The sequence below is a fragment of the Haematobia irritans genome, chromosome 2 (assembly GCF_050003625.1).
Source record: "Haematobia irritans isolate KBUSLIRL chromosome 2, ASM5000362v1, whole genome shotgun sequence".
Taxonomy (NCBI): Eukaryota; Metazoa; Arthropoda; class Insecta; order Diptera; family Muscidae; genus Haematobia; species Haematobia irritans.
This window is the reverse complement of record NC_134398.1, coordinates 147,259,593-147,320,540: the sequence shown is the minus strand read 5'-3', so window position 1 is coordinate 147,320,540 and position 60,948 is coordinate 147,259,593. Positions and strand designations below refer to the sequence as shown.

At 33.1% G+C, this 60,948-nt stretch overlaps 4 protein-coding genes across 4 annotated transcripts; all 4 read left to right on the top strand.

Annotated features, from left to right (window-relative positions):
- Nucleotides 1–10,555: 10,555 nt before the first annotated feature.
- On the top strand, nt 10,556–11,940 carry LOC142224192 (juvenile hormone acid O-methyltransferase-like). Its single transcript, XM_075293977.1, has 3 exons — nt 10,556–10,914; nt 10,977–11,260; nt 11,575–11,940. Exons 1-3 carry the CDS (start codon nt 10,658–10,660, stop codon nt 11,757–11,759), a joined length of 726 nt encoding a protein of 241 aa, XP_075150092.1. The 5' UTR covers nt 10,556–10,657; the 3' UTR covers nt 11,760–11,940.
- Nucleotides 11,941–25,338: 13,398 nt separating this feature from the next.
- LOC142225104 (juvenile hormone acid O-methyltransferase-like) lies at nt 25,339–31,365 on the top strand. Its single transcript, XM_075294877.1, has 3 exons — nt 25,339–25,750; nt 25,812–26,098; nt 31,343–31,365. Exons 1-3 carry the CDS (start codon nt 25,377–25,379, stop codon nt 31,363–31,365), a joined length of 684 nt encoding a protein of 227 aa, XP_075150992.1. The 5' UTR covers nt 25,339–25,376.
- A 1,765-nt stretch (nt 31,366–33,130) lies between these two features.
- Nucleotides 33,131–34,127, top strand: LOC142225103 (juvenile hormone acid O-methyltransferase-like). Its single transcript, XM_075294875.1, has 3 exons — nt 33,131–33,502; nt 33,581–33,859; nt 33,931–34,127. The coding sequence occupies exons 1-3, from the start codon at nt 33,136–33,138 to the stop codon at nt 34,125–34,127; spliced, it is 843 nt and encodes a 280-aa protein (XP_075150990.1). The 5' UTR covers nt 33,131–33,135.
- A 13,969-nt stretch (nt 34,128–48,096) lies between these two features.
- LOC142225102 (juvenile hormone acid O-methyltransferase-like) lies at nt 48,097–53,190 on the top strand. Its single transcript, XM_075294874.1, has 3 exons — nt 48,097–48,470; nt 52,413–52,696; nt 52,771–53,190. The coding sequence occupies exons 1-3, from the start codon at nt 48,097–48,099 to the stop codon at nt 52,974–52,976; spliced, it is 864 nt and encodes a 287-aa protein (XP_075150989.1). The 3' UTR covers nt 52,977–53,190.
- Nucleotides 53,191–60,948: the final 7,758 nt, after the last annotated feature.

Sequence of the window (60,948 nt, the reverse complement as noted above, 5' to 3'; positions counted from 1 at the left end):
AGAATTTGATAGACTTCTACAAAATCTATAGACTCAAAATTTAAGTCGGCTAGTGCACTAGGGTGGAACACAATGTTAGTAAAAAAATCAGTAAGGAAAGTCTAAAGTCGGGCGGGGCCGACTATATTATACCCTGCACCACTTTGTAGATCTAAATTTTCGATACCATATCACATCCGTCAAATGTGTTGGGGCTATATATAAAGGTTTGTCCCAAATACATACATTTAAATATCACTCGATCTGGACAGAATTTGATAGACTTCTACAAAATCTATAGACTCAAAATTTAAGTCGGCTAATGCACTAGGGTGGAACACAATGTTAGTAAAAAAAATATGGGAAACATTAAATCTGGAGCAATTTTAAGAAAACTTCGGAAAAGTTTATTTATGATTTATCGCTCGATATATATGCATTAGAAGTTAAGGAAAAATAGAGTCATTTTTACAACTTTTCGACTAAACAGTGGCGATTTTACATGGAAAATGTTGGTATTTTGACCATTTTTGTCGAAATCAGAAAAACATATATATGGGAGCTATATCTAAATCTGAACCGATATCAACCAAATTTGGCACGCATAGCAACAATGCTAATTCTACTCCCTGTGCAAAATTTCAACTAAATCGGAGTTAAAAATTGGCCTCTATGGTCATATGAGTGTAAACCGGGCGAAAGCTATATATGGGAGCTATATCTAAATCTGAACCGATTTCAACCAAATTTGGCACGCATAGCTACAATGCTAATTCTACTCCCTGTGCAAAATTTCAACTAAATCGGAGCAAAAAATTGGCCTCTGTGGTCATATGAGTGTAAATCGGGCGAAAGCTATATATGGGAGCTATATCTAAATCTGAACCGATTTCAACCAAATTTGGCACGCATAGCTACAATGCTAATTCTACTCCCTGTGCACAATTTCAACTAAATCGGAGCAAAAAATTGGCCTCTGTGGTCATATGAGTGTAAATCGGGCGAAAGCTATATATGGGAGCTATATCTAAATCTGAACCAATTTCAACCAAATTTGGCACGCATAGCTACAATGCTAATTCTACTCCCTGTGCAAAATTTCAACTAAATCGGAGCAAAAAATTGGCCTCTGTGGGCAAATGAGTGTAAATCGGGCGAAAGCTATTTATGGGAGCTATATCTAAATCAGAACCGATTTGGCTGATATTTTGCAAGTTTTTCGAGACTCATAAAATATTCGGATGTACGGAATTTGAGGAAGATCGGTTGATATACACGCCAATTATGACCAGATCGGTGAAAAATATATATGGCAGCTATATCTAAATCTGAACCGATTTTTTCCAAAATCAATAGGGATCGTCTTTGAGCCGAAACTGGACCCTATACCAAATTTTAGGACAATCGGACTAAAAATGCGAGCTGTACTTTGCACACAAAAATACATCAACAGACAGACAGACAGACGGACAGACAGACAGACAGACAGACAGACGGACATCGCTAAATCGACTCAGAATTTAATTCTAAGACGATCGGTATACTAAACGATGGGTCTCAGACTTTTCCTTCTTGGCGTTACATACAAATGCACAAACTTATTATACCCTGTACCACAGTAGTGGTGAAGGGTATAAAAATATATTTGATTTCCAGAAAGCAAAAAAAAAAACGAATACTTTTGTGAGTCACTGTGTGCTAATCTTATAGTTGTTTTGTGGTATAAAATTAAAATTTTGCATATGCGCATTTGAATTTGTTTATGCCAAAATTTAGATTTTGTATGGATAATAATAATGAGGGTCACAACAATAACTAATGACATTTGTTTGGAAAGATAAATAAACAAATACAGCAATCCCTCGATTAACCCTCTAATGCCCAATTTTTTTGCCAGCTGATTAAATATTCAAAGTTTACGATACAAAAGCAAGAAAACTAAACAAGAAAAATTTATATGGTTAAATTCTGCAGAGCCTCTTGAACAGTTAACTAAGTTTTCTTTATATTTTACTCACTTTTGTTGTCTTAAGGTGTGTTTTACTAAAAGCTTCCTGATTTAGTGAAGCCCGCCTAAAGGCGGGATTGGGCATTAGAGGGTTAACGTCGCCTCGGTTTACATTGTTTCGATTTGCGTTGTCAAATTTTTTGTTCCATCCAACTTTGATTTACGTTGCCATTCGATTTACGTCGTTGATTTTTTTGCCAACTTTATCAGAAATGCCTTCCATAAGTGAAATAAGGACCAACGATGATGACATGGAAACATTTATTTCTGAAATTCATACCGAAAATTCGTCAAATTCTGATATTGCATATATAAAGCAATTGTCGACGTGGCGATTTTTTTATATATATACAATGTAACGGTTTTTCATTTATTTATGAACTTAATTTTTAAACCCTGATTTTTTTGAATAATGAGATTTTATTTTGTTTTTGTTTATATATTTGCTTTATGTTTATATATTTATTTTTATGAATAAAAGACTGAATTACCTTTATTTTTGATTATTTTTTATTATGTACATGCCCATACATATATAACTAGATGGACTTAGGAGTAAGTATGAGCAATTTTTAATTCGGTTTACGTCGTTTCGATTAACGTCGTCAAATTCTGGAACCAATCACGACGTAAATCGAGGGATTACTGTATATGTTAAAAGATAGTTTTTTGCCTTATAACAATGAATTTAAAAAATGATATGGTAATTAATTAAAAGAAGAAAGTTTAAAGGCGTGCGGGGCCGACTATATTATACCCTGCACCAATTTGTAGATCTAAATTTTCGATACCATATCACATCCGTCAAATGTGTTGGGGGCTATATATAAAGGTTTGTCCCAAATACATATATTTAAATATCACTCGATCTGGACAGAATTTGATAGACTTCTACAAAATCTATAGACTCAAAATTTAAGTCGGCTAATGCACTAGGGTGGAACACAATGTTAGTAAAAAATATGGGAAACATTTAAATCTGAAGCAATTTTAAGGAAACTTCGCAAAAGTTTATTTATGATTTATCGCTCGATATATATGGATTAGAAGTTTAGGAAAATTAGAGTCATTTTTACAACTTTTCGACTAAGCATTGGCGATTTTACAAGGAAAATGTTGGTATTTTAACCATTTTTGTCGAAATCAGAAAAACATATATATGGGAGCTATATCTAAATCTGAACCGATTTCAACCAAATTTGGCACGCATAGCTACAATGCTAATTGTAATCCCTGTGCAAAATTTCAACTAAATCGGAGTTAAAAATTGGCCTCTGTGGTCATATGAGTGTAAATCGGGCGAAAGCTATATATGGGAGATATATCTAAATCAGAACCGATTTCAACCAAATTTGGCACACTTGTCTACACTACTAATTGTACTCCTAGTGCAAAATTTCAACCAAATTGCTGTAAAACTCTAGCTTATGGGACCGTATTAGTCCATATCGGGCGAAAGATATATATGGGAGCTATATCTAAATCTGAACCGATTTCTTCCAAAATCAATAGGGTTCTATTCTGAGCCAAAACACTTACTTGTGCCAAATTTGATTGTCGATTGGACTAAAACTGCGACCTAGACTTTGATTACAAAAATGTGTTCACGGACATGGCTATATCGACTCAGGAACCCACCCTGAGCATTTTTGCCAAAGACACCATGTGTCTATCTCGTCTCCTTCTGGGTGTTGCAAACATATGCACTAACTTATAATACCCTGTTCCACAGTGTGGCGCACGGTATAATTAGCAAACACATATATTTGTGTGGGACGGGACGAACAAACGTCTGACGTTTTGAAATATGAAAGTTTTTAAAATTACATTTAAATATGGGCGAAAGTTCGACCAGAACGAATCTTAAATACCCAACACCATGAATCAAATATAATAGTTTTCTTGGCAAACAACTCGTCGTAGTGGGTTATTTGAAAATGTATAGAATTTCAGGTGGATTTGATGGGTTCGAATGGTACGGTTTCCAAAATTATTTTTTTCTTTCTATATATGGAGACTACATCAGGTTCTGTATTTAACTATTAGAAACATTTTTATTAGAGTTTTAGACGAATCTTAAACAACGGGTCTAAGTATGAAAGAAAATACGATGAAATAATGTCTTTCATATGATTTACATCTAAATATGGGCTTGTCATAGATCGGAAGTACACCGTTTTTTGATCCTTTTCACTTCTTTAGAAGTTGGCCTCGGAAGTTCATTTCAATGAAGAAATTTAAAAAACAAAAAAAATTTCTCCCATGTCACTTTTTTATGTTTATCAATATTTTGTATTAAACTTTTTTTTTCTAATTTTCTATTTTTTTTTCGAATTGAAAAATTTTTCGCTCCGAGGTGTTGAACCTGGATTTGTTGACATCATAATAGAGCGCTTTAGCATACTCAGTCACAAACGCACTCATTGAACACGAAGCACAAAACGTCAAAACAAATGTTTGTGATGTGATTGTAATATGAGGCTAAGGCATAAGATTCTAACTACTCCTCGAGATGTTCTTTATTAGTATGAATGAAAAAAATATAGGACACAGGTTAAAATCTTACCAACGGCTAATTTTCTGTCGATTATTATTTTTAAAAGATTGGTTTTTTTTCTGTTGTACATTGTTATTATTTTATATAGTTGTAGAAATAATATTTCTTCCAATTAAACTCAATAAAAAATTTAAAATTCTTGTATTTGGCAAAACTTTCTCAAAAGAACTTACGAAGAAGTGAAAAAGTCTACAGGAGTGAAATTTTTAATTTTAATTTCATTATTTTTTTATAATTTTTTGTTGACTAAATTTTGACAAAATTTTCTATAGAAATAAAATTTTGACAAAATTTTCTATAGAAATAAATTTTGACAAAAAATTTTACAGAAATAAATGTTGACAAAAATTTTTATAGAAATAAGATTTTGACAAAATTTTCTATAAAAAAAAATTTGACAACATTTTCTATAGACATACAATTTTGATTTTTTTTTATAAAAATAAAATTTTGACAAAATTTTCTATGGAAATAAAATTTTGACAAAATTTTCTATAGACATAAAATTTTGTCAAAACTTGCTATAGAAATAACATTTCGACAACATTTTCTATAGAAATAAAATTTTGACAAGAAATAAATTTTTGACACAATTTTCTACAGAAGTAAAATTTTGCAAAATAATTTGTTTTTGTTTGGTAGTTCTTTGGTAAGATTTTCTCCATATTTTGGTAGATAATTTTTGGCTCGAGTGGCAAACGTGTTCTTGTTTCGTGCAATTTGGTCAGTGCGTCGTTTATCTCCCAAAAAGGTTAAATTGGAAGATTGGTTTATTTGAAGTTTAAGTCTATTGCCGTTTTGGGGACAAATTTGAAGACAATTAGATAAAAATGCGGTGTCTAACATATATGCTTGATGATTCAAAACAGGAGATCGGTCTATGTGGGACCACCGTGGTGCAATGGTTGGCATGCCCGCCTTGCTTAGATTCCTGCTTCGACCGAACACCAAAAAGTTTTTCAGCGGTAGATTATCCCACCTCAGTAATGCTGGTGGCATTTCTGAGGGTTTCAAAGCTTCTCTTAGTGGTTTCACTGCTATGTGGAACGCCGTTCGGACTCGGCTATCAAAAGAAGGTCCCTTGTCATTGAGCATCACATGGAATCGGGCAGAACTCAGTGATAAGAGAGAAGTTCACCAATGTGGTATCACAATGGCTTGACTAGTCTAAGTGAGCCTGATACACCTAACCTAACTTAACCTATGTGGGCCTTAACCAAAACAGGACCTATATAAACCAAATTCGACTCAGGTCTTTGTGGACCTAATATATCTCTAGATTTTCCATTTTAGGCAAATCGGATAAAAATTGTGATGTTCACAAGTCCAAGAAGTCAAACCGGAAGATCTTTCTGTAAAAGGGCTGTACTAGAACATGGACCAATACACACCATATTCGGCAGATCTATTTGTGCATCTAAAATTCCTACATTTTTTAATGTAGGCAAATCGGAAAAAAATAGCGGCCCTCGAAATCAAATCGGGAGATCAGTGTATATGGGGACTATACGAAAACATGGAACGATATAATCCAAATTTGATACAGATGTTTGTGGACTTCAAATTCTTTTAAATTTCCAATCGGATAAAAATTACGGTTTCTAGTAGCCCAAAAAGTCAATTCGGGAGGTTATTCTATATGGGCGTGCTACCAAAATATGGTCTGATACACACCATATTCGCCACGTCTTTTTGTGGACCCAATATACTTCTATTTTTTTTAATTTCATGCGAATCGGATAGTCATTGTGGTGTCTAGAAGCCCAAGAAATCAAATCGGTAGATCGTCCCGTATAGGAGGCTATGCCACACAGGGCTGCCAATTTTGCCCATTTATCGGCATTTTGACGATTTTTTACTCAAAAAATAGCAAATGCCGATTTTCCGATTTTTGCCCCAAAAATGACGATATTAGCTCAGTTAAAAAATTTGGGCTAGAAGCAGTTCGTTTACACATTTAGAGCCACCAAACGAGAGAATACATTTAACAATAGTCAGCTAGAGAAATTGCAAGTTTTTGCTAGAGATTTCATACATGTAGGAGCTATACCTCACTTTACATCTACAGTATTAGTATCACGGCAGCCACTAGTGCCAAAAATAATCCACCAAAATTTGAAGAAAATGCTATCAAAAATCGACCAAATTACAAAAATATCTTGAAGTTATTGATCAAATTTTTGTGGGTAGTATATATAAAAATTTTGTTTTGCTCGAAAGAAATGTTTTATATGGAATTTATAAAAAAATTTTGTTAAAATTTTATTACTACAGAAAAAGTTGTCAAAATTTTATTTCTATAGAAAATGTTGGCAAAATTTTATTTCTATAGAAAATTTTGTCAAAATTTTAATTTCTATAGAACATTTTTTCAAAATTTTATTTCTATTAAAAATTTTGTTAAAATTTAATTTCTTTAGAAAAAGTTGACAAAATTTTACTTCTATAGAAATTTTTTTCAAAATTTTATTTCTATAGATAATTTTATCAAAATTTTTTTTATAGAAAATTTTGTTAAAATGTTATTTCGATAGAAAAGTTTGTTAACATTTTATTTCTACAGAAAAAGTTGTCAAAATTTTATTTCTATAGAAAATTTCGGCAAAATTTTATTTCTATAGAAAATTTCGGCAAAATTTTATTTTTATAAATAATTTTGTCAAAATTTTATTTCTATAGAAAATTTTATCAAAATTTTTTTTTTTTATAGAAAATTTTGTTAAAATTATATTTCTATAGAAAATTTTGTTAACATTTTATTTCTACAGAAAAAGTTGTCAAAATTTTATTTCTATAGAAAATGTCGGCAAAATTTTATTTCTTTAGAAAATTTCGGCAAAATTTTATTTTTATAGATAATTTTGTCAAAATTTTATTTCTATAGAAAATTTTGTCAAAATTGTATTTTTATAGAAAATTTTATTTCTATAGAAAATTTTGTCAAAATTTTATTTTTATAGAAAATTTTGTCAAAATTTTATTTCTATAAAAAATGTTTGTCAAAATTGTATTTCTATAGAAAACTTTCTCAAGCCTTTATATCTGTAGAAAATTTTTATATAGTAAATTCTTGCAAAAATGTATTTCTATGAACATTTTTGCAAAATTGTATTTCTATGCAAATTTTGCAAATTTTGCAAAATTTAATTTTTAATAAAATTTTTGCAAATTGTCAAATTTTGGAAAATCGGGCAACACATATGTAAATATTAAAAATCTTTATTCTTATTTTTAAATAAAAAAAAACTTACTGAAGTAAAACTATATATTAAAAAAATATTTTTTATATAAGTTTTTGAATTGCATACAATTTTTTTTTAAATTTTATTTTTATACAAGACTGAATTCATTATGATTTTGTTGTTAAAATGCATAGTTGTGTTAATTTTCTGTTCCTTATGTGAAATAAATATTTATGTTTTTTACCAAAAAATTAGTTTGGTTTTAATATTATTAACATTGCAGATTTTTTGACGATTTTTAAAATGGAGGTGACAATTATGACGATTTTTTCGGAAAAAAGTGACGATTATTTTTGAAATTTTATTGGCAGCCCTGATGCCACGACATGGTCCGATATAAATCAAATTCGACACACCTATTTGTGGACCTAAAACACCTTTACATCCATCTCTTTATGGACAAAAATATATTCATAGATTTCTAACTTTAGGACAATCGGACAAAATTTGCTGTGTTACCATTTATTTTTCGTCGACTATGTGAACACGATACTTTAAGTTCATCACGGATAACTTAATGAAATAAATCAAAATGGTTTTGGTAGCTCGTAAGCATAGCGAGAGAAGGAATATGATCACCTCCTGTTCCATTGTTCCCACCATCGCATTCCTTCTTTGCGTACGATACAATAAACTGTCAGGGGAATAAATCTGTCAGCCGCACTCAAAATTTGTTTTTTCTGAATCAATAACGAAATTAATAGATCTAATTAATTTTGTTTTTATTGAAATAACTTCAATCACAAAAATGGTAGTATTAATCGCAGTTTCAATTGGGCATAAAAAACACTTGATTAAAAAACTCAATTGATTTCCTTAGCAAATTTCAATTAATTTTTAATTGATTCAATTAATAATTGAATTGATGTTGATTTGCAAAATTTAATTTATGTTTTAATTAATAACATAAATATTTTCAATTACATTCTTAAATGACTTTTAGTTTGATTAAAAAATTTGATTGTTTAAAATAAATTTTTAATTAAAAATTAACAAAATTTGCATCACGCTTTTTAGCTGACTTCCAATTTGATTAAAAAGTTAATTGTATCAATTAATTATACCCTTCACCACTACTGTGGTACAGGGTATAATAAGTTTGTTCATTTGTATGTAACGCCAAGAAATAGTGGTCATAGACCCATCTTTTAGTATACCGATCGGCTTAGAATTAAATTCTGAGTCGATTTAGCGATGTCCGTCCGTCTGTCTGTCTGTCCGTCCGTCTGTCTGTATATGTAATTTTGTGCACAAAGTACAGCTCGCAATTTAAGTCCGATCGTCCTCAAATTTGGCAGAGGGCCGTTTCTTGGGACAGAGACAATCGCTATTGGTTTTGGAAAAAATCGGTTCAGATTTAGATAGAGCTGCCATATATATTTTTCACCGATCTGGTCATAATTGGCGTGTATATCAACCGATCTTCCTCAAATTCCGTACATCCGAATATTTTATGAGTCTCGAAAAACTTGCAAAATATCAGCAAAATCGGTTCAGATTTAGATATAGCTCCCATATATAGCTTTCGCCCGATTTGCACTCATTTGCCCACAGAGGCCAATTTGTTGCTCCGATTTAGTTGAAAATTTGCACAGGGAGTAGAATTAGCATTGTAGCTATGCGTGTCAAATTTGGTTGAAATCGGTTCAGATTTAGATATAGCTCCCATATATAGCTTTCGCCCGATTTACACTCATATGACCACAGAGGCCAATTTTTTGCTACGATTTAATTGAAATTTTGCACAGGGAGTAGAATTGGCATTGTAGCTATGCGTGCCAAATTTGGTTGCAGTCGGTTCAGATTTATATATATCTCCCATATATAGGTTTCGCCCGATTTACACTCATATGACCACAGAGGCCAATTTTTAACTCCGATTTAGTTGAAATTTTGCACAGGGAGTAGAATTAGCATTGTAGCTATGCGTGCCAAATTTGGTTGACATCGGTTTAGATTTAGATATAGCTCCCATATATATGTTTTTCTGATTTCGACAAAAATGGTCAAAATACCAAAATTTTCTTTGTTAAATCGCCACTGCTTAGTCGAAAAGTTGTAAAAATTACTCTAATTTTCCTAAACTTCTAATACATATATATCGAGCGATAAATCATAAATAAACTTTTGCGAAATTTTCTTAAAATTGCTTCAGATTTAAATGTTTCCCATATTTTTTTACTAACATTGTGTTCCACCCTAGTGCATTAGCTGACTTAAATTTTGAGTCTATAATTTTTGTAGAAGTCTATCAAATTCTGTCCAAATCGAGTGATATTTAAATGTATGTATTTGGGACAAACCTTTATATATAGTCCCCAACACATATGACGGATGTGATATGGTATCGAAAATTTAGATCTACAAAGTGGTGCAGGGTATAATATAGTCGGCACCGCCCGACTTTAAACTTTCCTTACTTGTTTTTTATTAAAAAATATTTAAAAATTTTCAATAATTGACATAATTAACTTAATGTTTCTATCTTGATTTAAAGGTTAATTTTACCAATTAATTTATTAAATAAAAAAATCAACTTCAATTAAAAATTTCATTGGATCAATTAATTCCGTTATTGAATTAGAAAAACATTCTTTTTGTCTGTAAGGCTTTCTAATAATCTTTTGATGGCGTTACAAATTGAATGTGAAAGTTAGTATACCCGCTTTCCATAGTGGAATTTGTAAATACTGAACAAACACTGATGATTGCATAAAAGGGCAATAGAATGGTTTGGCGAAAACAAAATTCGAAATGAACCAACCGGATCTATACCACAAGACAAATTTTGCCCAACGGTATCATATAGAAGAATATGCGAGAGAGTATTTGCCAAAAATACTATGGCTCCCTGAAGGTGGTGATTCATTAATGGATTTGGGTTCCGGTTCTGGAGATGTCCTCATGGATTTTGTATATCCTCATTTACCCAAAAATTATCAACGACTTGTTTGCTCCGATATTAATCCTAAAATGGTTGAATACTCCCGGAAATATGTGGTCAATGTTAATAGGTCTGAATGTCGGATTTTTGATATGGCTACCGTAAAGCCTCTACCCCATGATTTGAAGGGACAATTTGATCATGTGACATCTTTCTTTGCCTTTATGTATGCAAAGTCTCAAAGGTATGTATCAAGTGGTTATCATATTTTGCGTCTAGTCTCATTTTTTATTTTTTGATTTTCAGACAAGCTTTGAAAAATGTCTATGATCTCTTGAAGCCCCATCAAGGTGATTGTTTTATAGTAAGTTTGGTTACTCATCCACTATTTGGTGCTTATATACAACTCAGCCAAATGAAGAAGTGGTCGAAATATATGACTGATGTCAGTTCATTCGTACCACCCCAATACTATTGTGAGGATCCTCGAAAGGACATTGTGGATTATTTATCGGCAATTGGTTTCAGTGATTATAGTGTGGAAGTAGTTCCCACCAGCTTTGTATATGACAATGTGAAAGCATTCAAAGGTGAGTGATATCATCCATATTAGCAATTATCTGCGACTTTTCCCCTTACCACCATCTTCGTTTTCTTTAATTAATGCATCATTCGGACTATATTTCATTGTAGCCTGTCGTTACAACCATTTTAGTATTTTGCTTCTGCTTTTTCGGCAAGCCCCATTTAAGTCTTTGGACCTGATTCCCAATATTATGAATGTTCATGGCTTTTCCTTGGGTTTAACTTCCTTTTCCTTAATATAGAGAAAATTTATTTTTAAATCTCTAAAACTTATAAATGTAATACTTATTATGATTTCTATGGAAATTTTTTATTTCAGATAACATGATGGGATGCAATCCATTTATTGATCGCATAGAGCATGATCTGCAGGATGAGTTTATTGATGATTATTTAACGGTTGTATTTTCTATTCTTGGTCTGGAAATGAAATTTGTCGACCATGAGGGTCCGTTTCCTCTTTCCTATAAGAATATGATTATCTATGCCAGAAAATCAAATTAATTTATTGCTTTATTATTAGTTATAATGTTCGTATTAAAGAAATAAATAACATCATAACAAAAAATAAGACCAGTGCAAAAAAATGAAATAACGTTTATAAATGTATACAGCTATATTTTATGTTAAGAGTTAAGTTTGTCAGTTATTTAGGAAATTCAGGTAATATATATTTATATTTTTATAGCGAGTTTTTCTATAATTTCATGTTAATAGCAAATTTTATCAAAATGTTATTTCAATATGAAAATTTTGTAAAAATTTCCTTTCTATATGAAACTTTTATAATAGTTTAATTTATTAAGAAAATTTTGCCAAAATTAAATTTTTCTAGTAAATGTTTTCTAAATTTTATTTCGATAGTAGATTTAGCAAAAAACTCATTTCTATCGGAAATTTTGTCAAAATTTCATTTCAATGGGAAATTTTGTCAACATTTTATTTCTATGGAAATTTTTCTAAAAACTTTCGTTTCTAAAGAAATTTTTCTAAAAATGTCAAAATTTCGTTTGTGTAGGAAATGTTTATTTTTAGAGGAACTTTTTTTGTCAACATTTCATTTCAATAGGAAATTTTGTCAACATTTCATTTGAATAGAAAATGTTGTCATAACTTCAACTCAATAGGAAATTTTGTCAACATTTCATTTCGATAGGAAATTTTGACTAAACTTCATTTCTGTAGAGTCCCCACAAAAAAGCAAAAATTTCGTTTCTAAAAGAAATTTTCTTAAAATTGAATTTCTATAGGAAAGCGAAATTTTCTAAAACTTTTATTACTATAGGAAATTTTGTGAAAATTTCGTTTCAATAGGAAATTTTGTCAACATTTCATTTCGATAGGAAATTTTGAAAAAATTTAAAAAAAGCGACATTTTCGTTTCTATAGGAAATTTTCTTTAAATTTAATTTCTATAGGAATGCGAAATTTTCTAAATATTTCATTCATAGGAAATTTTATCAAAATATCGTTTCTATAGGAAATTTTATCACAATTTCAACCTATAGTAATTTTTTCAAAATTTCATTTCTATAGGAAATTTTCTCAAAATTTCATTTCTTTAAGAAATTTTCTAAAAATTTCTAAAGAAATTTTTCTAAAAATGTCAAAATTTCATTTGTGTAGGAAATTTTGTCAAAATTTTATTTTTAGAGGAACTTTTGTCAACATTTCATTTCTATAGGAAATTTTCTACAAATTTCATTTTTTGAACATTTCATTCGATAGAAAATGTGGTCAAAATTTGTTAGTTATAATTTTGGTATTAAAAAAAAAACTAAATCAATATTGTTGGAGGGAGAAATATTTTATTATATATGCAGTGAGTGGTATCTACGAAACATCACATCAGTGTAAAAGACTGAAATAAACGTATCCGACGTTTGTAAATGGGAGCTGCCATATTTTATGTTGAGAGTTAATTTTGTCAAAGTGTCAGTTATTTCAGAAATTCAGTTAATATATAATATATACAGCGACTTTTTGTATAACTTCATAGCTATAGCAAAGTTTGTCAAAATTTTATGGCAATTTCTATAGGAAATTTTCTAAAAATATCACTTCTACAAGAAATTTTGTCGTTGACTGACTGTTGCCATAATAAGTCAATATGTGCTCTCTTCCGAAAAATCTGTGTGCTAAATGTTTTAAAGTTTTGCACAATGAAAAGTACGTCAAATGTTCCATTTGCAGTTCTAAATTACATTTATTTTGTTCTGGAATTGATGATCAACAAGCATATTTAATCTTAAAAAAATCGAAGAATGTCGTCTATAATTGTGGTGAATGTATAAAAACATCAGGAGATTTAATTAAAGCCGTTAATTTGCTCTCGAATGAAGTAAGAGAGTTGAAAGCTGCATTGAATGATTTATTAAGAGGGAATACCAAAAGCATTGTTGGTAATGCTTCGCGTTGTAATACATCTAGTGCTCCTATTACTGATGCTGTTGTTAATTCGTCTATTCTTGCTGAGTGTAACGACGATGTCGAGGTGAGAGATGAAATAGTTCAAAGTCCATGTGGTGAAATTAATACTGTGTGTGACCAACAAACTAATGCAAATCTGCTTAATGCTGATGCTCTGACTGGGTTGAGTGGTGATAATCTGAATGTTTGCTCTCGCCCTCTCTCTCGTGTGGTGAATAACATGGATACTGCTAGTAACCCATCAAACATTTCTGAATGGGTTAAAGTTCCGAGCCGTCGTAAAAAACGCAATGGTTTCGTTATGGGTGAAAATGTAACTAATGAATTAGATGTCGTTACACGAAGGAAATGGATTCATGTTTCTTCTTTCAAGCCTTGTGTTACTGAGGATCAAATATTAAACTATGTTGAAAAGCGTGCAGAGGTGGATAAATCACACTTGCTTTGCCGAAAATTAATAAAAAGGGATGCTAATATTGATGAATTTACTAAAGTAAACTTCAAACTTGGAGTGTCAGCCGATCTCTACGATAAAGTTTTTAAATCTACAGTTTGGCCATCAAATGTAAAAGTTCGTCCTTTTAAATTTTTTCAAAGGAACCAACAAGTAATGAACAAAACTTAATGCGTGACCATGTCAATAACAATCTGCGTATTTATTATCAAAACATGTCAGGAATTCGAACTAAATCTTCCGATATTTATTTCTTAACTTCACAGAGTGACTATGATATAATCATATTTGTAGAGACTTGGCTTAATGCTGATTTTTGTGCAGAGGAGTTCTTTGATTATAGGCTCTTTCAAGTTTTTCGAAAAGATCGAGATTTCACTAGAATGCACTGCTCTAGAGGTGGCGGTGTTCTGCTAGCTGTGCGACGTGAGATAAAGGCTGTTAACATCAATTTGCCGAATCCTGACTCTGTACTTGATCAGCTATGTGTCAATATAAGTGGGCGTACATCGTTATTACTTTGCGTATCTTATATACCTCCTAATAGTCCATATTTAATTTATGATGCTCATATTCGCAATGTATTAGATTTAGTTTCATCGTATGAGTTTAGTGAAGTTGCTGTATTTGGTGATTTTAACTTAAGTAATATAGTTTGGTCAGAGATCGCTGATAGCAGATTTATGTGTGCAACAAATGTTAATTCAGACATTGAAATCAACTTAATTGATGGGTTTTTAGATATTGACTTGGGTCAAATTAATTATTTTCATAATTTGTTAAATCGTATTTTGGATCTGATATTCATTAGTGATAATATTAAATTTATTATAAGCATAGCTCAAAATCCATTTTCTGTTCCTACTGTACATCACATTGCTTTAGAAATTGAATTTTAATTTTTGAAGTATCCGGAAAGAGACAGTTGTCAACAACGTTACTTTGATTTTAGTAATTGTGATTTTTCGGTTCTTAATTGTACTATTGAACGTACAAACTGGATAGATATTTTTTCTGATCTTTCAGTTGATGATTGTTTTTCTTCATTCACGAATATTATTAATTCTCTTGTAAATTGCTACGTACGTACTTCTAGAACAAAAACCCATAAATTACCTTGGTATACTCCTGGGTTAAAAAAAATAAAAAATTTAAGAAATAAATTTTATAAGTTATATAAATCCACAAATGATGATGCCTTTAGAGATCGTTACACCCATTATTCTCGTGAATTTACATTTCTAAGTAAATTCTTGTACAAACAGTATTTGCTTGATTTCAGTGATAGGATTTTGAATAATTCAAATGCTTTTTGGGATTTTGTGAAATCCCTTAAATCATCTAGAGATTATCCGAGCGTTATGTATTTCAATAATAAATCTGGTAGTTCGACAAATGAAATTGTTAATTTATTTAGTGACTATTTTAAATCCAATTTTGATGAAATTGGAAATGTGAATCATGAGAAGTATTTAGATCTGGTTCAACCGTGTGTTGACATCGGATTATTGCAATTGGAATCGAATGACGTTTACGATGCTATTATGAAGTTGAAGGTGTCATATAAAATTGATGCAGATGGATTTTCATCTTTTCTTTTGAAGAGTGTAGCTTCCACGGTATGTGTTCCTTTAAGTAAAGTATTTAATAAATCTTTAGTTAATGGAATATACATTAGTAAGTGGAAGAAATCTTACGTAACGCCTGTTTTTAAATCAGGTGATAAGACTAATATTTGTCATTATCGCCCAATTGCTAAGCTCTCAAATATTTCTAAAATTTTTGAGCATGCAATTTACCGAAAAATATTCGCAAGTGTGAAGCCTTTTCTATCCGATTGTCAACATGGTTTTATTAGTGGCCGCTCGACGACAACTAATCTATTAACTTTTACAAATTTTTGTATTTCCAGTTTCGAGAGAGGTGATCAAATTGATACTATTTATCTTGATTTTTCTAAAGCTTTTGATAAGGTGTCACATTGTTTGTTAATATCTAAACTTGATAAAATGGGTTTCCATTCTCAAACTTTGAGGTGGATGAAATCTTATTTAAGTCACAGAGTGTTTATGGTTCAAATAGATGGGGTTTGTTCTAGGCCTTATATAGGTACTTCTGGGGTTCCACAAGGAAGTGTTTTGGGCCCACTCCTTTTTAACATTTTTATGAATGACATTTCCAGATGCATTTCTTACTCCAGATGTCTACTATATGCGGATGATATTAAGATTTATAAAAATGTTAATAATTTGTTAGATGGTATAAAATTGCAAAAGGATATTACTTCTGTAGTTAATTGGTGTGACTGGAATAAATTGTCGTTAAACATTGACAAGTGTCGTTATATGTGCTTTGTTAGGAGACATTTCCCAATTTTTATTGAATTTTATGTGAGGGATAAGCGATTAATGCAAGTTCAGGAGATTATAGATTTGGGAGTATTATTTGATTCTAAACTTTGCTTTAAGTCTCATATTGATTATGTTTTACCTCAAGCGTACAAAGCTTTGGCATTTATTAAACGACATTCATCTCAGTTCCTTGACCCTTATGTGCGTAAAACATTATATATATCTTTTGTTCGCTCGAAACTGGAGTACGCTAATCTCGTTTGGAGACCTTCTTCTGTTTCCTTGGTAAACAGAGTTGAGAGGGTGCAACAAAAATTTATAAAGTTTGCCTTGTCTTCGTTGCATTTTGAACAGCCTATTCCTTCATATGATTCACGTTGTAAATTAATTAAACTTCCAACTTTACTAAGTCGTAGTAAATTGCAGTCTATTATGTTCTTATATAAAATTATTTGTGGATTTTTTGATTGTTCTAATCTTTTAGAATTAATTTTCTTTAATGTGCCTCCAAGAAGGTTAAGAGCACGTGAGATTTTTTATATTCCTTTACATAGGACTAATTATGCTATGAATGAGCCATTATTGCGGTGTCTTCGAGAATTCAATTCAATATCTGAAATATATAATTTAGATTTCTCACTCAGTGAAACTGAATTTAAGCATATTTTAGAAATAATTTATTATTAAGCGGTAGTCTGTAAGGATTTATATCCATAGACTTAAATAAATAAAAAAAAAAAAAAAAAAAAAAAAAAATTTCTATTCTATAGAAAATTTTCTCAAAATTTCATTTCTTTAGGATTTTTTTTTTAATTTAATTTCTATGGCAAATTTTGTCAAAATTTCATTTCTACAGGAAATTTTCTATAAATTAAATTTGTTTAGGAAATTTTGACAAAATTCCATTTATGTAGGAAATTTCATCCGATAGAAAATTTTATCATAATTTCATTACTATAAGGAATTTTTTATAAAATTAATTTTTATAGGAAATTTTCTAAAAAAATCGTTTAAAAAACAAGTATATACGGCCGTAAGTTCGGCCAGGCCGAATATTATGTACCCTCCACCATGGATTGCATAGAAACTTGTACTAACGACTGTCATCCACAATCGAATTAATTGGGTTGCGGTAACGCTTGCTGATGGCAAGGTATCTTAAAACTTCTTAACACCGTCTTCTCAATTGTAAGTTAGTCCATACGGCCGATTAAATACGTATATAATTCAATTTGACAATATTTTGTATAGTAATAAAATTTTGACAAAATTTTCTATAGAAATAAAATTTTCACAAAATTGTCTATAGAAATAAAATGTTAAAAAAAATTTCCATAATAATAAAATGTTGACAAAATTTTCTATAGTAATAAAATTTTGACAAAATGTTCTATAGTAATGAAATTTTGACAAAATTTTCTATAGAAATAAAGTTTTGGTAGATTATTTTTGGGGATCGCTATATATAACTATAGACCGATACGGACCAATTTTGGCATGGTTTTTAGCGGCCATATACTAGCGCAATGTACCAAATTTCACCACGTACAAAATTTCAACCGGATCGGAAGAATTTTGTTCCTCCAAGAGCTCCGGAGGTCAACTCTGGGGATCGGTTTAAATGGGGGTTATATATAATTAAGACCGGTATGGACCAATTTTTGCATGGTTGTTAGAGACCATATACTAACACCACGTACCAAATTTCAACCGGATCGGGTGAATTTTGCTCTTCCAAGGGGCCCCGGAGGTCAAATCTGGGGATCGGTTTATATGGAGAGCTACATATAATTACTTACCGATATGGACCAATTCCTGCATGGTTGTTAGAGATCATATACTAACACTACGTACCAAATTTCCAGCGAATCGGATGAATTTTGCTCATCCATGAGGCTCCGGAGGTCAAATCTGGGGATCGTTTTATATGGGGGCTATATATAACTATGGACCGATGTGGATCAATTTTGGCATGGTTGTTAGAGACCATATACTAACACCGTGTACCAAATTTCAGCCGGATCGGATGAAATTTGCTTCTCTTAGAGGTTCCGCAAGCCAAATCTGGGGATCGGTTTATATGGTGGCTATATATAATTATGAACCGATGTGGAATAATTTTTGCATGGGTGTTAGAGACCATATACTAACACCATGTATCAAATTTCAACCGGATCGGATGAATTTTGCTCCTCCAAGAGGCTCTGCAAGCCAATTCTGAGCGTCGGTTTATATGGGGGCTATACGTAAAAGTGGTCCGATATGGCCCATTTGCAATACCATCCGACCTACATCAATAACAACTACTTGTGCCAAGTTTCAAGTCGATAGCATGTTTCGTTCGGAAGTTAGCGTGATTTCAACAGACGGACGGACGGACGGACGGACATGCTTAGATCGACTCAGAATTTTACCACGACCCAGAATATGTATACTTAGAGCAATATTTCGATGTGTTACAAACGGAATGACAAAGTTAATATACCCCCCATCCTATGGTGGAGGGTGTAATAATAAATAAATAAAAAATTCATTCGATAGAAAATGTTGTCAACATTTAATTTCTTATTATACAATTATACGAAACATGTACAGTCCAGGCGTGTATAGATTGGTATCTGGCGTTTTCTTTTCAATGGCTCTATTAACCATGTTCCTTAATCTATATCTGTCCATAAAGCTCGAAAAATAATTGTATAATAAGATATAATGCATTTGGACGTCAATTGCCTGTTTCATTATCAGGCTAACATGAAATATAACATTTAATTTCTATAAACACTTTTCTACAAATTTCATTTATTCAAGAAATTTTGTCAAAATTTCATTTCTATAGGAAATTTTGTCAAAATTTCATTTCTATAGGAAATTTTGTCAAAATTTCATTTCTATAGGAAATTTTGTCAAAATTTCCTTTCTATAGGAAATTTTGTCAAAATTTCATTTCTACAGGAAATTTTCTAAAAGTTTCAGTTCATGGAAAATTTTTTCAAAATTTCATTAGTATAGGATATTGTGTCAAAATGTCATTTTATAGGATTTTTCTAAAATTTTATTTGTATAGGAAATTTTTTCAAAAATTCCATTTCTAAAGGAAATTTTTATAAAATTTCATTGCTATCCAGCAAAAGCTGGGTAAGCGCTAGTGATTCTTCCACTAATATCGGTAATCAAAAACTTACTACTTGTAGTATTACCAGGGATTTAAAAATAATAACTTACCTGTGTAGACCTAATGTGATTCCTTTTTATAAACCCTTTCACTACCGAAATAAACCTAATGTTAAAAACTTTTATTTTTCTTCTGTTATTACTTGTACTAACAGCATGTACACCCAGAGAAGGAATATGATCACCTCAACCATGTTTCAAGAGCAAAATGTTATTTTTGAATGGTGACCATGTAACATGTTTGCCGCAACCATGTTGTTTTCTCGGAGATTATGTGTCCGATTTCGGCAAGCATATTATTTTTGGCGAGAAAAGTACATTTTTGCCATAAACATGTTACATGGTCACCATCCAAAAATAACATTTTGCTCTTGAAACATGGTTGAGGTGATCATATTCCTTCTCTGCGTGTAGAACAAAAATTGTCATTTTGAAAACCTACCTCAATTACTTCGAGAGCTATATGATCTTGTTCTGAAAACTTGATTGTGACCAAATGGCCTTACGAAAATAAGGCCTAATACTATTTGGCCTATAATATCTTTCAAAGTGTGAGAAAAAATACAAAAAAGAACCTGAAAAAGTGTCAGCAATAGTTTTTGTATAAATGTTCATTTACTATAAACATACAGTAGAAAAATTGTCTCAAATTTTCGTATTTTTCGTTTATTGTTAAAGAAGTTTATAAAAATGTATTTTAGACCTCACCAATATGGACAATATTTATAGCTTATTTACACTGTTAGAAAAATATGTTTTTCATATGTTCCGATATAAACAAAATGTGTTTCGTGCACAATTTTAAAACACAATATATTTAAGTGCAAACATGTAATGTTCCTAAACTAACACAAAATCTTTGGGACATCTATATTAATATGTTAGAATATATTATGTTTGGGGCATGAATGTTTCATAAAAATCATATGTGTGAATGCAAACATATATAAATTTACAAATTTCGACTAAACATACATATGTTGTGATATTTTAGTCCACGCGACAGAGAGAGAGAGAGAGTATAGAGAAAGAAATAGAGATAGAAACCGGGAGAGTTGACGAAAGATATCAACATAACACAGCAAAAGAATGAAAAGAGAACAATTTCTGTGAAACCGCTTGTATGTTGTTTCGGAAAACTGTTTTATGATAAGGCCAACAATTTAATATGCTTAAGTCTAATATTATTTAATTTGAATAAAGAGAATAGACATTCGGAACCAAGAGAATAGTCATTTGACAAACAAATAGCATATGTTTTCGCCTTGAGAGCAGCATTTTATGTATGTGTGGACATGTGTTTTGTTTATCATTTTGGCATTATGGGCACAATTTTTTTTCTTGGTTCGTTAAACGAAATCAGGGGTCTTCATAAAAATAACGAAAGGGCACTATACTCTTTTTAGAGTTGGGAGAGTAAAATGAAATAAGGAGGAAATAGTGAAAAATTACACAGTAAAATGTATAAAAACAAAGTTTAGTTCCTCTTTATTAATAAGTAGTCCACGAGGAGTTGACGGACACCTTCAAATATAAAAGCGGGCATTAAGTTCGAGTTTTGCAGCTAAAACAATTTAAAAAGTTTATTTTCTTTAAAGTGAATTATTAAAGAAAAATAAAGGCATTTTAGAGCGATGGTGTTAAATGCTAGTAAAAAACTGTTCACTCCTAAATAAATTTATGTTTGTATTATAAAATTATTTATGTATGTTTATACTCGACTCCACGTTCTTCTTTTGTTAGAGTTTTTGAATTCCTTCCAAATTTTAAAGTTTTAAAGTTAAATTAAAAAAAAAACAAAGTTTTCGGTCGGAGCAGGGATTGAACCCACGACCATTTGCATGCAAGGCAGACATGCTAACCACTGCTCCACGTGGCAAACAAATGTATGTTTCTGTTAAATAATGTTATGTTTGCATGGGCTCGTGGGCGCTGCAAACTATGCTATATAAATGTAACTTATAACGATAATTATCTACTGGTGACTATAATAGCTACGTAGCCCAGTGGATAGTGTGTTGGCTTACAAACTGTGTGGTCCTCGGTTCGATTCTCCGTGCAGGCGAAAGGTAAAATTTAAAAAATTTATAAAAGTGAATAATTTCTTCAACATTATTTGTATTACAGAAAAAGGTGCCAAGAACTAAAAAATTTCGTAGAAGTGAAAATTACGAGTATGTTAGGGAATGAGCACAATCGTCTTTGGGAAAAATTCTTCCAAGGATATAATATTTTTGGGCTCAAAATGCTTCCAAACATATAATATGTTCACATAAAACAAACATATTAATGTTTCGGCAGTATCCAATAATATATGTGCTTCCTGCAAAATATGTTTGGAACATATGTTAAAGAAGGGATTTTTTTTGAGGGTGTAGAATAAAGCCTCTACTTTAAAATAACATCGAGAAATAAATCAAAACTAAGTGGGAAAATAGAACTTGGTGTCTTTTTCGAATGTCCTTCTAAGTGGACATCGGTAGTGAAAGGGTTAATACCAGTAATTAAAATCCTGAGGTCCCACGCTCACAAAAAATCGCTTCTGTAACATATACTCCCAAACATATTTTGCTTCAAGCATATATATTTTTGGGTATTGCCCAAATATTTATATGTTCGATCTCTTCCAATATATAATATGTTTGAAAGCATATTGGTCTAAACAATATATGTTTGGGTAGTCTAAGTTCCAAACATTTTGTATTTTTGCATCCAAATTCAATAATGTTGTCTTCCAAAAAACAATATGTTATTATGTGAACATATAATATGTTTGGAAGCATTTTGCACCCAAAAATATTAAATGCTTAAAAAAATTCTCCCAAACAATATTGTGCTCAAAATTTTACTTATTTATTTATATATTTACAATCATAATGAATTATGAAAATAAACAGGTAATATAGGTGCTAACAACATAGGTTTTCGACCTGAATGCTCAACATTTTGGTTCTGCCTAATTGTATATTCCCCCACATCTTTCTCACTTCCACGAGATTTTTTTGTTCTTAGCACCTTTTTCTGTAATACAAACATTGTAGAAGAAATTATTCAATTGTATGATTTTTTTTTTTATTTCAATTTTACCTTTTGCCGGACGGGGATTCGAACAGCGGACCAGACAGTTTGTAAGGATCAAAGAAGTAGCTGATCAATTGCCCAAGGAAAAATAAAATGTTAATTTTGTAATAACAAGCAACAACCACCAACTTAATTCAATATCGCTCCCTGTTAAATAGCGCTCCAAGCTACTAAACACATATATGTTTATAGGCTATTTCTAAATTAATATATGTTTTCATCCAAGCATATTATATTTACAAACATTTTATGTCCCAAACATAATATGTTCTAACATATTAACATATATGTCCCAAACATGTTATGCTAGTTTATGAACATTATATGCTTGCACTCAAATATATTGTGTTTAAAAATTTGTGTTCCACACATATAATGTTTATAGCCAAACATATGAAAAACAGTCTTTTTCATCTGTGCCGGCTTCGAATCCTGCTGCGACTCTATTTATACCCTGCGCCACGCTGTGGAACACAGTATTATAAGTTAGTGCATATGTTTGCAACACCCAGAAGAAGACGAGATAGATACATGGTGTCTTTGGAAAAAATGCTCTGGGTGGGCTCCTGAGTCGATATAACCATGTCCGTCTGTCCGTGAACACATTTTTGTAATCAAAGTCTAGGTCTCAGTTTTAGTCCAATCGACTTCAAATTTGGCACAAGTATGTGTTTTGGCTCAGAATAGATCCCTATGGATTTTGGAAGAAATCGGTTCAGATTTAGATATAGCTCCCATATATATATTTCGCCCGATATGGACTTATATGATCCCAGAAGCCAGAGTTTTACCCTAATTTGCTTAAAATTTTGCACAAGAAGAACAATTAGTACTGTAGTTAAGCGTGCCAAATTTTATTGAAATCGGTTCAGATTTAGATATAGCTCCCATATATATCGTTCGCCCGATATGGACTAATACGGTCCCAGAAGCCAGAGTTTTACCCCCATTCGGTTGAAATTTTGCACTTGGAGTACAATTAGTAGTGTAGACAAGTGTGCCAAATTTTATTGAAATCGGCTCAGATTTAGATATAGCTCCCATATATATCGTTCGCCCGATTTAGACTCATATGACCACAGAGGCCAATTTTTTGCTCCGATTTAGTTGAAATTGTGCACAGGGAGTAGAATTAGCATTATAGCTATGCGTGCCAAATTTGGTTGAAATCGGTTCAGATTTAGATATATCTCCCATATATAGCTTTCGCCCGATTTACACTCATATGACCACATAGGCCAATTTTTAACTCCGATTTAGTTGAAATTTTGCACAGGGAGTAGAATTAGCATTGCAGCTATGCGTGCTAAATTTGGTTGAAATCGTTTAAGATTTAGATATAGCTCCCATATATATGTTTTTCGACAAAAAAGGTCAAAATACCAACATTTTCCTTGTAAAATCGCCACTGCTTAGTCGAAAAGTTGTAAAAATGACTAATTTTCCTAAACTTCTTATACATATATATCGAGCGATAAATCATAAATAAACTTTTGCGAAGTTTCCTTAAAAGTGCTTCAGATTTAAATGTTTGCCATATTTTTTACTGACATTGTATTCCACCATAGTGCATTTGCCGACTTAAATTTTGAGTCTATAGATTTTGTAGAAGTCTATCAAATTCTGTCCAGATCGAGTGATATTTAAATGTATGTATTTGGGACAAACCTTTATATATAGCCCCCAACACATTTGACGGATATGATATGGTATCGAAAATTTAGATCTACAAAGTGGTGCAGGGTATAATATAGTCGGCCCCGCCCGACTTTAGACTTTCCTTACTTGTTTTAAATTAATTTTTTGGTTTTTTTTTATTCGTATTAAATATTCATTAATTAAATTCTTGTTGAAAATGTGTTTTTTTTCTTGACATTTTTTTAAATAGAATGACCTCTACAGCGATTGTGGACACCGTTAATAGTAGCGAAAGTTACAATTCAGAAAAGATTGCACATATTAATTTATAATGCCAATAAAATATACCCATGTTTTCTTATAGTACATCATTTATATTGTAAACAGATTTTAGATTACAAATCAAGGCGTCATCATTTTCTTGCACACCTAACTACATACAAGAGATGTTAATAATTGCTCTAAAACTCAATTGTTTCTTATAAATCCAGAATCTGATCTAGTCTTCATAGGTAGAATCTTAAAATGTATCTTCGGGAAGCGTACTGGTTAAACTGACTATTATCAACTAACCCGCTACGATGAAGAGTTTTCAAAGTAAACTATTATATTTGATTCATGGCGGTGGGTATTTAAGATTCGGCCCGGCCGAACTTACTACTGTATGTACTTGTTATATGAAATTTTGTCAAAATTTCATTTTTATATGAATCTTACTCAATTATCTTTTATAGATAATTATCAATATTAAATCAGCAGGTTTCATTAAAACACCTTGTTGAACTCAGTTCGTATCAATGGAACTCACTTCATATCAATGGTTCCTCCACGTCTCAAACATTATAAAATAGAATCGTACAATCTTGAAATTTGGGTCAATGACAAATAATCAAAATTTTTCGCATACAAAACTCATTCAATAGACTAAATATTAGCAGTTCGGAACAAATTTTCTATATCCAGTTACGAGGAAAACTAAGAACAAACAACGAAATAATGAACAATCCCGATTTGTATCACAAAGTCAGTGAGGTTCAACGGTACGATTCCCAAAAAATTATAGTCGAATACTCAACAAAAATTCAGTGGCGTTATGATGGTCATGATTCTCTTATTGATCTGGGATCAGGTTGTGGTGATGCTCTTATGGAATTCGTCTATCCCCGTATGCCTAGAAATTTTAAAAGATTGGTTTGCTCGGACATTAATCCAAAAATGGTTAATTATGCCCGCCAACAGTATGACCATATTAAAGGATCGGAATTCAGAGTTCTTGATATGGAAACTTTAAGGCGTCTACCCAGTGACTTGGAAGGAAATTTTGATCATGTTATGTCATTTTATGTCCTGCACTGGATTCAAAACCAGAGGTAACATTAAAAAAAATAGTTGATATCGACATTTATTCTCTGCTTTATTAAAAAAATATAGGCAAGCTTTAGAAAATATTTATCACCTATTACGTCCAGAAGGTGGAGATTGTCTTTTAGTGATACTGGCTTCTCATCCCATAATTGGCGCATTCAGATTAACTAGTCAGATGGAAAAATGGTCAAGATTCATGTTTGATATGGATTCAAGGATTACGGCTCCTATGCAAACTTCAAAAAATCCAGGCGAAGACTTTTCGAAATTATTGTCAGAAGTGGGATTTTCCGATTACACTGTGGAAATGCAGGAAAGAGAATTTGTTTACGGCAGCCTGGAAATCTATAAAGGTATGTCTTTTTCTTCTAGTGTCGAATTCATCCTGAATGGTTGTTTAATGCATGGGTGGTCTGATAAGTTCTTTGCCTTACCGCTTTTACCGCCAGATAGGAATCGTACTTCAAAACTACTTTTTATACCCTCCACCATAGGATGGGGGGTATATTAACCCTGTCATTCAGTTTGTAACACATCAAAATATTGCTCTAAGACCCCATAAAGTATATATATTCTGGGTCGTGGTGAAATTCTGAGTCGATCTAAGCATGTCCGTCCGTACGTCTGTTGAAATCACGCTAACATCCGAACGAAATAAGCTATCGACTTGAAACTTGGCACGAATAGTTGTTATTGATGTAGGTCGGATGGTATTGCAAATGGGCCATATCGGTCCCCTTGTACGTATAGCCCTCATATAAAGGGACCCTCAGATTTGGCTGGCGGAGCCTCAAACAGAAGCATATTTCATCCCTTCCGGCTGAAATTTGGTACATGGTGTTGGTATATGGTCTCTAACAACCATGCAAAAATTGGTCCACATCGGTCCATAATTATATATAGCCCCCATATAAACCGATCCCCAGATTTGGCTTGCGGAGCCTCAACGAGAAGAAAATTTCATCCGATCCGCCTGAAATTTGGTACATGATGCTACTATATGATCTTTAACAACCGTGCCAGAATTGGTCCACATCGGCCCATAATTATATATAGCCCCCATATAAACCGATCCCCAGATTTGGCCTGCGGATTCTCTAAGAGAAGCAAAATTCATCCGATCTGATTCAAATGTGGAACGTGGTGTTAGTATATGGTCTCTAACATCCATACAAAAATTGGTCTACATTGGTTCACAATTATATATAGCCCCCATATAAACCGATCCCCAGATTTGGCTTGCGGAGTCTCTAAGAGAAGCAAAATTCGTCCAATCCGGTTGTAATTTGGAACATGGTGTTAGTATATGATCTTTAACAACCGTGCCAGAATTGGTCCATATCGGTCCATAATTATATATAGCCCCCATATAAACCGTTCTGCAGATTTGGCCTCCGGAGCCTCTTGGTCCATATCGGTCTATAGTTATATATAGCCGATTTCCAATCACACAAAAATTGGTTCATATCGGTTCACAATCATGGTTGCCACTCGAGCCAAAAATAATCTACCAAAATTTTATTTCAATAGAAAATTTTGTCAAAATTTTATTTCTATAGAAAATTTTGTTAAAATTTTATTTCTATAGAAAATTTTGTTAAGATTTTATTTCTGTAGAAAATTTTGTCAAAATTTTATTCTGTAGAAAATTTTGTTAAAATTTTATTCTGTAAAAAATTTTGTCAAAATTTTATTTCTATAGAAAATTTTGTCAAAATTTTATTTCTATAGAAAATTTTGTTAAAATTTTATTTCTATAGAAAATTTTGTCAAAATGAATTATATACGACTTCTAGTATGGACTTACAATCACACAAAAATTGGTTCATATCGGTTCACAATCATGGTTGCCACTCGAGCCAAAAATAATCTACCAAAATTTTATTTCAATAGAAAATTTTGTCAAAATTTTATTTCTATAGAAAATTTTGTTAAAATTTTATTTCTATAGAAAATTTTGTTAAGATTTTATTTCTGTAGAAAATTTTGTCAAAATTTTATTCTGTAGAAAATTTTGTTAAAATTTTATTCTGTAAAAAATTTTGTCAAAATTTTATTTCTATAGAAAATTTTGTCAAAATTTTATTTCTATAGAAAATTTTGTTAAAATAAAATTTGCTCTTCCAAGAGCGACGCAAGACAAATCTGGAGATCGGGTTATATGGAGGCTATACGTAAAAGTGGTCCGATATGGCCAATTTGCAATACCATCCAACAATGGAAAGTTAGTACTTCCAAAAAAAGGGTGAACTAACACACAATGGGCTTTGATTAATGAACATTTTAAAAGATATTGAATTTATAGAACATTTTGTCAAAATTTTATTTCTATAAGAAATTTTGTCAACATTTTATTTCTATAGAAAATTTTGTACAAATTTTTTTCTATAAAAAATTTTGTCAACGTTTTATTTCTATAAAAAAATTTGTCAAAATTTTATTTCTATAAGAAATTTTGTCAACATTTTATTTCTATAGAAAATTTTGTAAAAATTTTTTTCTATAAAAAATTTTGCCAAAACTTTATTTCTATAGGAAATTTTGTAAAAATTTTATTTCTATAGAAAATTTTGTCAAAATTTTATTTTTATAGAAAATTTTGTCAAAATTTTATTTCTATAGAAAATTTTGTCAAAATTTTATTTCTATAGAAAATGTTGTCAAAATTTTATTTTTATAGAAAATTTTGTCAAAATTTTATTACTGTAGAAATTTTTGTCAAAATTTTATTTTTATAGAAAATTTTGTCAAAATTTTATTTCTATAGAAAATTTTGCCAAAATTTTATTTCTATAGAAAATTTTGTCAATATTTTATTTCTATAGAAAATTTTGTCAAAATTTCATTTCTAGAGAACATTTTGTCAAAATAAAATTTGCTCTTCCAAGAGCGACGCAAGATAAATGTAGAGATCGGGTTATATGGAGGCTATACCTAAAAGAGGTCCGATATGGCCAATTTGCAATACCATCCGACAAGAGAAAGTTAGTACTTCTACAAAAAGGGAGAACTAACACACAATGGGCTGTGATTAATAAACATTTTAAAAGATATTGAATTTATAGAACATTTTATCAACATTTTATTTCTACAGAAAATGTTGTCAACATTTTATTTCTATAGAAAATTTTTAAAATTTTTTTTTCTATAACAAATGTTGTCAACATTTTATTTCTATAGAAAATTTTGTCAAAATTTTATTTCTAAAAAAAATTTTGTCAAAATTTCATTTCAATAGAAATTTTTTCCAAAATTTATTTTTTCTATAGAAAAATTTGTCAAAATAAAATTTGCTCTTCCAAGAGTGACCGCAAGACAAATCTGGAGATCGCGTTACATGGAGACTATACCTAAAAGTGGTCGATATGGCCAATTTGCAATACCATCTGACTAGAGGTGTGCACGTGACACGAAATTGTCGTGACTCACGCATGAGTAGTGAGTCACGCTCATGTAAACAGCGTGAGCGTGTTTTACAAACCAAAACAATATCTTCGTGAGTGTGCGTGAGTAACGAATTACGCTCACGAAAATAATCCAGCTCTCCAACATAAAACGCTTAAAAGTTAAATTCATTTGCATATTTAGTGACACCTACGATGTTAAGAGTTAAATAACGCTCTCGATTTTAATCGTGCTCATGATTTCAGACACGTCCCTCTGGTAAATTACTCATAAAATTGTCGGTGAGTCACGACATATTTCGTGAGTCACGATATTTTTCGTGAGTCACGGTATTTTTCGTGAGTCACGACATTTTCGTGCGTGAGTACAAGTTTTCTTTTCGTGAGTGTGCGTGAGACCTACCAAACAATATCGTGCGTGAGATATTTGCGTCGTGAGTGTGCGTGAGCGTGAGCGTGAGTAAAATATTACTCACGTGCACACCTCTACATCAGACCTACATTAACAACAACTACTTGTGCTAAGTTTCAAGCTATCAAAGGTTTTTGCGTTCGAAACTTTGCGTGATTTCCACAGACAGACAGACGGACGTATAGACGGACATCGTTACACCCTATGGTGAAGGGTATAAAAACGGTAATAAAAGAACGAACTCTTCGTTCAGTGTAAGTTTGGATTTAAATTGATTCAATTAAAAAATTAGTTGAATCAATTAAATTTTTAATTGAATATTTGTTAAAACTCAATTTGTGTGAAATTTTTTCTATGTATTAGCACAACAAAAAAATATTACAAAAGTTTTATTTGTGCACAAAAAGGAAAAATAAAATATTAAGACACATTTTGAAGCTTCATAGTAAACATATAATATAGTAGTACATAATGCCGGACATCTTTTCGAAATCTTGCGAATATTTTTGGAACATATTACATTACAAAATTTCATTATTTCCGTTTCTAAAAATTGTATTTAAAAAAGAAAAATGTGGCCAACTAAAGCTAAGTTTTTGTTAAATAAAGTTTCTTTACATCGGCTCGGAGGCGCCCTAAACTATGCTCCATACATGTACCTGTTGACTGTATGCCTTGCTTGTGCATTAATGGCTATAGCGATAATTGTCTGTTGATGACAATAACAGCTACGTAGTCCAGTAGATAGTGTGTTGACTTATAAAGTGTATGGTCCGGGGTTCGATTTTCCGTCAAGGAAAATAGATTCTTCTGTACTGTTTATATTACAGAAAAATGTGCTAAGAACTTAATAAACCTCGTAGAAGTGAGAAAAATGTTAGCCAGAAAAATAATAATTTTTTTGAGTTAGTCTTTATGGAATTGTTTTAACATCCTGCAAAAGTATCAACGTTTGTCGCAAAAAGTATATACTTTTCCTTCCAAACAAACTTCCTTACAGCGAAATGCAAATGCGAAAATATTTTTGTTTGTCTAAAATTTCGTTTTGGAGGAAAGAATTATTTTTTGCGTGTGGAAACGTTGCAATGATTGTCTCGAATTGGTTTTATTTTCTTGTAAAGAAAAATAGCTTGAGTCAAAAGAAAATTTTACTTGCTTAAAATACGTTTCTCAGAAAAGAAAATTCTTCTTTCAGTGTAGGTTAGGTTAGGTTATGTGCTCACTTAGACTATTCAACCCATTGTGACACCACAGTGGTGAACTTCTCTCGCAATCTTCTTTCAGTGTAAGTTTGAGTTTAAATTGATTTTTTCACATTTTTTTTTTTTGGTTTTATTCAAATGTTCTCTCACCTCAAAACATGTGTCAACAGAATAGTGTTCAATTTGGACGGGAAACATATAACATGTTTGACGCTACCATATTATTTCGTCGAAAATTTTGTATCTAATTTCGGAAAGCATGTTTATGTTTGGCGAGAAAAAAATTTTTGGCGTTAAAAATAAGATTATGCCGTTGAAAAATATTTGAGGTGATCATATTCCTTCTCGCTGGGATCCTCCGTGGTGCAATGGTTATCATGCCCGCCTTGCACACACAAGGTCGTGGGTTCGATTCCTGCTTCAACCGAACACCAAAAAGTTTTTCAGCCGTGGATTATCCCACCTCAGTAATGCTGGTGACATTTCTGAGGGTTTCAAAGCTTCTCTAAGTGGTTTCACTGCAATGTGGAACAGAGAACTGCAACCGGTGGCTTTTTTTCGTATTGCAATCATACCCAGAAAATGTCGGTGGCAGTGAGTAAGACACCAATTACCATGCGATCTTTTACATTAATACAAATGCGAGAATAAAAACACCAATAGTAAAGGGTGATTCTTTTGAGGTTAGGATTTTCATGCATTAGTATTTGACAGATCACGTGGGATTTCAGACATGGTGTCAAAGAGAAAGATGCTCAGTATGCTTTGACATTTCATCATGAATAGACTTACGATCTGCCACAACGTCGAATTTTCAGAAAAGTTGGCAGAAAATCCGCTTTTTTATCGACAAATTTTGTTCAGCGATGAGGCTCATTTCTGGTTGAATGGCTACGTAAATAAGCAAAATTGCCGCATTTGGAGTGAAGAGCAACCAGAAGCCGTTCAAGAACTGCCCATGCATCCCGAAAAATGCACTGTTTGGTGTGGTTTGTACGCTGGTGGAATCATTGGACCGTATTTTTTCAAAGATGCTGTTGGACGCAACGTTACGGTGAATGGCGATCGCTATCGTTCGATGCTAACAAACTTTTTGTTGCCAAAAATGGAAGAACTGAACTTGGTTGACATGTGGTTTCAACAAGATGGCGCTACATGCCACACAGCTCGCGATTCTATGGCCATTTTGAGGGAAAACTTCGGAGAACAATTCATCTCAAGAAATGGACCGGTAAGTTGGCCACCAAGATCATGCGATTTGACGCCTTTAGACTATTTTTTGTGGGGCTACGTCAAGTCTAAAGTCTACAGAAATAAGCCAGCAACTATTCCAGCTTTGGAAGACAACATTTCCGAAGAAATTCGGGCTATTCCGGCCGAAATGCTCGAAAAAGTTGCCCAAAATTGGACTTTCCGAATGGACCACCTAAGACGCAGCCGCGATCAACATTTAAATGAAATTATCTTCAAAAAGTAAATGTCATGGACCAATCTAACGTTTCAAATAAAGAACCGATGAGATTTTGCAAATTTTATGCGTTTTTTTCAAAAAAAAAGTTATCAAGCTCTTAACAAATCACCCTTTATATAACAATGTTCGTATGCAGTGTCTTGCAATTTTAAACCAATCGACATCGTAACAACGCTCGGTAAACAAAAAACGAGGTTGGCACTTAAGTGTGATTGCACTCAACAACAACAATTACTAGCAGTTGGCATTAGCTCAAGGGAATTGAGAGAGTGCCAAATAAGAGAATACCAAACTGCTGAGATATGGGTAACAAATTTGTGTGATTGCTTTACTACGGTGTTTTCGAGAGACCAACACTCATACTAACAAACACCGACAGTCGTCGGTTGCATTGGATATTGGTGGTTGAAAATTTTTTTACCAATTGATGTTTTAAGATTGCAAGTGTTGGTGTTTACTAAATACACTGGTCGGTTGCGGTAGATCGCAGCCGTTCTCTGATGTGGAACGCCGTTCGGACTCGGCTATAAAAAGGAGGTCCCTTGTCATTGAGCTTAACATGGAATCGGGCAGCACTCAGTGATAAGAGAGAAGTTCACCAATGTGGTATCATAATGGACTGAATAGTCTAAGTGAGCCTGATACATCGGGCTGCTACCTAACCTAACCTAACCTAACCATAATCCTTCTTTGGGTGTCTGCGAATAATTTTGACCATCACTGTACGATTAGATATGCCGCACACTCTCATTGATATATGTTGTTGTTGTTATCATTATTATTTACCTTTTTGTTAATGAGTTTTATAGCTTATTTAAAGCATTTATTTTTGGACATTCACCATTAGAAACGTATTTGTCGCTGAGAGTACAAGTTCGAAAAAGAGCTCAATTGCTCAGAAATGAATCGTCCGGATTTATATCATAAAACGAATTATGCTCAACGTTGTGAAGTTGAAAATGTTGTCAAAATGTATTCCAAAAAAATGCAATTCCTTCCTGATGGTGGGGATTCTTTAATTGATTTGGGTTCTGGATCAGGTGATACCCTTATGGATTTCGTTTATCCCCTACTACCCAAAAATTATCAACGTTTTGTGTGTTCCGATATAAATCCAACAATGTTAGAATATGCCCGCGAACATGTTGTTACGGCACATAGGGCAGAATTTCGCATTCTGGACATGGCTATGGAGCAACCTCTGCCCATTGATTTGAAAGGGCAATTTGATCATGTAACTTCGTTCTATGCATTTATGTATGCAAAAAGTCAAAAGTAAGACGTTTTCAATAGTTTCGAATACTTTTTTTTTAATTTTCGATTTTTTCTTTAATTTTTTAGACAAGCTTTGAAAAATATTTACGACCTTTTGAAAGAAAATGGTGGCGATTGTCTCATAGCAAGTTTATCAAATCATATTCTTTACCCTACCTATATAAAACTGAGTCAAATGGAAAAATGGTCCCAATATATGACCGATGTACAATCATTTATAGCCCCTCAATATTATAGTGAAGATGTCAGAAGAGATATCATCAATTACTTAATCGATGTGGGATTTAGTGATTACATTGTGGATGTGGTACCCACAACATTTGTTTATGAGAATGTTAAAGCTTTTAAAGGTATGCAATATTTTTTCCTAAAATGAAAAAAAAAAAATAATTTATAGAAATGTTTTTTTTTTTATTTACAGATAATATTGTTGGTTGTAGTCCATTTTTGGGTCGTATAGATAATGATTTGCATGAAGAGTATATGCATGATTTTTTAACAATTTCATTCTCTTGTATGGGTTTAAAAATGAACTATTCTGACTATCAAGGTCCTCTGCCTATTTCTTATACTAATTTGTTTATATATGCCAGAGAGTTGCCACAGAAATGTGATTAGATTATAAAAAATATTGGTTTTAACAATTACTTTTGATATGCAGTTTTCCCCCATAGAGATATGAGTCATTTACGGCCATTTTCATGTAGCTCCGTTATGCTTTAACTGCCAGTTAACAGAAAGTAATTTTCAAATATCTTCTCGTCGGTTAACTTTAACTGAAAAATTTTCAGCATTTAAGTTCCTAACTGGTATATGGAATACATAGGAAAGATGACAGATATGTCCATAGTACGGTTTAAAAGTTCGTTAGCTAACGAAGCACTAACGACGGAGCTTCATGAAAACGGTGGTAAGAGGGGTAAGAATTTAACTGTATGCACGAAACAATGTTGTCAATTTGAAACTTTCGATTTAATGAAGTCGAAATCGGATGGATAGAAGCTCAAATAACCTTCATCATTAATTTTAATATTTATGCTACCTACCCTAAAATTTTATTTCTATAAATAATTTTGTCAAAATTTTATTTTTATAGAAAGTTTTGTCAATATTTTATTTTTGTAGAAAATTTGGTCAATATTTTATTTTTGTAGAGAATTTTTTCAAAATTTTATTTCCATAGAAATATTTTGTCAAAATTTTATTTCTATAGAAAATTTTGTCAAAATTTTATTTCTATAGAAAATTTTATCAAAATTTTATTTATATAGAAAATGTTACCAAATTTTTATTTTTAAAGGAAATTTTGTCAACATTTTTATACCCTAAACCACATAGTGGTCAGGGTATAATAAGTTTGATCGGCCAAAAAATGTGCCTACCAGAAATATTGATTTTAGACCCCATAAAATATATACCGATCTACTCAGAATCACCTCCTGAGTCGATCTAGCGCTTGGTGTCCGTCCGTCTGTCCATGTATTTGTTGTTCACAGGATTCCGGTCGCAATTATTAACCGATTTTGTTCAAATTTGGTACAGGGAGTTTTTTCGGCACAAGGCTATTGAAATTGGAAGAAATCGGATCAAATTTAGATATAGCTCCCATATATATGTATCGTCCGATTTCGACAAATGGGGTCACGTTGCGCGTTTTTTCAAACGGATCGTCACCAAATTTGGCAAAAGGTAATCTTTTCAATCGCCCTTCAAGTCAGCAAAATTCCATTCAAATCGGTTCAGATTTAGATATAGCTCTCATATATATGTATCGCCCGATTTTCCCAAATTTGGCCACAAAACCTTTATTTATCAACCGATCTTACTCAAAGTTGGCTTAATATAGTCTTCTATAGCACTAACAATATGTGCAAAAAATCATCGAAATCGGTTGAGATTTAATTATAGCTCCCATATATATGTACCGCCCGATTTTTCTAAATTTGGCCATAAAACCCTTATTTATCAACCGATCTTACCCAAATTTGGCTAGATATATTCTTCTATAGCACTAACTATATGTGCAAAAAATCATCGAAATTGGTTCAGATTTAGATATAGCTCCGATATATATGTATAGCCCGATTTTCCCAAAATTGGCAATAGAACCCTTATTTATTAACCGATCTTACTAAAAGTTGGCTAGATCCAGTCCTCTATAGTACTAACTATATGTGCAAAATTTCATCGACATCGGTTCAGATGTAGATATAGCTCCCATATATGTATCACCCGATTTTGAAAAATTCGCCCCTTATAACCTTATGTTTGACCATACAGGCCTCATTTCTTAACTGATCTTACTCAAATCTTCCATAAGGTAACCTTTTGTGGTATTAATCAAACCAGCAAAATATTATGCAAATTGGTTTAGATTTAGATATAGCTTCCATATATATGCATCGCTCGATTTTCCCAATTTTTCCCAATTTTGATGTACTAGCCGATCGTACTTATACGTACTTGTAGCTCTTACATAAGAATATTGCTCGATTTTTACAAATTTGTATTTATTACCCACACTAATTTAACGATTTTCTCTTTTTTAATAATGGGCTCAATATTAGTGGCATACTAGCTCCGTAGGTTCAATATCAACACAGCCAGTGTTGCTAGAAGTAGGGGTAATTCCCTATATGTAGGGGTTTTCTTATATTTAGCGTCTTGTAGGGACGTAGGGCCACAATGTAGGACATTTTCACTCAACACAATTTGTAATAATTTTTACATTTTGGTGCCTCTAGAGGAGGAAATTAGAAGCTGGCAAGGCTTGATCGTTAACAATGTGTGGTAAACTTTATTCCTGTAAAAAATTTTGTCAACATTTTATTTCTATAGAACATTTTGTCAAAATTGTATTTCTATAGAATTTTTTTCAAAATATTATTTCTATAAAAAATGTTCTCAAAATTTTATTTCTGTGGAATTTTGTCTCAAAATTTTATTTCTATAGAAAAATTTCCCACAAAAATTTACTTACTTGTTTAATAATGGGCTCAATATTAGCGGCATACTAACTCCGAAGGTGCAATATCAACACAGCCAGTGTTGCTAGAAGTAGGGGAAATTCCCTATATGTAGGGTTTTTCTACACCCTCAAAAAAAAATCGCTTCTTTAACATATGTTCCAAACATATTTTGCAGGAAGCACATATATTATTGCATACTGCCGAAACATTAATATGTTTGTATTATGTGAACATATTATATGTTTGGAAGCATTTTGAGCCAAAAATATTATATGCTTGGAAGAATTTTTCCCAAACACGATTGTGCTCATTCCCTAACATACTCGTAATTTTCACTTCCACGAAATTTTTTAGTTATTGGCACCTTTCTCTGTAATACAAATAATGTTGAAGAAATTATTCACTTTTATAAATTTTTTAAATTTTACCTTTCGCCTGCACGGAGAATCGAACCGAGGACCATACAGTTTGTAAGCCAACACACTATCCACTGGGCTACGTAGCTGTTATAGTCACCAGTAGATAATTATCGTTTTAAGTTACATTTATATAGCATAGTTTGCAGCGCCCACGAGCCCATGCAAACATAACATTATTTAACAGAAACATACATTTGTTTGCCACGTGGAGCAGTGGTTAGCATGTCTGCCTTGCATGCAAAGGGTCGTGGGTTCAATCCCTGCTCCGACCGAACATTTTTTTTTTTTTTTTAATTTACACATTTATATTTATACTATATTAATTTTTTTAAATGAAACATCGAAATGTGCGTTATTAAAGATTTATAGTCAGTAACAGTGCTTGATATAAACGAAATTGAATGATTTTTGGATAAAATATTATTTTTTATTGCAAAAATAACAATCTTGTAATAAAAAACTGTTTTTGTACAAAACTTTAAAATTTGGAAGGAATTCAAAAACTAACAAAAGAAGAACGTGGAGTCGAGTATAAACATACATACATAATTTTATAATATAAACATAAATTTATTTAGGAGTGAACAGTTTTTTACTAGCATTTAACACCATCGCTCTAAAATTCCTTTTATTTTTCTTTAATAATTCATTTTAAAGAAAATAAACTTTTTAAATTGTTTTAGCTGTAAAAGTCGAACTTAATGCCCGCTTTTATATTTGATGGTGTCCGTCAACTCCTCGTGGACTACTTTTTAATAAAGAGAAACTAAACTTTGTTTTTTTTTACATTTTACTGTGTAATTTTTCACTATTTCCTCCTTATTTCATTTTACCGTCCCAACTCTAAAAAGAGTATAGTGCCCTTTCGTTATTTTTATGAAGACCCCTGATTCCTTTTAACGAACCAAGAAAAAAATAATGCCAAAATGATAAACAAAACACATGTCCACACATACATAAAATGCTGCTCTCAAGGCGAAAACATAAGCTGTTTGTTTTTCAAATGTCTATTCTCTTGGTTCAGAATGTATATTCTCTTTATTCAAATGAAATAATATTTAGACTTAAACATATCAAATTTTTGGCCTTATCATAAAACAGTTTTCCGAAACAACATACAAGCGGTTTCACAGAAATTGTTCTCTTTTGACTCTTTTGCTGTGTTATATTGATATCTTTCGTCAACTCTCCCGGTTTCCATCTCTATTTCTCTCTATACTCTCTCTGTCGCTTTGAATAAAATATCACAACATATGTATGTTTAGTTGAAATTTGTAAATTTATATATGTTTGTATTCACACATATGATTTTTATGAAACATTCATGCCCCAAACATAATATATTCTAACATATTAACATAGATGTCCCAAACATTTAGTGTTAGTTTAGGAAAATTACATGTTCGCACTTAAATATATTGTGGTTTAAAATCGTGCCCGAAACACATTTTGTTTATATCGGAACATATGAAAAACATATTTTTCTAACAGTGTAGTATTTAGCGTCAACACAATTTGTAATAATTTTTACATTTTGGTGGCGCTAGAGGAGGAAATTAGAAGCCGGCAAGGCTTGATCTTTAACAATGTCTGGTAAACTTTATTCCTGTAGAAAATTTTGTCAACATTTTATTTCTATGGAACATTTTGTCAAATTTGTATTTCTATAGAAATTTTTTTCAAAATATTATTTCTATAAAAAATTTTCTCAAAATTTTATTTCTGTGGAAATTTTTCTCAAAATTTTATTTCTATAGAATTTATTGTCAAAATTTTATTTCTATAGAAAAATTTCTCACAAAAATTTGTTTATAGAAATTTTTTCCAAAATTTTTATAGAGATTTAACAAAAAAGATTACTAATTTGGGTAGAATTCTACCAACTGTGGCAACCGTGGTGGTAATACAAATTTATATTCTAAGTTATATATGTTGCATATTCATGTTTTAAGATAATAAAGTACTTAGAACCATTTTTGTTTTGTAAAATTTTTTAAATTTAACGAAAAATATAGTAGGGAAACTTGTTTGGGAATGTATGGGAAAGTAGGGAACTGTTTTTGTCCTTGTAGGGTAAACCGAACATTTTCCCTGGCAACATTGACTATGAGCTATAGTCAGATTGACACAAAGCACCCATAGACATGTACCCCTTAATTATACCCTTCACCACTACTGTGGTACAGGGTATAATAAGTTTGTGCATTTGTATGTAACGCCAAGAAGGAAAAGTCTGAGACGCATCGTTTAGTATACCGATCGTCTTAGAATTAAATTCTGAGTCGATTTAGCGATATCTGTCTGTCTGTCTGTTTGTCTGTCTGTCTGTCTGTCTGTCTGTCTGTCTGTCTGTCTGTCTGTCCGTCTGTCTGTTGATGTATTTTTGTGTGCAAAGTACAGCTCGCAGTTTTAGTCCGATTTAGATATATATTTTTCACCGATCTGGTCGTAATTGGCGTGTATATCAACCGATCTTCCTCAAATTCCGTACATCCGAATATTTTATGAGTCTCGAAAAACTTGCAAAATATCAGCCAAATCGGTTCAGATTTAGATATAGCTCCCATATATAGCTTTCGCCCGATTTACACTCATTTGCCCACAGAGGCCAATTTTTTGCTCCGATTTAGTTGAAATTTTGCACAGGGAGTATAATTAGCATTGTAGCTATGCGTGCGAAATTTGGTCGAAATCGGTTCAGATTTAGATATAGCTCCCATATATAGCTTTCGCCCGATTTACACTCATTTGCCCACAGAGGCCAATTTTTTGCTCCGATTTAGTTGAAATTTTGCACAGGGAGTATAATTAGCATTGTAGCTATGCGTGCGAAATTTGGTCGAAATCGGTTCAGATTTAGATATAGCTCCCATATATGGCTTTCGCCCGATTTACACTCATATGACCGCAGAGGCCAATTTTTAACCCCGATTTAGTTGAAATTTTGCACAGGGAGTAGAATTAGCATTGTAGCTATACGTGCCAAATTTGGTTGAAATCGGTTCATATTTAGATATATTTCCCATATATAGCTTTCGCCCGATTTACACTCATATGACCACAGAGGCCAATTTTTTACTGCGATTTAGTTAAAATTTTGTACAGGGAGTATAATAAACATTGTTGCTATGCGTGCCAAATATGGTTGAAATCGGTTCAGATTTAGGTATAGCATGCATGTATATGTTTTTCTGATTTCGACAAAAATTGTCAAAATAGGAACATTTCCCTTTTAAAATCGCCTCTGTTTAGTCGAAAAGTTGTAAAAATTACTCTAATTTTCCTCTACTTCTAATACATATATATCGAGCGATAAATCATAAATAAAAGTTTGTGAAGTTTCCTTAAAATTGCTTCAGATTTAAATGTTTCCCATATTTTTTTACTAACATTTTGTTCCACCCTAGTGCATTAGCCGACTTCAATTTTGAGTGTAAAGATTTTGTAGAAGTCTATCAAATTCTGTCCAGATCGAGTGATATTTAAATGTACACCCTCAAAAAAATCGCTTCTCTAACATATGTTCCAAACATATTTTGCAGGAATCACATATATTATTGGATACTGCCGAAACATTAATATGTTTGTTTTATGTGAACATATTATATGTTTGGAAGCATTTTGAGCCCAAACATATTATATGCTTGGAAGAATTTGCCCCAAAGAAGATTGGGCTCATTCCCTCACATAATTTTCCCTTCCACGAAATTTTTTAGTTCTTGGCACCTTTTTGTGTAATACAAATAATGTTGAGGAAATTATTCAATTTTTTAAATTTTACCTTTCGCCTGGACGGAGAATCGAACCGAGGACCATACAGTTTGTAAGCCGACACACTATCCACTGGGCTACGTAGCTGTTATAGTCACCTGTAGACAATTATCGTTATAAGTTACATTTATATAGCATAGTTTGCAGCGCCCACGAGCCCATGCAAACATAACATTATTTAACAGAAACATACATTTGTTGGCCACGTGGAGCAGTGGTTAACATGTCTGCCTTGAATGCAAAGGGTCGTGGGTTCAGTCCCTGCTCCGACCGAACACCATTTTTTTTTAATTTACACATTTGTACATAATTTCATTTTTACCTTTAAGGCCGGTATTATGTTGGCATTATCACTCCAAAATGGAAATGTTTTGCCTTTTACTTTTCTTTAATAATTCATTTTAAAGAAAATAATCGTTTTCAATTGTTTTAGCTGCAAAACTCGAACTTAATGTCCGCTTTTCTACTTGAAGGTGTCCGTCAACTCCTCTTGGTCTATTCTCTTGGTTCCGAATGTCTATTCTCTTTACTCCGAATACTCATTCTAATATTCAAATTAAATAATATTTAGACTTAAGCATATTAAATTTTTGGCCTTATCATAAAACAGTTTTCCGAAACAACATACAAGCGGTTTCACAGAAATTGCTCCCTTTTGATTCTCTCGCTGTGTTATGTTGATATCTTTCGTCAACCCTCCCGGTTTCCATCTCTATACTCTCTCTCTGTCGCTCTCTGAATAAAATATCACAATATATATATGTCTACTCGAAATTTGTAAATTTATATATGTTTACATTCACACATATTATTTTTATGAAACATTCATGCCCCAAACATAATATATTCTAACATATTAACATATGTGTCCCAAATATTTAGTGTTAGTTTAGGAACATTAAATGCTTGCACTTAAATATATTGTGTTTAAAAATTGTGCCCGAAACACATTTTGTTTATATCGGAACATATGAAAAACATATTTTTCTAACAGTGTATGTATTTGGGACAAACCTTTATATATAGCCCCCAATATATTTGACGGATGTGATATGGTATCGAGAATTTAGATCTACAAAGTGGTGCAGGGTATAATATAGTCGGCCCCGCCCGACTTTAGACTTTCCTTACTTGTTTTCTTAAATATGCAACTGCGGTTTATCTCCCAGACCTATATGTTACCCCACAAATGCTTATGATTACTAATTCTGTAATGGTGGTTTAGGGTATGATATAGTCGGCCCCGCCCGACTTTCTACTTTACTTACTTGTTTTTGCTAAAGAAAATATTGTCAAGATTTTGTTTCTGTAGAAAGTTTTGTCAAAATTTTATTTCTACAGAAATTTTTGCTAAATATTTTTTCTATAGAAAAATTTGTTAAAATTTTATTTCTGCAGAAAATTTGATTTCTATAGAAAATTTTATTTATTTGTAAGTTGATAAGGATTGAGGTCATGTTGTAATAAAACCAAATAAAATCTTAGCTTTAACACTGAAAAAAATATTGTCGTGGGGCCATAGATTTCATGTCCTTAAAATACGAATGAAAATTTTGCTTGGCGTAGAAGACGCATTTCTCTAATATCTAGTGTTTTTCCTTGTCCAAAAGTCGATAAATTTTCCAATGAAGTCGTGTTGTCCTTATAATTAAGTGATTGGACTTACACATGGGTATCATAACATGAAAGAAACATTTTTTGGGCTCAGGTCAACTTGACTTTAATAATTCAGAAAAATTCTTTAAAATTAATGAAATTGTCTTTAAATTTGTTGTCTTTTTACATCTTGGCTACAAAGCAAAAAATCGTTCAAAAATAGGACATGTTTTTCAACACTTTATTTTAAAGACGTTTTTTACTTGAAACATAGCATAATTTCTACTGGAAGTCGAGTCTGAATTTGGAAAATAAAGTTGTCGTTAACTCGTTTTTGGAGGACTTTGATAGCATATGAAGAAAAAAGGCGAAAAATTAAAATTTGCTTCCTAGAGTCAAGTACACAAAACCCAAATTTAAAAGAGAATTGTGTCTTAAAAGTGTCCCTACGTGAATTCTGCGCTTCTTTGGCTCGGAATCAATACCAAAATTGTTAAAGTAAAAACAAAATCTTTGGAACCGGGCATACTTTTTTTTTAGTGTATAGTGTTTTATTTTTAATTATTTCCAATATTTCGAAAACCATCATTGTCAGGGGAATTAACTTTAACAAAAGAGGACGGACAACAATGGTGTTCGAAATGTTTGAAATAATTAAAAATAAAACACTATAAAGACTAAGATTTTATTTTGTTTTGATGACCTCCAGCATTACAAACTCTACAAATAATTATACTAAAAGGTCAACAGTACAACAATTTTTATACCCTCCACCATAATGGGGGTATATTAACTTTGTCATTCCATTTGTAACACATCGAAATATTGCTCTAAGACCCCATAAAGTATATATTCTGGGTCGTGGTGAAATTCTGAGTCGATCTGAGCATGTCCATCCGTCCGTCCGTCCGTCTGTTTAAATCACGCTAACTTCCGAATGAAATAAGCTATCGACTTGAAACTTGGCACAAGTAGTTGTTATTGATGTAGGTCGGATGGTATTGCAAATGGGCCATATCGGTCCACATTTACGTATAGCCCCCACATAAACGGACCCCCAAATTTGGCTTGCGATTGCTCTAAGAGAAGCAAATTTCATGGTGTAAGTATATGGTCTCTAACAACCATGCACAAATTGGTTCACATGGGTCCATAATTACATATGGCCCCCATATAAACCGATCCCCCGATTTGGCTTGCGAAGCCTCTAAGAGAAGCAAATTTCATCCGAAATTTGGTACATGGTGTTAGTATATGGTCTCTAACAACCATGAAAAAATTGGTCAACATTGGTCCATAATTATATATAGGCCCCATATAAACCGATTACCAGATTTGACCTCCGGAGCCTCTTGGAAGACCAAAATTCATCTGATTCAGTTGAAATTTGGTACGTGGTGTTAATATATGGCCTCAAACACCCATGCAAAAATTGGTCGAAATCGGTCCATAATTATATATAGGCCCCATATAAACCGATCCCCAGATTTGACCTCCGGTGCCTTTTGGAGAAAAAAAATTCATCCGATCTGGTTGAAATTTGGTACGTGGTGGAAGTATATGATAGTTAACAACCCTGCCAAAAGTGGTCCATATCAGTCCATAATTATATATAGCCCCCGTATAAACCGATCCCTAGATTTGGTTGTGGAGCCTCTTGAAGGAGCAAATTTCATCCGAGTCAGTTGAAATGTGATACACTGTGCTAGTATATGGCCGTTAATAACCATGCCTAACTAGGTCCATATCGGTCTATAGTTATATATAGCCCTCAGATAAATAGATCCCCAATCACACAAAAATTGCTCCATATCAAGTTCAAAATTCTATATAGCCCCCATATAAGCGACCACCATATTTCAATTCTGGCTCTCTACGTACCGTGCGAAAGCCCATATAGATTCGTAATTATTTGTAGACTTACCTATATATAACTTTTTTGACTAATGTATACCACGTATGAAAAAAAAAACGATGTAAGATACCACAACCCAAGTAATTCGATTGTGGATGACAGTCTTTCGTAGAAGTTTGTACGCAATCCATGGTGGAGGGTACATAAGATTCGCCCTGGCCGAACTTACGATCGTATATAACATACTTGTTTCTTGTTTAATTTATCTGAACTCCAAGGTATAACATCTCAAGCATTCAAAAGTATTCGAGAATAAAGAAATAAATCCATCAAAATATTTGGAAATAGAACCATATTTTACTCCACATCTTTGGCATATCTTAGGAAATGTGTTTATGTATCGACATACGCCTGTTTCTATTTACATAAATAAATCGTTCAACTCTAGTCCGTTGTCAGAACTTTATAATATTGTACATATGGTATTGGTATAGCTCAAAATGATTATGGCTAAATAAAGTCACTTCGAAGTTGAAAAAAATATTGACACCTTAAATTCCTTCGATAAACTGTCAATAAATTGTTTTACATATGGGTAAATTTTTATTTATTTGTTTTCATTGATATCTTATTTGCCGTATCTATTTATGACTTCAATTGTTCAATTACACTAGTTTACAAAATAATTTTTTTTTCATGTACATTTGATGAGAGGTGACTTTTCTTATGTATTTTGATCTGGTGAATTCAAAAATGATGGTTAAAAATTTTTTATGGAACAGTTTTTGAGATATCCTGTTGTTTTTAGTTTTTTGTTTTACTTTTTTCACTAAACAAATTATAACATGAGCTAGAAATGTCCGATTCTATCGTTGTTGGCACTTGAATGCAAGGTATTGATATGTCGAACAAACGTACATAAAATAGGGCCAATATTAAAAAAAAAACAACAAGTATATACGGCCGTAAATTAGGCCGAATCTTATGTACCCTGCACCATGGATTGCATAGAAACTTCTACACAGAAAAAAATATCACCAAAATATTTCCAATTAAAAAGTTAATTGAAGTTGAAAATGTTTACAATTAATAAATTAATTGATACAATTAACTTTTTAATCATGATAGAAACATTAAGTTAATTAAGCCAATGATTGAAAATTTTAAAATTTTAATTAAAAAATTAATTGATACAATTAACTTTTTAATCAAATTCGGAAGACTAATTCAGTTAGAAAAAGTGCTGATTTTTTTTAATTTTTAATTAAAAATGTATTTCAAACAATCATTTGTTAATCCAAATAAAAAATCTAAGTCAATTCAGAAAGTAATTAAAAATAGTTACCTTTTTTAATTAATAATTAATTGAGTTTTGCAATCAACATCAATTAAATTTTTAATTAAATCAATTAAAAAATTAATTGAAATTTGCTGAAAAAATCAATTAATTTTTTAATCAAGAATTTTTTCTATGTCCAATTAAAACTGTGATTGATACTATCATTTTCGTGATTGAAGACATTTCAATTAAAACATTAATTGGATCAATTAATTTGGTGATTGAATCAGAAAAAAATTTTTTTGTGTGTACTAAAGACTGTCATCCACAATCGAATTACTTGGGTTGCGGTAACACTTGCCGATGGCAAGGTATCTTAAATCTTCTTAACATCGTGTTCTCAATTGTAAGTTAGTCCATACGGGGTATATATTAAACCAAAAAGGCCGATTAAATACGTATATACATCAGTTTGACAAAATTTGCTATGGAAATAAAATTTTGACAAAATTTTCTACAGAAATAAAATTTTGAAAAATTTTTCTATAGCAATAAAATTTGACAAAATTTGCTATAGAAATAAAAATTTGACAAAATTTTCTATAGAAATAAAATGTTGACAAAATTTTCTATAGAAATTAAATTTTGACAAAATTTTCTATAGAAATAAAATTTTAACAAAATTTTCTATAGAACTAAAAATTTGACAAAATTTTTGGCTCGAGTGGCAACCATGATTATGAATCGAAATGGAGCAATTTTTGTGTGATTGGGGATCGGCTATATAACATTAGACCGATATGGACCAATTTTGGTATGGTTGTTAACGGCCATATTAACACCACGTTCCAAATTTGAACCAGATCAGATGAATTTTGCTCCTTCAAGAGCTATATATAATTATGGACCGATATGGTCCAATTCTGGCACGGATGTTAGAGACCATATACTAAGCACCATGCTCCGCAAGCCAAATCTGGGGATCGGTTTATATGGGGGCTATATACAATTATGGACCGATGTGGACCAATTTTTGCATTGTTGTTAGAGACCATATACTAACACCATTTACCAAATTTCAGACGGTTCGGATGAAATTTGCTTCTCTTGGAGGCTCCGCAAGTCAAATCTGGGGATCGGTTTATATGGGGGCTATATATAGTTATGGACTGATGTGGACCAATTTTAGCATAGTTGTTAGAGACCATATACCAACACCATGTACCAAGTGTCAGCAAGATCGGATGAAATTTGCTTCTCTTTGAGGCTTCGCAATCCAAATCTGGGGATCGGTTTATATGGGGGCTATATATAATTATGGACCGATGTGGATAAATTTTTGCTTGGTTGTTAGAGACCATATACCAACACCATGTACCAAATTTCAGACTGATCGGATGAAATTTGCTTCTCTTGGAGGCTCCGCAAGTCAAATCTGGGGATCGGTTTATATGGGGGCTATATATAGTTATGGACTGATGTGGACCAATTTTAGCATAGTTGTTAGAGACCATATACCAACACCATGTACCAAATTTCAGCAGGATCGGATGAAATATGCTTCCCTTTGAGGCTCCGCAAGCCAAATCTGGGGATCGGTTTATATGGGGGCTATATATAGTTATGGACTGATGTGGACCAATTTTAGCATAGTTGTTAGAGACCATATACCAAATTTCAGCAGGATCGGATGAAATATGCTTCCCTTTGAGGCTCCGCAAGCCAAATCTGAGGGTCCGTTTATATGGGGCTATACGTAAAAGTGGACAGATATGGCCCATTTGCAATACCATCTGACCTACATCAATAACAACTACTTGTGCCAAGTTTCAAGTCGATAGCTTGTTTCATTCGGAAGTTAGCGTACTTTCAACAGACGGACGGACGGGCGGACGGACGGACATGCTTAGAATTTCACCACGACCAAGAATATACATACTTTATGGGGTCTTAGAGCAATATTTCGATGTTTAACAAACGGAATGACAAAGTTAATATACCCCCATCCTATGGTGTAGGGTATAAAAATCGTGTTTTGCAATGACTCTTTGCCGTCAGAAAAGTATAAACCATTGGAAGAACGCCTGGTTTCTCTTCATGTACATAAAGATGAATAAATACGATGCCAAATCATAGAAATATGAGCCACTCACCCACACAAAAATGCCACTCCGCCAATTAATTTTTGTGTGGGTAAGTGGCTCATATTTCTATGATTTGGCATCGGATATATTCACTTAAGTGCTTAAAACTGTGTCATTTTCGGTCGATTTTCTTCTAGTTGGTCTTATCTCTCGTTCGTTAAAGTATTATCTTTAGGGACATGAAGAGAAACCACACGTTTTCTACATGGTTTATACTTTTCCGGCGGAATAGAGTCATTGTAAAAAACAATTTTGTTGAAAAATCGCCCTACTTTCATCGATATATTTTGAACCACTTAACTTATCACAGATTCAAATATACACATTTGTTCGTCATTTTCGAATTCAGCAGATCAAAATACATAAGAAAAGTCATCTCTTATCAGAGGTAAAATTTCAGTGTAAACTAGTGTTATTTACCAAATTAATATTTGAAATGAACTGCGATGGCATTATGGATGTAGTCAATAAAATAAATATTCACAAATTAGGGTTTGATCGCTCGAGATATTGAAACTCAATATCGAAAGTGTTTTTGGCCGAAGAAGACAGCTATGAATAATCCCGATCTCTATCAAAGAGCTAATGAGGTTCAACGTCATGATGCTGAAACGGTGATTAAGGAGTACACCTCTATGCTACAATGGCTACCTGAAGGAGGTGATACATTTATTGATTTGGGTTCTGGTTCCGGAGATGTTCTTATGGATGTTGTCTATCCAAGGATGCCAAAAAATTTTCAACGAATTGTTTGTACCGATATTAATCCAACCATGGTGAATTTTGCCCGTCACAAATTTGGTCACATCAAGGGATGTGAGTTTAGAGTTTTGGATATGGCTATGAGGAAGCAATTACCAGGTCATCTCGAAGGACAGTTCGATCATGTAACATCATTTTATGCCCTCATGTATGCTCGAACTCAAAGGTATGGTTATTACATCCAAAAACAAAATATTTTTATACCCTCCAGCATAGGATGGGGGTATATTAACTTTGTCATTCCGTTTGTAACACATCGAAATATTGCTCTAAGACCCCATAAAGTATATATATTCTGGGTCGTGGTGAAATTCTGAGTCGATCTGAACATGTCCGTCCGCCCGTCCGTACGTCCGTCCGTCTGTTGGAATCACGCTAACTTCCGAACGATACAAGCTATCGACTTGAAACTTGGCACAAGTAGTTGTCCACTTTTACGTATATCTCCCACACTGAAAAAAAGCATACCCGGTTCCAAAGATTTTGTCTTTACTTTAAAAAATTTGGTATTGATTCCGAGCCAAAGAAGCGGAGAATACAAGTAAGGATACTTTTAAGACACAATTTTCTTTTAAAATCGGGTTTTGTGTACTTGCTTCTAGGAAGCAAATTTTAATTTTTCGTTTTTTCAGCTTTTTTTTCTTCATATGCTATGAAAGTCCTTTAAAAACAAGTTAAGGACGACTTTATTTTCCAAATTAAGACTCGACTTCTAGTAGAAATTATGCTGTGTTTCAAGTAAAAAACGCCTTTAAAATAAAGTGTTGAAAAACATGTCGTATATTTGAAAGATTTTTTGCTTTGAAGTCAAGATGCAAAAAGACAACAAATTTAAAGACAATTTCATTAAATTTAAAGATTTTTTCTAAATTATTAAAGTCAAGTTGACCTTAGCCCAAACATTTTTTATTTCATGTTATGATATCCATTTTTAAATCAAATCACTTAATTATAAGGACAATACGACTTCATTGAAAAGTTTATCGACCTTTGGTCAAGGAAAAAAACTTTATACTAGAGAAATGCGTCTTCTATGCTAAGCAAAATTTGCATTCCTATTTTAAAGACATGGAATCTTTGACCTCACGACAATATTTTTTTCAGTGCATATAAACGGACCCCCAAATTTGGCTTGCAGACCCTCAAAGAGAAGCAAATTTCATCCGATCCGGCTGAAATTTGGTACATGGTGTTAGTATATGGTCTCTAACAACCATGCAAAAATTGGTCCACAGCGGTTCATAATTATATATAGCCCCCCATATAAACCGATCCCCCGATTTGGCTTTCGGAGCCACTAAGAGAAGCAAATTTCATCCGATCCGGCTGACATTTTGTACAAAGTGTTAATATATGGTCTTTAATAACCATGCAAAAATTGGTCCACATCGGTTCATAATTATATATAGCCCCCATATAAACCGATCCCCCGATTTGGCTTGTGGAGCCTCTAAGAGAAGCAAATTTCATCCGATCCGGCTGAAATTTGGTACATGGTGTTAGTATATGGTATCCAACAACCATGAATGAATTGGTTCATATCAGTCCATAATTATATATAGCCCCCATATAAACCGATCCCACGATTTGGCTTTCGGAGCCTCTAAGAGAAGCAAATTTCATCCGATCCGGCTGAAATTTTGTACAAAGTGTTAATATATGGTCTTTAATAACCATGCAAAAATTGGTCCACATCGGTTCATAATTATATATAGCCCCCATATAAACCGATCCCCCGATTTGGCTTGTGGAGCCTCTAAGAGAAGCAAATTTCATCCGATCCGGCTGAAATTTGGTACATGGTGTTAGTATATGGTATCCAACAACCATGAATGAATTGGTTCATATCAGTCCATAATTATATATAGCCCCCATATAAACCGATCCCCCGATTTGGCTTGCGGAGCCTCTAAGAGAAGCAAATTTCATCCCATCCGGCCGAAATTTGGTACGTGGTGTTAATATATGGCCTCAAACACCCATGCAAAAATTGGTCGAAATCGGTCCATAATTATATATAGCCCCCATATAAACCGATCCCCAGATTTGAGCCCCGGTGCCTTTCGGAGAAGCAAAATTCATCCGATCTGGTTGAAATTTGGTACGTGGTGGTAGTATAAGACATTTAACAACCATGCCAAAAGTGGTCCATATCAGTCCATAATCATATATAGCCCCCATATAAACCGATCCCGAGATATGGTTTTGGAGCCACTTGGAGGAGCAAATTTCATCCGAGTCAGTTGAAATGTGGTACATTGTGCTAGTATATGGCCGTTAACAACCATGCCTAACTAGGTCCTTATCGGTCTATAGTTATATATGGTCCTCAGATAAATCGATCCCTTATTACACAAAAATTGGTCCATATGAAGTTCATAATTGTATATAGCCCCCATATAAGCGACCCCCATATTTCAATTCTGGCTCCCGTGCAAAAGTCCATATCGATTCGTAATTATTTGTAGACTTTCCTATACATACCTTTTTTGTCTAATATATACCACGTATGGACTAACTCACAATTTAGAAAACGATTTAAGATACCACAACCCAAGTAATTCGATTGTGGATGACAGTCTTTCGTAGAAGTTTCTACGTAGTCCATGGTGGAGGGTACACAAGATTCGGCCTGGCCGAACTTACGGCCGTATATACTTGTTTTCTTTCGAAACGAAATTTTAGAGGAACGAAGATTTCTTTAATTGGTAGAGTTGTACCAAATAAATATTTAGTATAACCCAAAACCACATAAAGGGTGTTACGGTCTAAATATGGTCAAGGAAAAACGCGTGTAAATCGGTGAAATCGTTTATTTAAAAAATCAAATTAAATTTATTATTCAAGTTCAATTAGTACAAAATTCAGGAAAAATATTCAGTTAGGCTTTCGCTTTTCCAAATCCGAATTGCCGGGCCTCACGCTTGACACCTGCCATCAGATTTTGTACAGCAACCTTGTCCACCTTCTTCGCCGCAGAAAGCCAGTTTGCCTTGAACTGCTGCTCGTCCTTAGCAGTTTTTTTGGTCTTCTTTAGGTTCCGCTTGACAATAGCGCAGTATTTCTCAACTGGGCGGAGCTCTGGCCTGTTGGGAGGGTTCTTGTCCTTGGGAACCACCTGCACGTTGTTGGCGGCGTACCACTCCATGGCCGTTTTACCGTAATGGCAAGATGCCAAATCCGGCCAAAACAGTACGGAACAACCGTGTTTCTTCAGGAAAGGTAGCAGACTTTTATTCAAACACTTTTTCACGTAAATTTCTTGGTTGACAGTCCCGGAAGCTATGAAAATGCTGCTTTTCAAGCCACAGGTACAGATGGCTTGCCAAACCAGATATTTCTTTGCGAACTTTGACAGTTTTATGTGCTTGAAAATATCTGCTACCTTTCCCCTTCCTTTTGCCGTATTAAACTCCTGTCCCGGAAGCTGCTTGTAGTCGGCTTTGACGTAGGTTTCGTCGTCCATGACCATGCAGTCAAACTTCGTCAGCATCGTCGTGTACAACCTCAGGGATCGCGCTTTGGCCGTCGTATTTTGTTTATCATCGCGATTTGGAGTCACTACGTTCTTGTAAGTCGATAGTCCGACTCGTTTTGTGGCTCGATGCACGGTTGTAGACGATACACCCAGCTTATTTGCGGCATCTCGGAGAGAGAGGTTAGGGTTTCGCTTGAAACTACCGGCAACTCTCTTTGTCGTCTCAGCGGCTTCCGGTTTTCGATTTCCCCCCGATCCAGACTTCCTGGCTGTCGACAAACGTTCCCCAAACATTTTAATTACATTTGTAACGGTTGATTTGGCAACTTTTAGCGATTTTGCCAGCTTTGCGTGCGAGTAATACGTCAAGTTTATATTGACCAAATTTTGACCGTATCACCCTTTAGTGGTCAAGGTCAGAGGCTTGATGGCTAAGCCGATATAAATTTGTATATTCGGCGGCGGTATCCATTACATAATACTCTTATTTATTAACCAATGTTACTCAAATTTCAAAGATTGATGTATTAGCCGATCTTATTTAGACTTCTATATTGCTCAACAAAATAAAACTTCATTTCGCACAAACGAAATTAATTTTGTATTTGTATTGAATTTGTATCATTTCAGACAAGCCTTTCAAAATATCTTTGATCTTCTGAAATCCACTGGTGGTGATTGTCTTTTGACCAGTCTAGCTTATCATCCCGCATTCCATGTCTATGAACGACTAAGTCAAATGAGAAAATGGTCTCAGTACATGTTTGATTTGGATTCTTTTATACCGCCACAACAACATTGTCCCGAACCACGGAGGCAGATTATGGAATATTTGAGAGGTGTAGGATTTGATGACTATACCGTAGAGATTCAATCGAAAACTTTCGAATACAGTAGTGTGGAGAGTTTTAAAAGTAAGATAGACTAGAAATTTAGTAGAATAATGGAGATTAATTTAATTTTTGTTGTTGTTTTTTTTTTTTTGAAGCCAATATGATGGCAGTTAATTCTTTTATAGACCGAATCCCTTATGAATTGCATGAAGAGCATATGGACGATTATATGATTGAAATTTTTAAAGAAATGGGTTTAAAAATGGATCCCTTGGATTATTATGGTATTTTCCCTGTTCCTTATAAATTATTAGTTGTCTATGCCCGAAAGTCACAACAGGTGGAAATTACGAGACTTTAATTATACCCGAAAATTACTTCGAATATACGAAAAATTTCCGAAAAGGAATGAAATTTTAAGACTATATTACGATTTTGGTCTGTTATAATGATGCTACAGCCTTCAATAATGGCGTTATCGTCCTGAAATCTACCAAAAAATATTTTTTTTCTGTAAGCAAGTATAGTTCGAAGATCGAAGCTAAATCGGTCCATGTTTTGATATAGCCCCCATATCTCCCGATTTGATTTCTTGGACAAAAAATTAAACCGTAGAAACACACCACCAATTTTGGCCGCCGCCGACTATTTGGGCAGTTCACATCGCCCCCGATTATGTCAGCTGAATGACATAATCGGGGGCGATTATGTCATTCATATTGTCATTGAAGTCATTTTGTCATTATTCTTAATTAATTCGACTTGAAAATGGGTATCTTAAAATGAAAGAAAATTCCGTTTGACTAAGGTCAACTTAGTTTTAATAATTCTGAAAGATTTTTTACAACGAATGAAATGGTATTTAAATTTGTTGACTTTTTGTATTTTCACTACAAAGCAAAAGAGCCTTCAAAAATAGGAGATGTTTTTCAACACTTTATTTCAAATGCGTCTTTTACTTGAAACCTAGCATAATTTCTATTTGAAGTCGAGTCTAAATTTGGAAATTTAAGTTGTCGAATCGGGAAATTTAAGCCGTCGATTCGGCTTCATTCTCTGTTATTGGGCTTTTAGATACCGCATTTTTAAACAGATTTGGCTAAAATTGTAATTATAGAGATGTTTTAGGAAATGTGTTGAATTTGGTTTTTATCGGTCTATGTTTCGCTATAGTCCCCACAGAGACCGATTTTTAAACCCTCTAGCTTACACGCAAAGAAAAAAAAAACGTTTGGAAAACGTGTACCGAAAACGTTTTTCTTTTGTTAGAGTTTTTTGAATTGCTTCGAAAATTTTAAACTATTATCACCAAAAAAATTCGTTTGTTACAAAATGTTATTTTTGAAACAACAACACAGTCCATTTCGTTTATATCAAACACTGTTCTTTTCTGACTTTAGGTCTTTAATAAGACACATTTTACAGTTCAAAATTTAATATAGTACAATGTAATGTTGAACATTTTTTCGGAATGTTTCGAACATATCTGGAATATATGTAAAAAAAAACTTTGGTCGAAGCCGGGATCGAACCCACGACCCTTGGTATGCAAGTCGGACGTAGCAACCACTACTTCACGGTGCCAAACTAAATGTTTGTTTCTGTTAAATAAACTTTGTTTATTCGGTTCGTGGGCGCCGCAAGCTATGCTATATAGATATAACTTATATGGATATTTATCTAAAGGGTGATTTGTTAAGAGCTTGATAACTTTTTTTTTAAAAAAAACGCATAAAATTTGCAAAATCTCATCGGTTCTTTATTTGAAACGTTAGATTGGTCCATGACATTTACTTTTTGAAGATAATTTCATTTAAATGTTGACCGCGGCTGCGTCTTAGGTGGTCCATTCGGAAAGTCCAATTTTGGGCAACTTTTTCGAGCATTTCGGCCGGAATAGCCCGAATTTCTTCGGAAATGTTGTCTTCCAAAGCTGGAATAGTTGCTGGCTTATTTCTGTAGACTTTAGACTTGAAGTAGCCCCACAAAAAATAGTCTATAGGCGTCAAATCGCATGATCTTGGTGGCCAACTTACCGGTCCATTTCTTGAGATGAATTGTTCTCCGAAGTTTTCCCTCAAAATGGCCATAGAATCGCGAGCTGTGTGGCATGTAGCGCCATCTTGTTGAAACCACATGTCAACCAAGTTCAGTTCTTCCATTTTTGGCAACAAAAAGTTTGTTAGCATCGAACGATAGCGATCGCCATTCACCGTAACGTTGCGTCCAACAGCATCTTTGAAAAAATACGGTCCAATGATTCCACCAGCGTACAAACCACACCAAACAGTGCATTTTTCGGGATGCATGGGCAGTTCTTGAACGGCTTCTGGTTGCTCTTCACTCCAAATGCGGCAATTTTGCTTATTTACGTAGCCATTCAACCAGAAATGAGCCTCATCGCTGAACAAAATTTGTCGATAAAAAAGCGGATTTTCTGCCAACTTTTCTAGGGCCCATTCACTGAAAATTCGACGTTGTGGCAGATCGTAAGTCTATTCATGATGAAATGTCAAAGCATACTGAGCATCTTTCTCTTTGACACCATGTCTGAAATCCCACGTGATCTGTCAAATACTAATGCATGAAAATCCTAACCTCAAAAGAATCACCCTTTATATAACCGGTACATAGCTCAGTGGTTAGTGTGTTGGCTTACAAAGTGCATGGTCCGCGGTTCGATTCTCCGTCCAGGCGAAAGGTAAAAAAATTTTAAAAATTTATAAAATCGTATAATTTCTTCTACATTGTTGGTATTACAGGAAAAGGTGTTAAGAACTAAAAAACCTCGTGGATGTGAGAAAGACGTGAGCAAGAAGAGAAATGTTTTTTTTGTTTTTGAGTTAGTCTTTATGAAATTGTTTTTACATCCTGGAAGAGAAAAAACGTTTATCACAAAAAGTATATACTTTTCTTCCAAATACACTTCTTTACAGCGAAAAGCAAATGAGAAACGAACTTTGTTTGTCTAAAATTTCGTTTGGGAGGAAAGAACTATTTTTTTGCGTGTAGGAGGGTCGTAACACACATTCTGTTTCTAATATTTCGGGCTCACTTAGAATATTCAGTGATACTACCACAGTGGTGAACTTCCCTCTTATCACTGAGTGCTGCCCGATTCTATGTTAAGTTCAATGACAAGGAACCTCTTTTTTATAGCCGAGTCCGAACGGCGTTTTACATTGCAGTGAAACCACTTAGAGAAGCTTTGAAACACTCATCAATGTAGCCAGCATTACTGAGGTGTATAATCCACCGCTCCCACATCCCACCATGGTTGATGTAGGTCGGATGGTATTAAAAATGGACAATATCGGACCATTTTTAAGTGTAGCCCCCAGATTTGATTTGCGGATACCCTTAGATGAGCAAATTTCATTCGATCGGGATGAAAATTGGTACGTGGTGTTAATATGTGGCCTCTAACAGCAATGCAAAAATTGGTCAAAATCGGTCCATAATTATATATAGCCCCCATATAAACTGATCCCCAAATTTTGCTTGCGAATTATCTTGGAGAAGCTGATTTCATCCGATACCGTTCGTAATTATTTGTAGACCCTTCTGTAAATAATTACGAATGGATGTGTCCCTTTTTTGTTTAACATAGACCCGATATGGACTAACTTACAGTTTAGAAGACGGCCAGGCCGAATCTTATGTACCCTCCAACTGGATTGCGTAGAAACTTCTACTAAAGAGGGTCATCCACAATTAAATTACTTGGGTTGCGGCCGATGGCAAGGCAACTTCTTAACATCATCTTTTAAATTGTAGGTTAGTCCATGCGGGATATATAGTAGGTAAAAGAAAGGTCGATTAAATACTATATATTCAGTTCCTGACCGGTATATATAGGGAAGAAATAATTACGAACCGATACGAACTTTTGTGCTGTAATTACACTGAAAAAAATATTGTCGTGAAGTCAAAGAAGAAAGACATGAAGTCTTTAAAATACGAATACAAATTTTGCTTAGCATAGAAGACACATTTCTCTAAAAAAAAGTTATTTTCCTTGTCCAAAAGTCGATAAACTTTTCAATGAAGTCGTATTGTCCTTATAATTAAGTGATTTGACTTAAAAATGGGTATCTTAACATGAAAGAAAAAATGTATAGGCTAAGGTCAACTTGACTTTAATAATTCAGAAAAATTCTTTAAATTTAATGAAATTGTCTTTAAATTTGTTGTTTTTTTGCATCTTGACTACAAAGCAAAAAATCGTTCAAATATAGGACATGTTAATCAAAAATTTATTTTAAAGAAGTTTTTTACTTGAAACATAGCATAATTTCTACTGGAAGTCGAGTCCTAATTTGGAAAACAAAGTTGCCGTTAACTCGTTTTTAAAGGACTTTGATAGCATATGAAGAAAAAAAGCTGAGAAAGCGAAAAATTAAAATTTGCAAGTACACAAAACCTAAATTTAAAAGAGAATTGTGTCTTAAAAGTATCCTTACTTGTATTCTCCGCTTCTTTGGCTCGGAATCAATACCAAATTTTTTAAAGTAAAGACAAAATCTTTGGAACCGAGTATGCTTTTTTTTTCAGTGTATAGAGCCAGTATTGAAATATGGGGGCTATATATAATTATGAACATGAAAAATGGCAGATTTTTTACTGTTTGGTAGATTGGTAGAATTCTTGATGTTTTGGAAGATTTTTCAAAATATTCCTATCCAACTATGAAAAGCTTCATAAATTTTCTATAGAAATAACATTTTGGCAAAATTTTGTACAGAAATAAAATTTTGACAAAATTTTCTATAGAAATAACATTTTGGCAAAATTTTCTATAGAAATACATAAAATGTTGACAGAATTTTCTATGGAAATCAAATTTTGAAAAAAATTTCTATAGAAGATTGAAATTTTGACAAAATTTTCTATGGCAATAAAATTTTGGTAGACTATTTTTGGAAATGTATCATATTTCAACCGGATCGGATGAATTTTGTTCCTTCAAGAGGCTCCAGAGGTTAAATCTGGGGATCGGTTTATATGGGGGCTATATATACCCAGCAAAAAAAGCGTCGCCAAAAAAGTAATGAAAATGTTCTTTTTGGATCCGGAAGTGGTGCAAAATTGACGCTGAAGCGATGAATTTAACATGGGCTTGTCATAGGACGGAAGTCCTCCATTTCAACAGCCGTTGCACTGAATTTGCATCACTTCTCTAGGTGTGATCCGAATTCAATGTTTTGGATGTAAATTAACAAAATTCTGTGATATTTTGTCAAATAAATAATTTTTATAATTTTTTAAAATTTTTAATGGATTCTAATGCTTCTCGAAAACGTTTGACCTTAAATATTTTCAAAAATGCACATTTTTTTCAAAATGGATTTAGCATTTTTTTGACAAAATTTAAATAATTTGTACCATTTTATGAATTCTTACTTTTTTTAACCTATTTGAAACAAAAAAAGTTAAAATTATCCATTAAAAGTATGAAAAAAACCAAGTTATAAAAAATTGCATTAAAAGAACTTCCTGGGTAGTTAAAATAAAGAACATCATTGGGAGTGCATCTTCTGGAAGTGTTTTTAAAGTTGTGCCTTTGGAAGAACTTCCAAAATTTTTTGCTGGGTAATTATGAATCGATATGGACAAATTTTTGCATGGTTGTTAGAGACCATATACCAACACCATGTACCAAATTCAGCCAGATCGGATGAAATATGCTTATCTTAGAAGCTCAGCAAGCCAAATCTGAGGGCCCACTTATATGGACCGATATGGCCCATTTGTAATACCATCCGACCTACATCAATAACAACTACTTGTGCCATGTATCAAGTCAATAGCTTGTTTCGTTCGGAAGTTAGCGTGATTTCAACAGACCGACGGACAGACATGCTTAGATCGACTCAGAATTTCACCGCGACCCAGAATATATATACCTTATGGGGTCTTAGAGCAATATTTCGATGTGTTACAAACAGAATGACACAGGTAATATACCCCTCATCCCATGGTGGAGGGTATAATAATGGTAAGAAATTTTAAAATACCCTGCCATCGGCAAGTGTTGCCACAACCCAAAGTAATTCGATTGTGAATCACAGCCTGTAGTACAAATTTATACATGTGGAGGGTACATAAGATTCGGCCTGGCCGAACTTACGGCCGTATATAAAGGGTGATTTGTTAAGAGCTTGATAACTTTTTTTTTAAAAAAAACGCATAAAATTTGCAAAATCTCATCGGTTCTTTATTCGAAACGTTAGATTGGTCCATGACATTTACTTTTTGAAGATAATTTCATTTAAATGTTGACCGCGGCTGCGTCTTAGGTGGTCCATTCGGAAAGTCCAATTTTGGGCAACTTTTTCGAGCATTTCGGCCGGAATAGCCCGAATTTCTTCGGAAATGTTGTCTTCCAAAGCTGGAATAGTTGCTGTAGACTTTAGACTTGACGTAGCCCCACAAAAAATAGTCTAAAGGCGTCAAATCGCATGATCTTGGTGGCCAACTTACCGGTCCATTTCTTGAGATGAATTGTTCTCCGAAGTTTTCCCTCAAAATGGCCATAGAATCGCGAGCTGTGTGGCATGTAGCGCCATCTTGTTGAAACCACATGTCAACCAAGTTCAGTTCTTCCATTTTTGGCAACAAAAAGTTTGTTAGCATCGAACGATAGCGATCGCCATTCACCGTAACGTTGCGTCCAACAGCATCTTTGAAAAAATACGGTCCAATGATTCCACCAGCGTACAAACCACACCAAACAGTGCATTTTTCGGGATGCATGGGCAGTTCTTGAACGGCTTCTGGTTGCTCTTCACTCCAAATGCGACAATTTTGCTTATTTACGTAGCCATTCAACCAGAAATGAGCCTCATCGCTGAACAAAATTTGTCGATAAAAAAGCGGATTTTCTGCCAACTTTTCTAGGGCCCATTCACTGAAAATTCGACGTTGTGGCAGATCGTTCGGCTTCAGTTCTTGCACGAGCTGTATTTTATACGGTTTTACACCAAGATCTTTGCGTAAAATCTTCCATGTGGTCGAATAACACAAACCCAATTGCTGCGACATTTCATTCATCGACATTTCACGGTCTTCAGCAACACTCTCAGAAACAGACGCAATATTCTCTTCTGTACGCACTGTACGCATTCGTGTGGTTGGTTTAATGTCCAATAAAGTAAACTGAGTGCGAAACTTGGTCACAATCGCATTAATTGTTTGCTCACTTGGTCGATTATGTAGACCATAAATCGGACGTAAAGCGCGAAACACATTTCGAACCGAACACTGATTTTGGTAATAAAATTCAATGATTTGCAAGCGTTGCTCGTTAGTAAGTCTATTCATGATGAAATGTCAAAGCATACTGAGCATCTTTCTCTTTGACACCATGTCTGAAAACGTGATCTGTCAAATACTAATGCATGAAAATCCTAACCTCAAAAGAATCACCCTTTACTTGTTCTGAAATCGAAAATAGATGCACCCACTATACTGAAAAACAGTGAACAGAAAACTTTTGATTAATTTTAGAAAATTTTGTATATTTTTAGAAATTTTTAACTAAATACTACTACAAGCGCTGGTATCACGCCGATATCACAAAAATAAGTAAATATTTTTCGACAAATACACGTAAATGTTTTTTTTCACTTGTTAAAGAAAATTTTGTAGTTGGAAGGAAAAAATTGGAGTTCAAAATAGCAAGAATGTGTTTAGTGACATACGAAGTTCATGATGGACGCTTTTGTAGTAAAATTTACAAATTTAAAGGAATAATGAACTATTTTGTGAGAAATACGAATTTAGTAAATTCTTATGCTTAATTTGTGTATAATTTTTTCCCGTTTTTTCCCGTTTGATATCACAAAAATAAGTAAATATTTTTCGACAAATTCAAGAAAATTTATTACACGTAAATGTTTTTTTTCACTTGTTAAAGAAAATTTTGTAGTTGGAAGGAAAAAATTGGAGTTCAAAATAGCAAGAATGTGTTTAGTGACATACGAAGTTCATGATGGACGCTTTTGTAGTAAAATTTACAAATTTAAAGGAAAAAATAAACTATTTTGTGAGAAATACGAATTATTTTGTTAATTTGTGTATAATTTTTCCCGTTTTTTATTTCATTTATCTAACGTACGCAAAAAATTGTTGGAGTAACGGAAACTTTCTCCAAACATAATAATTGTATGAACTAAAATATAGTTACATTGGCTTTAGTGAAATAGAGTGTTCACTTTTGTTTTGAGTGTATGGGGCGTATCGGTCCATGCTTTGGCATAGTCCCCATATAGACCGATGACAAAGGAGCCACCGTGGTGGAATGCTTTGCATGCCCGCCTTGCATACACAGG

What these genes read in the sequence shown, in the direction of transcription:
- LOC142224192 (XM_075293977.1), top strand. Translation starts at nt 10,658, where the DNA reads ATGGATTTGGGTTCCGGTTCTGGAGATGTCCTCATGGATTTTGTATAT. An exon ending in ATGTATGCAAAGTCTCAAAG is followed by an intron (nt 10,915 to 10,976) that starts GTATGTATCAAG and finishes TTTGATTTTCAG; the next exon opens with ACAAGCTTTGAAAAATGTCT. An exon ending in CAATGTGAAAGCATTCAAAG is followed by an intron (nt 11,261 to 11,574) that starts GTGAGTGATATC and finishes TTTTTATTTCAG; the next exon opens with ATAACATGATGGGATGCAAT.
- LOC142225104 (XM_075294877.1), top strand. Translation starts at nt 25,377, where the DNA reads ATGAACAATCCCGATTTGTATCACAAAGTCAGTGAGGTTCAACGGTAC. An exon ending in CACTGGATTCAAAACCAGAG is followed by an intron (nt 25,751 to 25,811) that starts GTAACATTAAAA and finishes AAAAAAATATAG; the next exon opens with GCAAGCTTTAGAAAATATTT. An exon ending in CAGCCTGGAAATCTATAAAG is followed by an intron (nt 26,099 to 31,342) that starts GTATGTCTTTTT and finishes AATCATACCCAG; the next exon opens with AAAATGTCGGTGGCAGTGAG.
- LOC142225103 (XM_075294875.1), top strand. Translation starts at nt 33,136, where the DNA reads ATGAATCGTCCGGATTTATATCATAAAACGAATTATGCTCAACGTTGT. An exon ending in TGCATTTATGTATGCAAAAA is followed by an intron (nt 33,503 to 33,580) that starts GTCAAAAGTAAG and finishes TTTTTAGACAAG; the next exon opens with CTTTGAAAAATATTTACGAC. An exon ending in GAATGTTAAAGCTTTTAAAG is followed by an intron (nt 33,860 to 33,930) that starts GTATGCAATATT and finishes TTTTATTTACAG; the next exon opens with ATAATATTGTTGGTTGTAGT.
- LOC142225102 (XM_075294874.1), top strand. Translation starts at nt 48,097, where the DNA reads ATGAATAATCCCGATCTCTATCAAAGAGCTAATGAGGTTCAACGTCAT. An exon ending in ATGTATGCTCGAACTCAAAG is followed by an intron (nt 48,471 to 52,412) that starts GTATGGTTATTA and finishes GTATCATTTCAG; the next exon opens with ACAAGCCTTTCAAAATATCT. An exon ending in TAGTGTGGAGAGTTTTAAAA is followed by an intron (nt 52,697 to 52,770) that starts GTAAGATAGACT and finishes TTTTTTTTGAAG; the next exon opens with CCAATATGATGGCAGTTAAT.